Source organism: Aethina tumida, chromosome 3 (genome assembly GCF_024364675.1).
Source record: "Aethina tumida isolate Nest 87 chromosome 3, icAetTumi1.1, whole genome shotgun sequence".
Lineage (NCBI taxonomy): Eukaryota > Metazoa > Arthropoda > Insecta > Coleoptera > Nitidulidae > Aethina > Aethina tumida.
This window is the reverse complement of record NC_065437.1, coordinates 33,655,687-33,727,341: the sequence shown is the minus strand read 5'-3', so window position 1 is coordinate 33,727,341 and position 71,655 is coordinate 33,655,687. Positions and strand designations below refer to the sequence as shown.

Sequence of the window (71,655 nt, the reverse complement as noted above, 5' to 3'; positions counted from 1 at the left end):
GAAGATAAAACATAGGAAATTTCCAGAAATTGGTTCGCTGCCAAAGCAATTTATTTTTTACATTTACAACGTATGTTTTGTATAAATGTGTACAGACTTCAATAAAGGGTTCATCTCTATAGTAGTTTCCTGAATAATTAATTGGAAAATTGTAATTTTCAAATGAAATTCTTTGATTATTCTAAAACTTTTAGATATATAGTACAGATGTAGAAATACACAATTTTTAAAATAAATCCAAATTACTTTTTCCTTTTTCTTCCAGTCGGCATTTATCTGGTTAGGTTGCGTCATTGCTATGGGTCGGTCCAACGGAGGCAAAACGGGTGTTTCCCCAGTGCAACATAAATCTATAATTAACGCTAAATTTGAATAAAATAAAACGCGCAAAGATTTATTTTGGCGCAGAAAACGCCAGAACAATGCATTACTCAAGGGCGTAATAATGCAGTCTTCGACGCAAAGCCTGTTATATGTGGCATGTTAGCATACTGTTTACCTTAAGTGGGTCAGATAGCGCCGTAAACAGCAAACAATTGTTCCAACCGGGAATCGTTCAACTTTACGGCCTTCCGATAAATCAATTATAAGGCGTCCTGTCAGGACCTCACCAAATATATTATTACATTTGCTGTTTATATTGTAAACATATTTCCTGAGAATGACATTATTGCCCAATAAATATACGAAAGGCTTGGGAACAAGACAGGACATAAAAAATTATGGTGTACGAACCAAAACTGTTCTTTATTATTATTTAGCGACTCACTTGCAAACTTTAATGTTCAACCCAATCGATGACTTGCCAACATTTGCTGCAGGAAAATTCATATTGATTTTTCTGGCAAACAATACAGATGGAGAAAATATTGTGAATAGAAAAAAAAGCTAGTCTTTATCACTGTTTTGCGGCTTGCTATAAAATTTAATGGAAAATCGATCGGAGACATTGTGTACGATATTCGAATTTTAGCATGTGTGGAAATTTTGTTGTTTTACTCGAGTTTTATTATATTAAAATATTAATCTGTTGTATAATTAAATTGTACAAATGAAATATACTAAAATTGGTAAAACTATATCATTGTGAGAATTATTTTACGCTTTACGGACATGTCTTTCATTTGCATCAGACTCAAACCTCACGAGTCCCTAAAATTGTTAAAATTATATTATTACTAGAATGTTTTTACGATTTGGCCAATTTTATAAAAACATTTTCTGTGATAGTTTATAGATTTATTATAATTTACAGTTCTTCATCTAAGTAAATTTAAATTAATATATTTGTGGAAACTTTTCTTTTTATATTATAATTTTATTTTTTTTTTGTTATTATTTACGTATATTTTAGATAACTGTTTTAATTTTAAATTACTTTGTCATAGTTATTTTTTAATTTTAAAAAAATGTATTTGGCTATTTTGTTATTTTGAGCAATTCAATTACTAATAAAATAGAAAAGTTTCTTAATTTTTAATTTATTATTTTTTCATTTTCTATATCTTTTGTGTTTCTGATCTTGTTAAATAACAATTTTGTATTAATATTTTATGTATTTCTTATTCTCAGAGGAGAAAATTAAAAAAAAAAAAAAAAAAAATAAGAAATACTGACCTAAATTTCAAACCATTTGTATAAACTAGATATAATTTTGTTTACTATACTTAATAATTTTTAACAATTTATTATTTCTTTTAAACAATTTTTAACTTATACTTACTTACTTATTTAGATTGCTTTTATTTTTTTATTTATAAATTATTTAGTAACTCTTTTAAAAGTTAATTTTATTTTTTCTGTTATTATGGACAAATTAATTACTACTTACTATTTTCAATAGAAGCCCTGTGTACGATAACGGTAAACTATTATTATTACGTTTTAGACAGTCTTTTATAAATATATACAATTTACAATTTTTTATCTTAAACAAATTTCATAAATCGTTTTCATAACATTTTAGAAAATATTTTAAAATATTCCCTAGTATTTTTATATTTTATAAATTTTACTTAATATTTTATTGATGTTGTTTTTGTATTCCAGATATTTTATAATTTTAATTGTTTCAACAAATCATTTAGTAACTTTTTAAAAGGTAATTTAATTTTGAGTTTTTCTGTTACTTTAGGCAGTTTAATTACTAGTAAAACCTTTTACAAGTTTTCTTTTTAATAGTACCTTCTCCGCTCTATTGAGAAAATAATTCTAATAAAAATTCAAAACTTTTGCATAAATCTCTAAATATTATTCTGTTTATACTTAATAATTTTAACAATTTAATGTTCCTTTTATGATTCATTTTTATGTTTATAAAAGCTATTAGGAAATGGAATACGGGTGTAGTAAATAAATCGTTAAATATGTATTTCCAAATCGACTAAGAAACGAACATAACCAACACAAAGTTGGTAATATGATTTAGATGTAAGGTGTACCGGATGTTGCAGGGAATCGTGACCAGAAGTTTTGACTACATACATAATACACTTATATAAAATTTACCATAGTCTCAGAAGTTAGGTAGGGCGGGCAGACAGAGAGAAAGCATCTGGTTTGTGTTCCATAAGTTCGATCTGTCTGGAAAACATTCCGCGGCGTAACAGTGGGAAAACCCAAACCAACCCATGCCCTTCTCATTGATTACTTAATTTTCCCCGGCGGTGTTAGTATATTGTTTGAGGGCAACGGCGAGTGATATATAATTTCCAATAAGCTGACATCCGCCGCGCTCGATCATTCCTGCAATAGATATTAGTGAGATAGCGGGAGGAGAGAAAGACCGTGGGTTATGAAGTGTGACTCGGCACAGCTGCCACTGACGTAGTCTGAACGCGAGCCCAGGATATCAAATATTGAAGGAGGAATATTTACTACGGAAAGGACTCTCTTTAAGTGGACATAATATACTGTCGTTCTAAACTTTCCTGTTTTATATATATATATGCCGTCCCGACTTTTTAGATCCGAATAAAATCTGTTTTAATAAAACGCCACCATAAAACTTCCATACTAAACAATACATTGTCATATTTACGTAAAAGTTTCATATTAATCAACATTAAATTAGTATAAGTGCTTACATTATTAAGTTCATTATCTAATAACATTTTTGCATAGAACATTTGTAATCTACTTAGTATTCTACAAATTTGACAGTGACGTAAAATTTAATGGAACACCAAAATCCATTAGTTCCGTTGTATGAGTGCGACGTATGAATATATCGCTTTGAAAATCTACAAAAATTACTCAGATAATTGAAATAAAATATAATAACTCTGTTCAATTTTACTTACGCTTAGCAAAGCGTCCACTTTCATTTTGTAAATTGGTCCAATAGATAGAGACAGTGGCTTTTGGGCTCTGGCAATAATCAAAATATAATACATTTGGACGTCCTTCTCGTATGTGTACCAATCGGATTCGAAGGCTGCCTGAGCAATGTTTAAACTCTACAATAAATAAATTATATTTACACTTTTGTAATTTTTACTTTACTTTTATTTACTTACGTCATCAATAATACAATGAGCATACCAGTAAGTAAAAAATAATTGAAACGAAAGAGTTGAAAAATAGGAAAACACCATACATTGCACCACAGGCGGAGTAGAGCTCTAAAAATAATAATTGGAATAATCTTCTTAAAAAGTTTAATATTATTGAACCTCCATCATTTGAAAGACGAGCAAAGACATTTGAAATGATGAAATTATAAAATCCATCATCATGAATAATTGTAATGATTTGTCAATAGTTTCAACAAACCTAAAACAATATCGTGTCTAGTTTTTGTGTTTTAATAATATTTATAATTATCACAACTTCATTTCTCTTTCGATTGTTTCATAAATTGGAAAGACTTCTTCTCTAAAGCAATTTACAACATGATAAATATTTTTACTTACTGAATTATTTCCTGATGGTCCATCATAATCAATCTGATAATGACTCTTTGGGCGTCTCCATAACTTACGTTGTGATTTTTTTCATACATATGTGCAAATTTTGTGAAGTTTCTTAGAACGTACTGCAAAATATTAAGCTGTCCGGAACAAAATATTAACATGCAAAAGAAAAAGGCGCCGCCATAAACTATATAAGCGTATCCATAAAATCCTCCCAGCAATTGTAAGGTGTATGCCCAACCATAATGTAGATTTGGATCAAAGGGAAACCATGAGGAGAATATGAAATTGTGCTGCTTGATTGTTGAGTTATTTTCTGGTTCTTTTGATGGTGCAAGAAACGGTGTTATGAAATAAAGAGATATACCACAAGTTCCATAAATTACATAAAATACAGTGGCATTGGTGGCTTTTTTTACGAATGACTGATAGATTGACGAAATTTTATGATCCGAAGAACCTAAAATCAGTATGTAATATTTTTTAGAGTGTAACTGGAAAATTTTACCAATATATAATTTCTCTTTTATATTAATTTTATTAATCAAATCTACTATTTGAGGAGATTTTATTATAAGCATCTTATAAATGTTTATCATATAAACAATGGTAACTCCCAAATTTACTGAAGTCTCCTTCCAATCTTTGCCAAATATAATACAAGCTTGAATTAATTGTGTAGAAACGAAAGTTATGTAATAACCGAAGCTAGAAATTTTAATTAAAAGTAGTGGCTAGGTATTATAAAGTACTCTTACCTTAACTTAAAATAAAAATTGTACAACTTCATTGTAAAAGTAGAAACTTTCAAAGGCCAAAGACCTAAAGCGATGGTAAGATATTTCGGAAACCTCATAAGTAAAGGGTCGTCCATTTTCACAACCCAAATATGTGTTAAGTCTATGAAATTCTGTCATGAAATACTTGAATAGACATGTTCATAAATGAGAGTCATACGTTCGTAAATATTAAATGAGAGTTATTAAGAAAGCTGAATAGATTTAAATCTAATAACAGAAAATTATATACCACTGGCGTTCTATATATCTTTGGCTTTTAATCAGGGATTTACGTATTTGTTTCAAATAAAAGTTTTTGTTCTAATATAAAAAATAATAATTTGTATTTATCTATAAATGTATTATATATTGGGATACTAAAATATTATTCATTTTATTATGGTTTATTTAAAAAAAATATTATTGTTCCAACACTGGTGGAAATACATAATAAGAATTTAACGCTTAGTGTAGTTTAAAGTGAAACTTTCAAATTTAAATTGTTAAGTAGAGTAATTTAAAAGTCGATTCACATTTAATTTTAAACATGTGAATTTCCTTTTCATCTAAATATTACATTTGTCTTATTATTGTGCTTTAAATGGTTTAATTAAACTTGACATAGAGTTTTTAAGTACACATTAATATTACAGTGGTGGCCAAAGAAATAGCACACTTTATTATTTAAAGATAATTAGGAAATAAAACCTAACCTCTAATTAAATGTAATTGAAATATTTTATATATTATATATATTTAAAATAATTACTCTATATTTTCTCTGCAATTATTCATTTCGTACCTAAATCTAATAATTTCTACATAAATCTTAAATAAAAAAATGTGGAATGTGATCACAGAAATAGGACACACTCAAAAATATATATTTATTTAATAATTTAAGCACCAAATTAAAAAAAGATTGTTGATATTTCATTGGGTACTCTTTGTTCGTTATAAACACCTGTACCGAGTATAGAATCAAAGAGATATCGGCAACCTTCGTTGGAACTACTCAATTAATAACCACAATTCAACTAAATTTGATTGTTTTTGGTGTTTTGGTGTTATAATGACTATAATATATTTTTGTGCATATTTTAGTTTTGTTTGAAAGTACCAATGATTTCATTCTGAAATATATCTTTGATTTGTTAATCCAGTCGACGTTGAATTGTTCTACTAGACACACTGATAATGTATGGACTCATTTAATTCGTTTTTTATTTATTTAGAAGACAAGATAGGATTTGTTTACTGATTCTTGCTAATATTGCTAGTGCCGCAAAATGTATAATTTTATGTGCTATTTTTTTGCCAGCCAAATCAGACTAATATGTCCGTTTTAAAATGTACGGCAATAAATATTCAAATATATTCTTAAGCTGTCTGGTCAAAATTTAAATTCAACCCTTTTTTGAAATATATTACAGAGTGTTTAGTTTTAAATTTTGTGGCATTTCTTTGGCCACCACAGTATATACAATAATATTATTTTAAACTTTTATTTTAGAATAAAATATATTCTTATTATTTTAGTCCAGTTTAATTAAAAATAATTCAAATTAAATTCAAATAAAAAAGAATAAAAAATTAAATCAAATTAAGTAGTCACAATTGGTGAAAATAAACGGTGTAAATAATCTCTTTATTGAAAATAAGTGTCCTTTAAACAGCTTAGTTAATAAAATTTGTTTGCAAACTTTGCTAATTATCTGATCCTTTAATTTTATTATAATTTTAAAATAAAATTGCTTTAAACTAAAATTTTAATTGGCAATTTATAAGAAATAATAACCATGAAAATAAAATATATGAGACAACATTAATTAATTAAATTATCCAACAACATAATATTTTAAAAAACACCAAATTGTAAATTTTATCCAAAAAAAATCACCCACAAATAAAACAAGAAAAAAATTACGAAAGTTTGAAATATATCTTGGCAATTAATTAATTAATAGAAGAAATCAAAGCTTCCCATCTCACGCTTTCAACTTTGTGTTTTTTTTCTTCGGGGCATGTCTCGAGAAGGTAGCGGTCCCGCAATTATAAAAAAACGTAATCAGGGCTAATTACCGATTGTCCGAAGGAATGAAAGCTTTCCAGCAGAAAGAAAACAAGCCGAAACAACAACGGGACCCCGGTCCGGATACGCGGAACAAATGACGCGACGGCTCATAAAGTCGATAACGGAGAGACCCCAATCACTTCACTCGCCGGCAGAAGTTACCTACCTGTCTTTGTGCTCTCGAGCACGGCGAACATTGCGAGTTGCTGCCTTTTTTTGTCCGCAAATCTCGAATTGTGCTTTCGTCGACTTCTAAGATGACAATAATTCGGTGCGGGTCGTTTCGCTTGCGTGAAAACGGGATAGAACATGCACCAAATCCGTGATACGGCGATGGAAATAAGTGTGAAATTGGGTGGAATTGATTTTTAATAATATATTAATCTTATTATTTATTCTTCCTTTTTAAACCGCAAATTTGTCGAGAGGTGAAGGGCACGGAATTAAGTGATGATCCGTTTTTATCGGGCCTCACGCGTAGAGATATTTACGGGCCTGTGTTCCCCCTTTGTCAAGTGGTTATTATAGCGCTAGTAAAAAATAACGTCGCAGCACAGATCACTCTCCGACTCTACGGTTCCGTTATATATCTCACAAAATCATGACTTACGCATAGCACAATGCCCCTTGATGTCATTCGGCTTTTTCGGTGCTTGCAGGCATAAATCTTTGATAGTTTTGTGTCTAAAGGAAGTCGGTAGTCTAGCGCCTCTCCATCTTAAATGTGGCTCCGCATCGTCTGTTTATTATGTAGGGGGAGAAGATTTTCCGCATAAGTGCAAAGGACCCTAATAGAAAGCTCGTATCGTGTTACTGTGTTTTTAATATAATATGGAGAGTCAACCGTTCGACTTTTCGCATATCGCAAATCACTGTCTTTTTTTACGTAAGGGTACGTTTTTTAAGCGTTGCCGTCTCATGTACTCGAAGATCTGAAATCGATTAAATTTATGATTCACACACTCATAATTTAAAATAATGCTCATGATAAATGCAATTTGGAATTATGATAAAACTGACATTTTTAATCTACAAATGTTACGCTATATCTTTTTTGGCAAACAAATGTATTTGGAAATAGTCCAGAGATTTTAGAACCAATTTTATTAAAAATGCATCAGTTATAAGTAAAATATTTTATATAATATTAAAAAACACATGTATAAAGTGTTAATAAATTTCTATAATAGTTTAAGTGTGTAGCAAATCATTGTTCTACAGTACAGTGCAGTTGCCATAAAACACTATCGTATCTGTAATTTAAATTTCACGACCAATATTTTTCGCGGACAGCTTCGCAGACAGATTATTGCATTAGGAAAAACAAAACTGGACGGTATTCTACAACAATAATCAAACACATTTTAATAATTTACTGTTTTTTATTGTAAATTATTGAATATAATCAAATAAATTGTCCTCACTTAAATTATTGCACATTCGTTTGTTTAAAAAATACATTCATATATGCGTTGACAATTTAAATTTGTTTTGTTATTAAACTTTATTCGGAATATTCATTCATTTAAAACAGTTCACTTTTTATATCTGGTTTTGGCATTTGTATAACTCTTCGATTTTCTATTATTTTTTGTTAAATCGAATACTGTGTTAGTGTAATTGTGGTTTTTGAAAATTTTTTAAGGATAATACGAATCAAATTATAATATAATGGGTTTACACATCTAAAAAATAATATAGATTGCAAAACAAAATTTTGCTTCTTTTTTATAGAAATCGTTTGGTACCACAAATTGTATTTCTCTACAGCCACAACGTATATGAATATAAATGGAGACAAAATTCAAGTGGATTTCGAAGTGCTTGTCCATGGTTGTAAAACACGATCCATTTATGCATTAGTCTACATCAACTGGAAATTTGCCATAGCTTTATAATAAGGACAATGGCACAATGAAGTTTACAAATATATATGTGCTCCAGACAGCAGTAACTGTTGGGGATACCGAGAACAGTTTCATAAATTTTATTTACATTCATACGAAACCTTTCAGTAATTAAGTAACTTATTGTTTTTGTTCTATTTATTTTTTCCAAATTATAATGAGTATTTTCTATAATGAAGTGGAATAGCGCATATTCAATTATAAAACTAATTAAATAATTCAAGCTTAAATTAAAAAATGGCGAATGCGCCAATTTTAACTCGCCTTTTATAAATTTACTTTGAGTTAAATCTAAAATGAGAAAATTTGATAAAACAAACATTAAATTGGATTCCACAAATATTTAATTATGATTTCGAACGTTCAACATTGGCAACATAGATTTGGTAGGTCCTACTTCTCACGAAATTTTTGATGAAGCAATAAATACAATCTGTAATATGTTTAAAACTTGTGCAAATAATGGAAAACAGGGTATCCGGCTAATTCACCCTTCTCTATAATTAAATTAAAACACAAAGACCTGTTTCAACTTTGGAAAATTAACGCTCCAAATGAATATTCCCGGCCATTGAGAAGGCATTATTGGCTTGACTCAGGAAGGTCTAATATCCAACAGGATGTCAAACGTTAAATTATTTTATCCCGAATTTTACGTCGTCACGGTTTCCCTCTTCTTAGAATTAGAGTTTTATGCACCAGTCGGCAGAAAGATTTATTATCACTAGACCTTCTGTTTCATCTCAGTTTATTGATCTTTGCAATTGAAGTGACGTTGTGTCAATACTATTTCCAATGATTTTTGTATTCAGACTTCCCGTTGAAGTTTCTTTTTTTAGTTTATCCTTCATCCATTGTGGAATTATAATGCGAGACCACAAAGACCTATTTCTACTTTTAGGAAACACTGGCCACAGATGAATATTACGGCTCATTGAACAGATATAATTTGTTCGACTTAGCGAAGGGTACAATGCCCCTGGAAATTTCAATTATTTCAATTGTGAAATAAGTTGAATTCAGCGAATTCTGTTCTTTTAATAAGTTTTTGCCGAGTTCAATACAAAATTAAGACGGAAGTTTATATCAATACCTTGACGAAAAGAGAAATTTATTTCGAAACGAAAAAATTAGGTTGCAATATTAATTATAATATACTGTTATAAGTTAAGTTAATATTATATTGCTTTTATTAAAAATAATGATAAGTTACAAGTTTTCATTTTTAATAAACTCTGAAATGTAAAATAAATTTAGTTAATAAATAAATAATAATTTTTTAATTACAAACTACTACAGTAAATTTAATTATAAGAATTATTTCAATGTTGGTACAATTTTAATTATATTAGGATTTTCGTAGTCGAGAAATTAATTTTTTATACTCAGATAAACTTATTGTTGTTTTTTTATAAAAATTATTGAGAAAAATGTATTTTGAATGAATATATTTCATTATTGGAGATAAAAATGATTTCTTATTGAAATTTCAAGATAAAACACGTTTTTTCCAATTCATAAAATAATTTCTAATTTATAAACTAATTCAATTTACATTGTCAGGTTAAAAAAAATTCACAAGAATATACACATTGGATTTTTAAATTAAATTTAAAAAATCTAAGTAACGTTTTTTTTTGAAGAAAATACAATGTCTAAATTTAAATTCAAAAAAATATTTTTGTCATATATTCTTTTAACTTTTGATCCATCAATGTTAAAATTTGGTATGTATTATCCTAACACTCAATGTAATGAATTTTTTCCATAATGACACAGTAGAGTAGATTTTGAAGGGCTTTCTTCTTTTCCTCGCCTTATCATTAGTTGCTGAATATAAACTTATTCAACCTGCTCCCATTTTTGATCACCAATTTTAGAAACACCTTCTCCAAATAGATTTTTTACTTCAGGTTGAAGAAATTCAATTTTTTTTTTCAATTAATTGAATATATATTTTTTTTTGCTGTTTTTTATAATTCATAAAATTAATATTATAACCATTTTAATTTACTCTGCCAGACTCAAAATATATCATAGAAACATACGTGTCCTGTATGTAAAAATGCAAATTGCAATCTACTCATGTTTATCAAAACCTGCACATCTGTCCATAAGTAATAAAAATCCGATAGGAAATAGACGGATAGACATGATTGAATTAAATTAACGGTATTCAATTTATGATTTCCAATTCCCGTCATTAAACAGTAACGCGGTATAATTTGGGGTAGTGAAGGGTATAAAGGGAACGAACATAGAGAGAAGGACGAGTAGGTGTGCGACGCGATGTCCCGATAAAACGCCAGAGACCGAAGACGTAATATTTTTTCATTGTTGATATAAGAATATATGGTCGCAATGTGCAATAATGTCTGGATACACGTGGGTCTGTTGTGGAGCCTGCGCGTCTGCCGCGCCAGTCCGGAGTTAGCCGGAATAAAATTCAGATTCCGCGTGCTAACCGGAGCCGAAACTTGTGTGTGTGATGCGCTCTGCGCTCCGTTACGATGTTCGTGGTGTTGGTGTTTGTGATCTCAGCCATCGGTCTCGGCCAAGCCAGCAGTCACGGTGAGTTCATAACTTGATAAATGGTTCGGTCGCTAATTGGCTGTGCCCCAATAAAATTTGCGTCAACCCCGACTATGATAAACTAGCAGGAAAGCATAAACTCACGCCCAATTACAGCAATTACCGTTAGTAAATCACTGCGTCTGGAAGGCAGATTAGTCGTTTCAGAAGCCGCAAGTTGGTTTATGTCGACCGGGACCGTACTTGTTGGAAACTTGGAACAATCTGAGAAGTTGGGTTGCGACCGCGGAGGAACATATTTCACCGACCTACCGGCCCAGAACCTCTTACTCTTGCTCTTCGGTCCCGAACCGACCCGGTGATCTTCCCGTCTTCCCGCGGGCTTCGCGCCATGCATATCGCACAAAAATGGAACGAAACCGTTACGGACATTAAGACATTTTAATTACCTTTTTCGCAAAACACTCCAGATAACTTCCGCAAACTAATTTAATCTCGAACAACTGCCTTACTATTTATTTTACTCCGACACCACATTTATTAACCGCCCCACCGTCTACTCAAAATCTTACAAGTAGAAAATTAACTTCACAAATTAACTTAATTAAAGAAAATTCTAAGAAGAATCTAAGAATCTGTTTTTATAATTTGTCTTATATGTTACATAATTTTTAGACACCCGCACAGGATAGCATTTTTATATATAATAAATGCCGTCTCCGTTAAATTTGTCGTAACATTTATATTAGTTTTATTCTACCGAATTACACTGGTCTATATGTATCTAAAATAAGCAGAACAAAATTAAATTTTTAATGATTACTAAATATTATTAGACGTTATTAATACATAAATAAATTATAGTTACCACAAATTTTTCTTAACAATTTTTACATTATTTTTTTTTTTTTAATTTTTACTGATGACTAAAAATTAATTTTTATTCCGAACAAAACGGTAACATAAAAAAAATATTGTTGCCGAAACCTTTCTACGAATTTTAAGCAAAACAACGTTTTTGACATTTTTTTTCTAGGTTACCTATAATAATGTCTTATTTTTACTGAATAAAACCTTATTAACATAAAAACAATTGTTGTTACCAAAGATTTTCTACATTATTTATCATAATGTATTATTTTTAATGATTACTAAAAATTATTCTGTATAATCATTTTAATTTATATATCAAAGAAAATATTAACATTATATCAATTATTGTTGTCACGAATTTTAAAGAAAATAACATTTTTTGTATTTTTTTTAGATGTTGTTTCTCCATTTCTTATTATAATGTATCAGTTTTACTATTTACTAAAAATTATTAGGTAAAATGATTTTAATTTATATGAGTATATATAAGGAAAATATTGCCCACATCATGTATTATTTTTACTGATGACTAAACATTTTTTTAAGAAAAACTTATTAACTTAAAAACAATTGTTACAAAAACTTTCCTTAAGATTTTTTCCTGTTACTTTTTCTTTCCAAAATATTATTTTTATGTTAATTACATAACTATACATGATGTATTATTTTTAATGATTACTAAAAATTATTGGGTATAATAATTTTAAGTTATAACCAACGAAAACTTGTTTTTGTCACAAATTTTATCCAACATTTTATATTGTTTATATACCATATACAGGTTGTTTCACAGATTTTAAACACATACTCCCTATTGCATAAGAACAGTGAGTTTTTGGTTAAAAATTGTTGTATAAGTCGTGAAACATCCGTTGTGAAGTTTATAACTTAGAATTATATTATTTGGAATTGGTAATTGCAAAAACTTTTAAAATATGGTTTTATTTTGTAAAACTTCCAAATTTAAATTTTTATTATCTTTTATAATTCATTATTCTATTAAAATATATATTTATTTATTCATCCCAAGCAAATTAAATATATTGATATGTGATCTAAAAATAAATATTCCTACAACAATACGATTAAACTTGTTTGGGTTTGTTTCCACGATATCAATTTCAATTTATATTTACAGACAAGAAAGTCAAGAGAGGTCACAACTTCTTGATTAAAATAAAAGGATACGATTTTCATTTATGGAAAAGATTTATGAAAGTGGCACTACTGCAGACGACGCCATAAGGATAAAAATTGAAGAAAAAAATTCCAAAATAATTCGGGAAATATCTTTTGTTAAGTTTGGTTACGGAATATGTACCTAATGAACAGAGGATTGATAACTCAAATGAAACTAGATTTTTAGAAAATTTTTGATTTCGACTGTATTATACATAGTAAAGATTGAAAAAAGTTAATGTTGACCTATATACAGTACGAAAAATGCTCTTCGTGTCTGGATGTTGTAAGAGATGGATGCACGACAAAGAGAGTAAAGTTTTGCCCGGTAATAAGAATCCCTACTCTCAGAGACAATGCGCCGTGCTGGTGCGCGCCGGCGCACAATGCAAATTAATCTTTGCGAATGCATTTACAAAGACTATATACATTTAGTAACTCTCCGTATGCGTAGGGATGTAGTTCGAGTTCTTCGGATGCTCCATTTAAATTTCGTAACTTTGTATAATTTTCAATCTGTAAAATGAAATATTTTTTGAGGGTATATCAAAAACAAAAATAAGTATTCTAAAAATAAACTACTTTTTTCAAAATAAAAATGTATCCCAAAAATTAAATAAAATATATTAAAAACAACGTCTGCGGAGACGAACCGCATGCTAAACGCAGCAAAACCAAATGATCCCCTCCAGTCAGTTCGGCCCGCCCACATAATAGCATGTATATCTTTCCTTTTTGTTTACAAAGGGGTATTGATGTTCCGTCTCAATATGCGAATAGACACGTTCATCATTTTTGATACGGTATATATATATATATATATATATATATATAATATATACTTAAACACCACCATATTTATATTATATATAGACAATTTAAAAAGATTAAATATCTGATTATAATACATTAATTGTATATTTATTATTTCATTCAGTTCATTTCGATATAAATATATCAACAATATTTATTTTATATATAGATAATTTATAAAGTCTGAATACCTAAATATATATCAAAAATTGTATATTTGTGATTTCATGCAATCAATTTCAATATAAATATTTCAACAAAAGTAGGTTTTATTTACTCATCGTAAACGTAAACAAATATTGTTATTTTCCGTCACAATAATGATGCTTTTGAGTAATAACCTTTTTACTTAAACAAGGTAATTTTTCCACAGTCGCTTTTATTCCCATTATAAATTTAAGTGACCAGTTACTTATTTATTCGATTTGTTCATTATCAATTCCTCATCACTAGAGTAAATAATGTACATAATGTGTTATTAAGCGATGAAAGAAATATTAAATATCACTTCCAGTTAATATTAAATTTTACTGTGAAATTATTTACTTGAACTTTATAAATTGTCCCTACTAAAAACTGAAATGATCTTTCATCCTAATTAACTAATACAAATGTACATTTGTAACTTCAAACACTACTTTTCCAAATGAGCCATAAAAGCAATAAAAATGTTAAAAATTACTCCAAGTTTGAAGAGGCAAATTAATTTAACTTCAAGCTGCACTAACGAGTAAAATTATCGCAACTGCGAAGTAAAAATTACTTATTTATTTGCATATTTTCATTCAAAAGGAACAAGATTTTAAAATTATGACGCTAAAAAAGTAAGTTGTAAAAAGACAATTTTTTTCGACGGACAGGTACCACTGGAAATAATACTAAAGCGGTAATTTAAAGCTCATAAATATACTGCGTAATTACATTTACTTCTCAAACATTTTACATTTAACATCAACACCCACACATGCGAAAACCACCAGTAATACTAATTCAGACCATTTTTACTTTGTCGGTTCATATTTATTTAATGCAAACATTCATAATTATTTTCAGCAAAACAAATACCTACTGCGTACGTGTGCCTTTTCGTTTATTTTAGGAACAAAATTCAACATATTATAAAAATAAATAAGGGGATGGAGTGCGGTAAATACGGACATGGCATTTAACCGGACACCGCTGTTGTGTTCACTTCCTTTTATCCATCTGCTCGACTCTTTTGTAACGCGAGAGTCTTAGCGAAATCTAATGTCAAACAAACGGTCTTAACTAGAGTGTGCGAAACGAGTAAACCAAATCCCCACACAATCATTCGTTGTTTATTTTTATTTAAAGTTTCAAATACATTCAACTATTTTTGTCGTGTTAATTAATACCATTTTTGCAACGGTTACAAAGGGCTAAACCGCATTAGTATAAGCAGGATGTTTCTGAGGTGTAATAGATCCCACAGGACGAGGCGGAAGGGTCAAACCATCCCTTGAAAATAACTAAAACAATAATGTAAGTTTTATATGCGTCATAAAACGTTGAACCGTTTGACGAAGGGAAAACGAGTCCACGGGAAAAGCGAATTAGAAATTATATACAAAAACACAAATGTTCTATTATAATACGAATTTTTATTTGAAGTTGTAAAATATGAATATTATTTTAAACCCTTTATTAAATCAAAATCGTGTTTTATCAGAACAGATGAAACATTTTAGTAATACAATTTTTGATTTATTTACATCATTTTTTACTTTACCTATCCTTGGTCATATTGTATAATAATAAACCACATATTATATAAAAATATATTATATAATACACTTTGTTAATTAAAATTTAATATAAATAATATGGAATTTAGAATTATATATTAAGGTATACACTAAAATGTAATACGTCAATTTAAAATATTAATTCCTTGCCTCTCTGATATCTAATAACTAAAAGTTTAATCCCTTCTAAACTAGCATAAATTTACAGACGAATGTACTATAATGAGTTAAATAAGGACGCTCTGGCGTAGACTTAAATATGACTTTTATATCAAATGTGTTTTATTTTATTAACATTCAAAAACGTTTTTAAATTAAATATGAAATGTATAAATATTTGTTTATCATCTGAATGAAATTAATTTTAAAATGTATACACAAACAAGTACGAAATAGAATATAATACAGATTTATAAAATACAAAATGTGCAGGAACAAAATGCTATTTTATCCGGACTTAAAATGCAATATGCAATGCTGATATTAAAGTTTCATTTGCATTGTGCCACACAAACATTGTGCTACCGTAAGTTTTGTTTTATTAGGAATAACTGATTTGTTCGAATCACGCTTAAGTCAATTTTAATTATGAAATGAAGAGAAAACTGAATTTAAACTGTAATTTTTCTACCGATTAGTTTTTAAATATGTAACATTGTTTTCATTTCGAACAATACAAATAGTAAACTTGTTTATTATTTAATAAATTTTATTTCATGTTCATTTGTATTTGCATTTAAATTATGTATATTATGCAGATAACAAAAATTAATTGCTACCACAATGTTTTTGTGTCATTGCTTAAAATAATTAGCTCGTAAAAAATTAATATTGTATTTACTATGTAAATGAATATAATTTAAAATACAGAGATTAAAAAATTTTAATTTGAGTCTAATTAAGAAACAATTTTCAATTGATATTATCGATTTCTTTATCAATATTCTTTGAGTTTAAACGGGTATTAAGTATCTAGAAATGACTGATTTAAAAGTAATAATTAATAATCGTGTTTAGACGTCAATTTATTAATGAATAGACTGAGTAATGATAAATATTGAATAGGTTAGTTGACAATAAGACACGTTTTAACCTTTTCCTTTCGTGATTATAATAACATTTTTATACTAGTTTCTAAAATTATGTTTAAATTAAAAATAATTGCGCTCGTTTAATTGAAAATGTTAATTTCATGATTGCATAAAATTTATAACAACAACATTTAACATTTTTTAAATTCTTTAACCTGTGTATAAAAAGTTAAACTGCTAATTATGTCATTTAAATTGTAAAACAATTCCCATTAACGAAGAATTATAATAAAAATGAAAAACTTTTATATACACTTTAAAATTAACATTATGTGCCATTATGAACAAAATTAATCCACAATTAATTCGATGAATTCAAAAATAAAACGGTTTTTTACTTGAATTATTCAAATATAACTTTATGTGTATTACGTACAAATGATTTTCCAGAATCACACGTTTAAGCCAATTTACAGTGTGAACTGTGGAGAAAATTAAATTAAGTTTAATTGAATCTAGGTTGTAATTTTACAACCGATTAGTTTACGACTAACTTTGTTAGCACTTCAAAATTAACATTATTATATCATTAATTTTAGTTAAGACTTTCCGTAATTGATTTATAAGGACATTATTAAAGTTAGTTAATGGATGCAAAAATATGAAATAAATTAATTGCAAAATATACACTCATTGTAGTCATAACGGATATTAATAGTTCAATATTTACTAGATGTAGTTTCTCATCATAGTCCTTATTAAACCCCTGATTTTACTACTTTATTGTGAATATATATTTTGTGATGAGAATTTTGACTAAATAATTTAAAAAAAGCCAATGGACTTCTAAAGCACAAAATAATATGTTAAATAGAAAATGTCAAAATATCAAACAAAACTGCGTTCAGGAAATTCATAAAGCAACAGTTAAAACGGCATTTCGAATTCATTCAAACCCTCACATAACCAAAAAAATTACTAAAAACTCATATGCAACCAATTGGACTATAAAATGGTTTTAGACCGTCGCAAATTTCTATTCAAATATTGTTCTAGGTCGAAAGGAAAAAGGCGAAGTATTTTCTTGTTTCCCTGGCAAATCGAATACAATCTCAATAAACGCAGTTATGTGAGGCGATTGGCACGCACACTTGTAACCATCGTCGACCTGCCCGAGCCATCGTTCGACTCCTGATGTCACGTAATAATGCGCTAAATGGTGATTGGTGCATCCTCTGGGCAATACCCACCGTTCCGAAACTGTTCACTAAAATTGAATCATGCATAATCTAAATTCAAGCCGGATTCCACTAATTTATTATATTATTGCGGATAAAACTAATCCAATTTTAACATCTACACATTTCTAATTCATTAAACGTCACGATTTATCACCCATTTATTCCGGGTTATTAATTCTGAATTCGTTATAAAATACTTTCAGCCAATGTTTAAGGCCTGAAATCGACAACTTGACGTTTATTGGTTCAATTAAGGGCGGCGCAAGCGCAGGCGCGAATTTAGAGTATTATAAAAATACTTTCGATCAATCATCTTGTATCTTGATTCTTGTGTGTATGTTAATTGGGAGATTAGGGGTCTTATTGTAATACACTGAAATGTCTCTAATTGCATTAGATGCTTGGCCCGGTTCCAGCCGAGATGAATTGTGTAAAGAATCCGTGTTGCGGCAATGCACCACTGATCCATTAACAAATATTGTTTTACTTTTGTTGCAAACAGCCCAATTTATTTTCCTCGGTCGAATTACGCAGCGTTCGCATTAAAAACTTAATTAAAACGTGCATGTACCATAATAAATTAGGTTTGATTAACTGTTTGCGCCACCTATAACATTTATCTGTTACGATTCGATATTCGTTTTTATCCTATACATATGTTTGGTTTTAAATTGTTGACATATTGTAATCAATTTTTTTCCCCATAATTAAAGCAGTATAATTATAAAATTAAACATTTATTTCATTTAAATGAACAATCATATATATATATATATATATATATATATATATATATATATTTATTTTTGCAGCTCTTAAATTTCTTTTACTCTTTTATATTTACATAGAAAGTAACAAAAAGGATTTGACATATTATTAGGCTTATTCTAAATTATCTTATCGACGGGAGCATCGACTTAACCATATAGTATAGGCCAACGATCACTGTCTATGAACTGCAACCCAATGGCGTAATTAGTTGTTCACAGATAAGTCATTAAACATTATTATATATATGTCGGACAGTCGTATTTAGCGTGAACATGGTGGGAAATATCATGAGTAGTTAGAAGTGGTTCTATAAGAGAGTGGGGTGGTATTTCTTTAGTGACACGAACGGAATTTCTCATATTAAATTCAGAAACTATAAATGCTCGACGATATCACAACTCTATTATTCAACTAATTATTATTCCATTTGCTCAAGATTTTATTTTTATACCCGACAATGCTCGACCTAACCGTGAGAGACATAAATTTGGCGTTGCAAAATTATGGCATTACTCAGATGCAGTAGCCTCCGCTCTCCCCAGAGTGCAATCCAATTGAATTTAGAGGTGCACGCAAAAGATTTTTGCTATGGATCAATATTTTATTCTTTCACTAATTATAAGTATACCAAGGGAGATGGAAGGGACAAGAGGGACCGGCTAACTAGTGAAGGAAAAATTTATATTTTGTATTAAACATTTTAATTAATTTTGTTTTATTAATTTCCCGAGGAATTATTTTGATAATATGTATGTATATCTATTGCAATATAATGCCACTAGTATATTTGTAATAATAATTTGAATTATTCACTTCAAAAGACATGCCGTGTATTAAAAAATGCTTACTATAGTTCAGTGACAAAACAAATAGATTCAGTCAAATACAGATTTACAAATAATGAAATAAATTACTTTTTTTTTCAATTATATGTAATTATATGTAGTAATTATAGATAATTTTTAAATTTTTACTTTGTACATAATAAAATATATAAAAAAGAAGAGATTTTAAAAAAATTCATATTAATTTTATTTTTGATGTGCAAAATCATCATAAAAAACCCTCTTCGGATTAAAACACCTTTGTTACAACCGGCCTAACAAATATGCAAATGAAGGAAATATTTTTAAAAATAATAAAAAACACATTAGACTATCTGAATTCTAATGTGAATGTGGTTGTTCGTTAATGGAGCATACATAAAAAAATATTCAAATGAACGAATAAAACGTATCAAACCAACAATAAAAACAATTCATAATCGTTCCTGCATTATCAAAACGACCTATTTTTAAAACAATGTTTTCAAATCCAATTTAATTCCATTCAATTATAAATATATTGTTCGGACTAATATAATAAGCAAAATTGTTGAAATTTATATTTTTACATGAATCAGCATGTGTGATAAAATAAGCTCCGGATTCAGATCAGAATATAAAATTCGTAATAAAAAAACTGGGACCATTAGACGTCCACATAAATTATACAAAGCTTTATTTCCAGCTTTGTAGTCCTCTATTTTAGCCGGGAATGGCGCAAATACTTAAAGGATGTTCCAAGATTCCACTCAATATATCCAGTTTGACCATAACTCCTCGAAAACGTCCTCGGGGCACCAGCAGATCTCTAATGCGGACCTTCCGACGTTTTAGCACGTTACAGCCGCCGTTACATAAACCGACGAATTATGTCTATTTTTCTGGCGACAACTTACGAGCCCCACTTTGTTGCGGCAACTCCTTTATCATCGGATATAATCGACGATGAGCCAACTATAATTTGTATGCTGACTGATACCGCAGCCCCTTCTATTTCTGTACTTAGCCAGTATAAAAATCATAAACTTTTTGAATATTTAGAACACATATTTCCAACTGAGTTTATACAAGAAAAACACTGTGCTAGGTTGAATATAAAGAACGTACATCTCATTTGAATTATGAAAGTACAGACAATTTTCTTTGTTTAAAATAATGCTTTAAAATACTGTTATCCATTTTTAATATGTGTCAGTATCTAATATTATTTCTTAGATATACTGCTTTTTATTTCTTTGGTTGTGGAGATATTAGAAATATTTATATAATAAAATAAATTTAATTTTATTTTTATGTTAATAAAATATTTCATTTTATATATTTTAAAAATTGCACAGTACAGTTCGAATTTGGAAATAAATATCAATGCTGATTACACTTGTAATATACTATAAAAGTTTTTAAAAATATTTATTTGGCAGCAATTAAATTATAAAGCCTTTTTACCTGTTGTTCACCTTTTTAATTAAACTTGACGTCTAATTGAATGAACCACCTATAGCTTTATTTTTTTTGTGCAAAAAAAAACAATTGTCGCTTGTTTTGACTCTGTGCCTGTAATGAAATTAGTGCATTATTAAACACACGAAAATCCGACTAGAGTGTTTTGTGAAATCAAACACATTTATCCTGTTTACTTTTGTAATGGTTCATTTCCCATAATTAACCTTTGGTGTATTATTGTTATTATAATCAACATCATTGACATCGTTGTGCATTCCGTGATATTACTTTATAATTAAGTAATTTACTGAAAACTGGAGAAAATCGACCAGACCAGTTAACTAATGGTACATACAAATGTGGCTCACGTAGACACTTTCATTAGGAAAACCATCCTGAGATTGGTATTATGTCTTCATCTATAACAGTACACTAAGTAAATTATTAAATGTTAAAGAAGGATCCACACCAAGGTATATTAGGATTAGTCGGGTTTCCAGTTACAAGTAATTTGTTTCAATTTACTAGAAGTAATGCAGCCGCCTAACCGATATATTTACTGAATAATAAAGAAAACCAACAAATTATCTCTGATACTGCGCTATTAATTAAAATTATACCGAAACCTGTAATTAGTGTAGATGACGCAAACACGTTACCAAATTAATATGTTAATTAACTTTCAACATTTGTTTGCATAGTGTTGATCAACTTCATGTACTTCCTGGGCTTTATGCTTAATGAGATACTCACCGCTACGTTTGAAGTATTAGCGACGCTTCCTGAAATGATGCGACGCGAATAAATGATTTATTAGAATTCACGCGACATCCAAACTTTCGGTTTACATAATTTCCTACATAAATAGCAAATGACGTGGTAACCAGACGTCAATTTTACAGCTGCAGACTTTTCAGTTTGCGCATTTAAAATTTTACAACCGAGAAAATGCATTGACAATTTTATCTGCGAGATTCCCTTATCGCGACACAATTTTGCAACTGCGGCATGAAGGTGTCAATATATCATAAATATCAGATAACAATTATCAAGATCATATTTCCAAATAGGGGAATATTGTGTCACTGGAGTCGCTGGATCGATTACAATCTCCGATAGCTGTTTAATAATAATATAAAAATCCATAGACTCGCATTCACCCTTCCAATTTTTTCCGATATCTGATATTGCATGACATCCTCGACGTACTGTGTCTAAATGTTTATCTATGTAAACCAAATAACGATTTTCTCAGTAAAATTTAGACAGTAGAATTTTTAGGCGGAAATTCGATATAAAGGACATTTACAAAAAGTTAATAAAAAGTTTGATACGTGCAAAAGTTCTGATCCAAAATTAAGTTGTATCAAAGGTCGTTCTGTCGTTTAAATTTAATAGCTGAATAGTTGTAAAAACTTTTTAATGAACTGCAATTTGAAAATTTTTAGTTATATATCAGAATGTGGACATATTTTGAAGTAAATAGTTACTATTCTCATCTTCATTCATTTATTCTAAAATTCGATCCAAAAGTATTTGAGTTAGTTTTTTGCGATATAAATTAACGGTTGACTTGAGAGGCGGTTTTTATCATCAAAATTTACAAAGATTCCAAAAGAACGACTATAATATTGTAAATATCCTTTATGATGTGATAACAAGTTATAACTTATGTACTCAGATTTAAGTTAAACATTTAAAATTTAAGCAGGAAGAGGGAAATTGGCAATTTTATCCACGAGACACTTTTATCACACAATTTGAAGAGATCATGAATTTTATATGTTGTAATTATTAACATAGTCTTTTGTATTGCACGTTAATAATAACATTACAAACATCGGCATCCAAAATAAATTTCAAAGTTGTATGAAATCCGTGAAGTTTAACCAGTGTATAAGCGATAATCTAACAGATTGTTAATTAAGTAGCTTAATGTAGGCATTCTGATGATGATGCCCATAAATAACGTCAAATTAAGTTACAACAATAGCGTTTTCGACATTTATATTTTGGTCTTAAAATATTATAGAATGTTCCCATCATATTAGGTTAATGAACCACTCAAATTTAAATTTAAAATGTATGCGGGGAAACGCTGATAAATATCGGATTTGGTTTGCAATAAATCTAAAAGTGCTTTATTTGACGGTTCGAATATTCGGGGACTTTTATTTGATTCTACTCTTAATGTGCTATTATTTTCCACGTAAATTTATCAAGAGTAGAGTGGTGGCAGCCATTAAATTTTAATAATAAATTTTAGAAGATAATATGTATTGAATTGAAGGCTGACCCAAAAAATTGAATAAATTCACATTTTAAATTGCTATGGTCCCACGATAAATGTTACAAAATGTTCCTTTTATCTCGACAAAAATATAAATGATTGGGTGAGACATGATATTTTTATTAGAAGGTTAAAAATAATGATTAATTACCATAAGATAAAATTGGTAGTGGGTTCGTTGGGAGTGCATTTTTCAGATATGATTATACCAGCAATAAATCGATGAGTAGTAAATCAAGGTGATTTCAGGTAAGCCCCCTGAAATATAGTATAGTCCTTAGGCCAATTTACGTTCGTTTACATTTTGTGTAAGGATTGGTTGGCTACCAACGCTCATCAATCAAAACGGAGGAGGTGAGTCTGACAAGATGGTTTACGCTCCGCGAGAATATTAATGAAGAGGTAATATAGGCGCAGACCTCATAACATATCTAACTTTGCATCCAGTCGTAATCAAAACAAATCATGACGTTCACGAAGAGTAAATGTTGTTCATCTTAGATACTGAATTTCTAATGAGACTGGGCCTAAACCATCATCAAGCAAATTAAAACATCACCCTTTACAATTTATATTAGTTCCGAGGCTAACCCGAAAACGTTGTTCGCAGAACACCATTCCGACGATCTGTTTGTTTTGTTAACGACACCGTATATAAATTTTGATTAGGTATTTCTCCTGAATTTAATTTTATATAATAATGGTTATTAAACTTTGTTACTAAATGTATTTCAAGGCAATCTTAATCAAAATTAGATATGTAAATTAATATATTTTACCAAAGTTAATTTAATAATTTTAATAGCATAAATCTAATAATTATAACTTTTATAATACAATATACGTTTGATTAATATAAATTCAATTTTTTTAATATTGTAGATGAATTACTATTTATAAATATTGCATATATACAGCAAATTAATTAACTCATTTAAATTAAATTGTTTAATTCTGTTTAACAAAATTTATACTTTAAAATGTTTTTAATAATTTAATTGTAATTAACAGTAAATAGCTAGATACATTAAATTGTACAGTGAAATATTTAAAATGCAATGCAATGCAATTAAGATGCATTGAAATTATTAATAATCGTGTCCGAAATTTGCCCTTTGAACTGCAGCTATCAAATCGTTCTATTTATCGTATTTTTCAGGGTGTTCCTTGCGAATTTTGGGGTCTACATGATCGGATTAAAATCGGGACTCTGAGCTGGCTATTTTAGGACATTTACTATAATAATTACGTCTCAAACCATTCTTTAATAATTTTTGCTGTACACTTAGAATCGTCGTGCTTAAATATCCACCTTAATTAACATGAAACATCATGTGTGGTATCACTAAAATCCTAAGGTGCTCCAGAACATACTTTACAATGTGAAAAACAAATATGAAACAACAAATTTAATTGAAAGTATATTAAGAAAATATTCTAACAAAAATTGGATGTTACTATCCATCCTTTCATTGTTCCTTTTTAGTCTTCTAGATAAATAAAATGTGAATCATACAGTACAAACATTGCAAGGAACTGTTTAATAAAGAAACGATTGTTATGAAAAAAGTTTGAACAATAATATATTAATTATGCTTCAGAATTTTGTTAATAATAGGATCGGATGGTGAACAATATGTTTGTCGAGCTTGAAACAAAAGTTTAGACCCTATAAATGGATCCATTTTCCAATGATAATTTATCAATTGCATAGATTTTTATGATTGATAAGGACCAAAGTTGTTCAAAAATAATGAGGTAATTTAATTATTTTTTAAGTACATTTAAACTTATTTTCGGAATCGCAACATTTAACAAATGTAATGGTTTAAAATCAGACAACAGATGCATGTGTAATTTAAGTCTTATAATAGTCAGTAATAAAAATATATAATTAAATTCATTTTTCCAGTATACTACTTTTGTTTAAATATATGTATATGTATATTTTTTATTATTTATTAAACAAATTAAAACATAAAAATATATGAATGATGAAATAATTAACATTGCAGAAAAAATTAAAATTGTTACGATACCAACAATGTTTTATGTTAGTAATTGAGTCATTTAGTTATTTTTAAATACATTTACTCATTTGCGCATCCACCATATTTAAAAATGTGTGATTCTAATTTTATAATAATACAGAAAGGTATATATAATTAAATATTTCATATCCATTTAAGTAATATATAATATTCACCTTATATTGTATACTTGTATATGTATATTTTTATATTTATTAAAAAAATTGAAACATAAAAATATATTAAAACTAATAAAATAATTAAGACCGAAGTGAAAATTAAAATTGTTATGATACCAATAATGTTTTAGATTAGTAAATCGATATAAGTAATTTAGCCACTTGTAGTTCACATGGACATTCTAGGATGTCAAATTGCCACTGCTGTCTGAACCAAATAATCTCCTGCTACAGACGTTAACTGCTGAGACATAATATCGACATTTCAGGTGTTGGTTGTGAAGTGAGCACATGCCAATTGCAAATCTTTACATTATATTTATCAGAAATTTTTTTTGTAACCAAAGACATACTTTGCAGAAGAATTTTTGTTCACAATTATGCTGCAATTATTAACTAGTTAGAAGATCAGTTATATAATTATATACACGTGATACTTTTACTTAATCTATATTTAGGTACAAAATAGTGTGTACTTTCTATATTTTTGTTTTTCCAATACTCAGTTTTATTCCAACAATAATAATAGACTAAAATAGTTTTAGATTTCATTCATAATTGTATATCGATTTATACTATATTGTTACAAAAAATGTTTGAATTTAGAAATAGAAATTTACATATTATTAAATCATCAAAAGGTACAATAAATAAAGTATGATAAGTATTATTTTAATTAACAAATTCATTCATTACATTAAATTTACAAATATTTTACTGGTAGACAATTATTATATTGTGCTATTTTATACGATTTCACTTTGCATTATTCATTCATTGTATTTCATTGTTAACGTAGAATTCATAGTTATTTCTTTGTGTAATTATAAAAGTTAGTATTTATATTTGTTTTAGAGGATCTCTATGCCGGTTAATTAACTTTCCTTATAATGCTTTGTGAATAAATAAAAGGGTATCGGTCGCTTGCAACAGTACTAATTAATAGGAATTGAATGCAGGACGGATTAATCTAAATAAAACCCAATTCGCTTTAAAGACCGATTTAACATCAATTAATTACCTACCTCGATAGAACCAAACGCCTCCGATGTAAATCAGTGCGGGACAAAAATCACAAATGGCAATGTAATCCTAATTAGTTCAGTAAATAAAACAATAAAGCCGGGGGTACCGGGCAAAAGGTTAAAAGAAAGCAAAGCAGGTGCATGGCGCGGCAAGGTCCTCATCCCCATCCAGGCTCGTACGGACGGCGAAGCGGGCGAGTTCATTTTCCACGCCAACGACCACCAGCTCATTACGGCCGAACAGATACGGCAAACCGAACGAACTGAACACACTGCACCGATTCCGACACAACTTTCAACTTCCTTAGTTGCCGATCGCGAAAATTCCAACGGCCAGTTTATGCGATGCTTGATTTTAAAACAATCAATAATTTGTCTTTTTATTTTCTTTTACGAATCAATCGGTTGGGGATTCCATGCAGTCATTCAAAATTTTATGAAAAAAATAAGTTGCTATGTTTTAGAAAAAATATAAGAGGTTAGCGTAATTAAAAGACAAAAATAACATATCAAACAAAACATATAGTTGAATCATGAGTTAATATTTACTGACACATTGGAAATTTGAAGTTTTTTATTCAAAGACGTAAATATTATATTATGTATTATAACAAATCTAATCATAAAAAGTGCAATAAAGAATGATATATTTATTAGAATTTTTAAATATTCCAAATGAGGGAATACTAAATTAAAATTTAATATAGGTACTTTAAATTTTAATCTCAAAAAAAGTAAAAAGAACTTACAAAGATAAAAAATAAAATATTCTGAAAAATAAATAACGTATTAATTAAAATGTGATTTTAATAAAATATAAAATAGCATCAAAATTTTCATTAAACAGTAATATTAAATGTGAATAGAATTGTAATAATTCCTGATTGAATAAATGGAATATATTAAATTTTAATGAAGAAATTTCTGAACAAAAGGTTTAATTAAAAACAAAATTATATATGTCATTTTGATTTACTATATAATCCAAAGTAGAATAAAAGTAATTGCTTTTTTAAACAAAAATTTAAATTTTAATGTCGATCACGAACATAGAATTTTGATCTCTGAATGAGAAATTAAATTTGAAACAAAATAATGCATATACACAAACATTTACTACTTAAAATTAGTACAAAAAAGGAACTTTTAATTTTATATACATATCCACAGTGTGGGTCGGTCATATGGAATAATTTCATCTGAATTGTTCAGCATATTTATAAAAAAATCTCGAAATACGTAAAATTTAAATTATGAGATGACATCATGCAACGAAAAAATTTGTCGCCACATTAAACCTAGTTCAAGAAATAGTCAACTCCCAAAATTTTAAATATAATTGTAATATGATTTTTTGTATAATTTATGTCAGCATTAATATTAAAATTAATATAAAATTATAAACATAATTTTCAAATATATTTAGATTATAAAATGGTACCCAGAAAAAATTAATCATTAGAAACGTAATATTAATTAATATGTATCTTCATGCTATATTCAAAAATGTTATTGCAAATATTGATACTAATTAATATAAAATATCATAATCAGAATAATACATTAATTTATTAACTTTTTAATAAATTTGAAAATAATTTAGAATAGAAACCTTTAAATAATAACTGTAAAATGTAATTAATATTTATCATATTTTTAAAACATGAAACAGGTCAGTTTTAGATTTTAAAATTACAACAAAAAAATTCGCCCCTACATTGAACTCACTTATAGTAAAATTATAATTATTATTTTCAAATTTATTATAAAAATTTACATTAAAAGTAAAATAAGATCATAATAAGAATAATTTATTAATTCAATGAATATTAATTATAAACTAAAATTATAATTAGTATTCCAAATATTAAAATTAAAAATAAAATAAAAATAATAATCAAAGTAATTCATTAATTTATTTTAAATAATGTTGTTAATATATTTGAAAATAATTTAGAATAGAAACATTTAAATGATAATTGTGTAATATTAATATAACAGTTTTTACAGTGTGCAACAGTCACATAGATTAAATTCATTGTTTTAAATGTTAAGCATGTCTATAAAAGCTCCTGAAACATGTTAATTTTACATTATGAAACTACAATGTAAGGCTGAATTTTTCAGAATTTAAAATTTACGTATTTAAGAATTGTTATATAAAAATGCTCAACAATTAAAATAATTCCATAGGACAGTTTCACATTGTATAAAACGTGTAAGTTAAATTTATATTTTACTTTTCGATCATCGATATTACATTCTTAAATTTTAATATTAAATTAATATTATTTTATAGCTAATTAAGGTAATTTTCAAGGTATCAAATTTCAAATAAATCAAATATTTGGAAAACTGAAATGTTCATTCACATTCCTACATATATACAATAATACATTACATTATTGATTTAATTAAATGTATTAACAAGTGCAATTAAAATTGAAGTTCCTAATAACCAGTTGAACAATCTGACATTATTCCTATTAGTTATAATTTCAATAATTACCAGTTTAGTAACAATACGCAATCGTGTATGAATGTCTATTTTGCAAAGCAACATACACACATATGTTTCGGTTAGATTAAACCCATTCGTGTAAACGTAACTAACACAGTAACAAGTAAATTAAACTAATCACCGACCGGAAACATTTTTCCACCAGGCAGAAAACCGACACAAGAAACACACGACCGGAGTATTATTCATAGAAGTGTAAAGTACAAATTTGATGAAGCCCTAAAAACTTATTATTACCGTAAAGTTCCCCGTGTATAAACAAAGCAAGCCGCAGCCAAAACGATTGCACGGAATAGAGTTTTTATGTACGGGGAGATCTTGTCTGGCAAATGGTTTGCTCCGCTTGACACTTGCGGGGTTGGAGTAACATGCATGAAAAGTTTACATGTCGGAAATTGTTGGCGAGACATAGCAAAAGACGCTTCGCCTCGGCTCACTTTTAGCCCCCATTTAATCGTGATGTGTCAATCAACGTATTAAATTTGTTAACAACGTTCCCGAGTAAATACTTTGAAATCCGATATTAACATTTTTGTTGAAAAACAGTTATCAAGTGTCATTTCAGTGAATGGAGTGAACAATCGAATGTTCAACGTAGGATATTAAAATTTCACATAATACAAAGTTGATTGAAGTTAATGAAATAAATACGAGCATAAAACGGAATTTATTGATGAATGTGTATATTTAAAATGCATGTCGGTGGTTTCTCGTGCAATATTGAAACGTGCTTTTAAGTGATAATGATCGACACATTTTGATCGTATTGTAACAAGCGTTAACAATTGTGGTTGGGTGTTTTGTGTAAAAGGAAATGTCAATATAGGTGCATGTCGAATATTTAGTTATGAATAAATAAATAACCAATGAATGTTGCAATAATTATGGATGTTGTCAATTATATAATAAGATTATTGACAGTATAATAATAAAAATCACACTTGCGTGGGATATGAAATAATGTAGGATGATTATAGCAAATAATCCTATTTATGTAGAATATAACATACTGATGATACTGATTACCGTTCATTACTAACGAACAAGCCATATATCTATTTACTATACAAAATATTGATTCATGTTGATATATTTGAATGTATTGATGACTCGCATCTAATTTCCAATATATAGAATATCCCATATTAGATAGATTTGGATGATGTGTTTATTTCCAAATTAGATACAGTGGCATTTAGCATATTTAGTATAGTTGTAACTATAAAACAATATTATAAATATTTTTTTCAAACATATTGCAAAAATTGCCCCATTCTGAAATATGTATAAAAAATAACATTTGACATTTGATAATATACACCGCAGTGGTCATTATTATAGCAAATTTTATTTTATAAAAAGTTATATATATTTTTCAGAATTGAGGTGTTTACATTCCTTCAAGTTTCTTGAATTTCTGTGATGAATTCATTTAAATTTATAAAGTTTTTATTCGAATTTGATTATAAACGTAATCGATACTTTTATCAACCGACCACAATTTTGGATTTGTGTTTGGTATCGTTTTCATGTTGAAACACACTTATTTTGTGTAGTTTTGTTCCTGTACGATATTAATGTAACATTTAACAAGCAAAATATAATTTTAACTCATCACTAAAATCTACTCGTCCCCATTCTATGATATGAATGTAATCCTAAAAAAGTCAAAATTGGACTGGTCACATTTTCACGAACCCACCATCCACTAACCATCTTTTCTCAGTCCTTAAACTAATTTCAGTAAGTTCCATTTCCTCCAGGTAAGCTTTAATTTTCACTTGGCGATAAAATTGGATTGTTTTTCGTAGCTACCCCATGGCCAGCTTCCATAATTTTCTTTTTAAATTTCACTTTGACAAATGAATAAATAAATATAATAAGCAAAAGATTGCTAATAAATAATTGTATTTTTTACGTGAATGAGTGAGTATAAATAAAAAAATTGTTTATTAAAACATAAATAAGATAAATCATCAGTTATGCCTTCTTTGTTTCAAGGATAACAATATTAATTACCACGAAATTTTTCAGAAATATATTTACTATTAGCTAAAGATGATCAAAAATTATATATTTTTGGAAAGCGGGATTTTTTCTGGTATTTTATACTATTGTTTATACAAAAAATTTATTTTATTTTAGGAAATTATTTAACGTAAAAAGTGCTCGTGTCATTATCATTTGCCAAAAATTATTGTTAGTTATTTCCTTAAAATTTTGTGAAATTATAATTAGTTTTTTATTTCAAATGAAAACTATAATTGAATTAGTTTTAAAAACAATTATAATGTACCATTTAATATTAGATAAAAAGTATTATTATATCTTAATCACATATTTTATATTGTGTTAATTTTCGTATATATTCAATATATGATTTTGCGTTAATCAGTGTTTTAAAAAAGTTGAATTCTGTTATACCATCTAGTCTGGAATCACAAAATTTAACCAATATGGAACACGTAATGCATACACATATGTCCATAATAAATATTCAGAATATGTCGTAAACAATTTGACTACATTATTGACTGATCACAGTGTTTTTTTTTTTTGAATTAATCAAAAATATGTTATTCGTAAAGTACGAGCCTTTATATTGAAATTCCATATGAAAATGCACCTTTGCATATACAAATTGAATTTATCGGAGGCCGTAGGAATCTCTCTCCAGTATTTATTGTATCTCCATGACAGAATGGTAATGTCCTCGGTACGTTTGTATCATGCAAGTCCGCATCGTAATTTGATAATTCCCCAGCTACACATTCAGATCCATCTCACATAATCCGTACATATTTCAAGTGAATATATTACATGTAATTCCCACAATACTGAAATAAAACCATTCTATTGTTAAAAATCGGAAGCACAAAAAATTAAATATCAAATAAATAAATATAATTGCTAAATATTAAAATAAATATAAAAATATATTATATTTACACTCAGTATTTACTATTTATTTATGGTAAGATTGTTGGCGTATAAAATAATGAATATAATTAGTAAAGTGGTACTTAGAATCTCGTTTAAGAAAACATTGGAAATGTTTCATATTATGCGATTTAATACGAAATAATCTAAACATATTGTAGTGAAATTCGCGAACGCGTGACACTTTTCATATTTCACATATTACACATTCTAATAAAATACAGGATATTGGTTATGTCATGGAATATATCCGTATATAAAATCCGGAAGATAATAATACGAATTCGTGTGTAATTTTAAAATACAGGAATTCCGAAAGAAAATCCATAATCCGTAGTATCGTATATAAAATGATTGGAAGTGAGCGAAGAATACTTAAAACCCACACTAATTAAAGTAATTGGAATTTACCGAAATTAAGCAACATTAAAGCATTCCGATTAAGATCTGGAAAGCTTTGTTGCGTTGAATTTGCATATATTCTTTGTTATGTAAATGTATCGTATTAAGTTAATGGTACTGTATCTAGCGAGAAATTATTAATATAATTTTGATTACGTGCTAAGAATACAAGATGCAACTTTTATAAATTGCAATTAAAGATAATTTGTAGATTTCGGCAAATAATCGGAACATTGGAGTTTGTATTTATGAGGCTTATATCGACACGTTTTCGACGTTAAACCCGCTCTTGGCACTGCGCACATACCCGGATTTGTTTTCTGTCTAGATCAGATAAGATTTCATTTTAAATATATTATTCAAGAAAATGGGTCATGTTAAACTAGATATCGACTTCTGTGGCAAAAAATAATTTATTATTTTCGCTCGAAATAAATTCGGGCAAATCGTAGTAACTTTCAGCCACGCTGTAAATTTCACAGCGGTAATAAATATATATATCGCCAGAATTTAGGCTACACCAGTGTGTATAAGTAATTTATTTATTTGCCAACAGTTTGTGCCCAACACAGAAGTACATGTTTAATAATTTGTATGAACCCTTTCACTAAAATTGTTTTTTGTTTTCCAGGAGTCCACAGCCGAAGAAATCTAGGTAAACGCTATACAAATTATTAAATTTTACCATACATATATATATATATATATATATATATCCTATTTTAAATTGAAATTTGTTCCTTCCATGTTTTTTCGAGGAGCGTGACAGTTTCGGTACCGGTAAAATAATAAAATATTAATGAAAGCCTGCTTTTTTTCCGTTCCGTGTCCACGTACCCAAGAATCGAATTTATACCAATTAAAAGTTTTTTTCAATTTACCGGAAACGGATTCGGACGCAAAAAGTGGTGCCCGGGTCCGGTTTAATCTGTTTTGATGATTTATCGTCCGCAAATTAGGCACGCTCCGCAGACTTTTGTTACTTGCAGATGATGCATTTTTCAGATATTACTAGAGGAGATCGTTTATTGCTTCCGAATTAACTTTTTTGATTAAGTAATCAATTTTTGTTTCACCCTAAACCTGGTACTTTAATTGATTCTTTTTAATTTATTTTTTTCCCAATTCCCTCTTCCTATTTGATTGTTAAATTCAATTAGCAAAAATCTACAAATATTTGTTTGTTTAATGTAAAAAATATGTAAATTGTATTATTTGTAATACAATTATTTCTTTATATATTTTAATTTATCCATAAAATTACCAGGTAATATGAGTAGTTCCAATTTAAATAAAATATTAATGTAAATTAGTTAATGAGTTATAAAAATTTAATTTCTGATATAGCAAATACAGCAGGTTACTCAAAGAATTGTTTGTTTTTCTAAAATGCACAAGACGTCTTTGAATTTCTGCCCTATTATACACATTTTCCTTATGCCATGATAGAAACGTGAAATAAATTCAAAGTAGATTTAGTCGGAATTTTGCGAAGTAGACCGTTCTATTTTAAATATTAGTGTGCCTTTCAAATACGAAAGAATAAACGTGGCTGGCTCCTGACCTCATTTGAGCCGTTTCAGACATGCATTTCAAATTCTATTTTGTTGTACAATCGATTTGACAGTAATTATTAATTAGAAATGCTCTGCTAATACATTGATTTATGTAGAAGATGAATGGTCTACAGAAAGTAGAAAATCTTTTTTCCGTCAAACTAGAAATTCTTTAATGTGTAAAATTTATATAAGTATATCCAGGTAATTAGGTTAGGTGTGAAATTTTTATTTTTACTCAGAAAAAAATATTTATTTCCTACTTCCCTTTCATCATTAGTCTGTGTGACAAAAACTAGCTGATAAACAATATCTAATAGTATCTTTAGAATCAACATGTTAACAATATTCTGTCTTGTGGCATCAGAGACCGGAAGATCTGAGCCTGCGTTATTACCAAAATAATAATACTAATATTGCCTTCTATATGATTTATTTTAATAATAAGAAAATTAAAATATAAAATTTAAATATTATATATTGTTTCCATTTACTTTAGAATTATACATATTTTAATATTTAAATTCAAAACATGATTATAAATAATTTTATTATAATCATTTTACACATAAATTTATTGAAACAATTGAAAACAAAATGTTGGATATCATTGCAATCACAATTATTAAAATTCAATTTTATTATATTTTATACAAAATATTGTAGTGATTTTATTTATTTAGTATAAATAAAATATTTACTTTATTTATTAGTGCTCAAATAATATTTGTCTTCTTCTTCATTAAGTATTATTAGTAAACAAAAGTTATTAAAAATTATTATGCTCTGGAGTCTATTAACTTATTCTATGGTAAAGTCATAAAATTGATTATGGAATGATAATTTGATTAAAAAATGTATATATTCATGTTAAAATATTCAGTATTAATCTTGTGCCATGGAAAGGTGTTTTTCTTTTTAAAATATTTTACGGTCGGTTCAGGTATTTTAGTAGTTTTGAAATAAGAGACTTTCAAAGTTTATAACGTAAAGCGGGGTGAATAAAAATTCGTATGTGAAACACTTGCGTCTTTGATATTCTAATACCTGAATCTAAAATAAACGGTTAACTTTAGTGAATCCTATATGATAACATTTTCCTAGCAAAATATCACACACATGCTTTTAATTAAAATTGTTCAGACAAGCCTGAAAAGTTTATTATTGATTAAATTTTAACTAAAATGAGGATATTTATAAAATATAAATTTTCTTTGTTAAAATGAAAATCGTTAATCGTAAAACATAAATTGTAATCGATTTTTATTTAAGTTGAGAAAAAGTTTAATGCTTTGAAAAATATCCTTCGTTCATTAGCTCCACAAATGGTCGAATTTTAAAATAGCACTGCTGCAGCGAATCGGATTATTTGCTCATTAAGAGACCGATTTAGATACTTTCACTACAATATATTGGCTATAAAAGTAAGTTTAAGTACGTTTTAACTGTACGTAAATTTTACAGAGCAAGATAAACTCCTCTGGTTGATTTTCACAGGTCATACTACTGTAGTAAATAAAATAACAATTTCTGTTAGCATGATTGTTACAGATACAGATATAAGAAAAATATGGGGGAGTACAGTAATTTAAATTTGCCACGTTCGTGTTGCGAAGTAGTTCAAAACTGTTTAAAAATATGTAATGCGCCGCACAATTTCTTTTAAAATAATTTAAATGCACTCCTAAGTTATTTAAATTAAATTAAGGCTTCTCTTAAAAAAATGCTCTACGAAGTTGGTGGAACTTGTTTTAAAATTCAAATGAATTTAGAATTTCACAATATGCGCCGGAGTTGGTTAACATTAACCGAATAAAAAACAAAAGGAGCTGGAATATAATAGTTAAATGCCTTCCATCCGCAATTTCCTTGCTTGTTTATGAATATAAATGATACGAATAATGTGATCAATATTTTATATTGTAAACACCATATTTACGCCTTCTTTTTGTCGACATTTACATGCAAATACTTTTAAACGATAGTTTTAAACCAGGACTTAACAAAGTTCGTACGCGAATATAGTGAGGATTATGTGAAATTACCATAATTATTAGTAGAAAACAAAACGTAAAATGGATGGAACATTTAATATAAAACAAATTTGTATTTTTGTTAATTTACTAAAAATGTATTCTTTTACTTCATTATAATATGAAATGTGAAAAATTTTTCAACCCTGGAAAAGTAATTATAGTTACATTTTATTGTATTCATAATGTTTGTTAAGTTAAATGGATAAAATAAGTACGAAAACTTTAAATTTTAGCTGTTGAAACCATACACGAAAATCCCATTAGGGTTGTCATATAATATTGCCAATTGCATAATTTCTAAATAGCCTGTTTTTCATCCAAATAAATGACATAATGAATATTCAGAAAATAGCCACTTAAATTTAATAAATAAATAAATTAATAATATTAACGATAAATATATGTATAATACCGTTAAATTTTGTGTTATTATAAATACAAAAAATGTTCTGAATATAAAACAGATAAATATATATAAATATATTAAAAGAATATATTTAAACAGCAGAAAGAATTTCAATTTAAGTATCACATTATTGTCATTCGTAACAGAATAACTTTATTATTCTATTATATTATTATTACATACGTCAACAAACTTTTGAAGTTTCCAAGTTTTATATCAACGTTCAAAAAATATACTTATAGAAGAACAGAAATATTTGTGTGTTTTGTCAAATCCATATACACACTTATATTCACATATAACTTTTCGACGAAAGTGTGCGTACATCAGATATAAAGACGATCTTGAAAACTTTAACTCGATTTGATCAAATCCGGCCACTGAAGAATTTTTTGAAATTTGAAATAAGTTATTTTCAGTCATTTTCAAAAATTTGTATCTGAGCTTCTATATAACTTACAGATTCCGTTCAAACGGCAATTTCTTCTGTGAATCCTCTATTTTCAAGCTGTTTAGTTTCCAACTAAACAACTGCATTAGCAATATTTTATCTGTTTTCAAAATGTTTTCAAATATACAGCTTCCAAAGAATAGGGTTAAATAACTGCTGATATTTTTTGTGGATGTGTATACTGTTGATATCTGCCCATTTTTTTCCTAATTGTCTCGACAGTCGCTATATTTAGATGGCTGTAACTTTTTTCTCAGGACTTCGATTCATCAGTCTGTTATATTCCCATAAAGCCTTGCAAATTTCAACTTGGATCCGAGTTAGAAAATATCAAACATGTGTTATATAAAATAATTTTTGCCAATAATTTTTCATTTGTCTAATGAATCATTTATCTATTTTCTGGTAAAAAATCTTTACGTATTTTAATTATTTCATGTTACTGTTATTGCTGCTCATTTAAGTGGCCTCATACCTACATTTTTTGAATTTATATTGAAGGTGGCGTTGAGGCTATTGTTTGTACTAATATGATGACATGATTTAAATTTTCAATAAAATCCTACTTAACTATGATACAATTTATGAATATTATACGACATTTTCAGAGTCCACGCCGAAGTTCAAAAACGCCAAAACAATTAAAAAAACTATTTGATAATGTAAAAACAATTAAGGACACTCGAATTAACCATTCTTTTACAATAACAATACCTTAGAAGAGAAAGTGACTTCTTTCGAAAGAGATTATGAAGTAGTTCAACTAAATTTGTGATCAAAATTTTTTTCAAAGACTTAAAAAAATCACTAACAATAATTTTGTATATTTCATTGTGATGCTGAAATACAAAACACAATAAATTTAAATTTAAAATACTATAATCATTACCATTTAACTATATAATTATAATAATAATATGCGTTAAATATATAAACGTTAATAAATTGGTAGTTGATTTCAATGCAATTTTCGATATACATATACAAGTATTAACAATATTTAAGTCTTCGACCTCAATTAGGTAATTAGTAGTGAACTCACGACACGTCCGCCTTTAAATTCGATTCCTTAAATGGAAGTGGGAGACGTTTTTATTCAGAAATCGTCGCCCCGTCTCGAACTGGACCGGGCTCCGATGTTGTCAGCAAGTGCTGCATTCAACTGCTCTCCTTATCGTATCCATCAGGAGACCTACACACACCATTCGGCTGGGACCGCCTGCTAGATCGAACAAAATTCTTGTTATAAAAACCTCCATCTACCCTCGGAACTGAGTCGAATATCACCCCAGTTTGCTGTTATCAGGAACGCAGCAATTTGAATCCCGGCCAAATGTTTCCTAGGAACGCCGTTCCTAGACCATTGAATAACTGATTGGGACGTTTACAGAAATTAACTTTCCGAATAATTACTCGACGAAAAATTTTAAAGCGGAAAAAGATCGTTATCTTTATTGTTTCTTATTATCGGATAACGTGTTGTTGCGCTTCGAAATTTTTAATCGAATCCTGAAATAATGAAACTAGAAGCCACTTAATAATACACGCCAAACTTGAGTACAAAAAAAAATGGATATTTTCGTATATTTCAATTAGTTACGCGTTTCCGCAACGTAACAAGCGAAAAAGATAACAAACGCCACCATTTGGCAGTACATAAATAAAATATGTTGCTCTCGAATCTATCAATTGCATTTCACCCACATTCAACGCGGCCTCGTCAATTCACCATCAATTTTATCCACAATTGCATTCGTATGAGGAATCGATATTCACAAATGCCCTAAATAAAAAACTTAAGTCAATCTGCATATATTTAATCAAGAATTAATAGAGTCAAAAATAAATTCCAATTGCATTAAAAACATTTAAAATATTGCTAATGCAATTATATATTTAAATTTTATGGTATTTTGAAATTATATATTAAATAAAAATTTGTAATGCTTGAGAATTAATTGCACCGATTAAAATATGTGTATAGATAAATCAAAAGACATAAATATATATTGTTTTTAAATGCAAGTGAGTAACAAGAATTTAATTGCAATAAAATATTTTTCAATTAAATATATGTTTATTTTAAAAAAGGCCTTATATTAATAATATTCGTATCATTCAGTTAAATCAAAAGATAGATAGAAAGAAGTAAAAACCACATATTTGATGTCAATTTTTTAATCTAATTAAAATTTGGAAAAACTGATTAATTTTAAAAACTTAACAACGAATTTAAATTAATTAATTTTGAAGGCATTAAATTAAAATTAATGACGTTTGAGATTTTATACTTGATTTGTTAAAAAATAAGTAGTACAAGTTTAATTATTAACTAAGTCTTTCATGTAACTGGGTAAAAACACTTCTGCAGTAATCATAAATGTTTTACAGGCACTTTAAGAGATTAATTTAAATTACAAAAGTTTAAATAGTTTTGATAACCTTCCCGATAAAACTGTTTTATGGTTTCAGGAAGTGTTGTAAGTCGCAAATAACTAACGTAACTTTTGTCTTTATTTTAAAATTAAATGTAGGTAACACTTACTTAAACAGCCCCAAGACAATTGACTCATATCTGCAAGTAATTGTATTAAGTGGAATGGTAATCATTTCATTAATTAGTTTCATTTATTAGTTTGAATGTGTGTCCCTTGGCAAAACTGTAACATTTTGTTTTATTTGCAGGTCGCCACGTACGAAACTTGGAATCGAACGGAATGTCAGTTTTAGGTGGCGATTTTAATCACGGTAAGTCGTTACCATAACTATAACCATTAACTAGCACTCAGTCGAAAGCGTACCTAAAATAAAATGTATATGAAGCAAGAGACGAAAAACACAATGGCTTTAATATAAAAGTTTTATGTCGTTAATAAAAGAGGATAAGGACCTGAGTGAAACTCGACCAGGTAGCGCATTGAATACACAATGCCAGGCGTTTGTAGTAATAGCGAAAATTAGAGGTTATTGAGGCTTGATTAAAATTATCTGACTCTGTTTCTTCCATTTGACTTCCTCGTATCCATTACGTTCCCCCAAAACTCATATTTACGAGGCAAGAAACGATAATTTCCCCAATTGATATTCCACCCCGAAACTTTTACAACAAATAGTATAAAACACACAATTTATGATGGTGTAGTGTGTTGAAAATCGTACAGAAGAAGTGTGTGCATAGAGACAAACAATAATACTTATTGGCTACTTGAACCGAATGTTGTATTTAAAAACTACCCCGATTTTTGTTAGTGAAGCTGAAACTGGCTAGTATCACTTTACGGTCCCAATGTTCGAAGTTGTAAAATTGATGCAAACAATCGCGGCTTTAATTAAAGCTCGCCCATGATTTGCATGAAAGTCTCGAAATAAAAATAAGATAAAAACAGTGTATTCACTATAAATTTATATTTATTTTTATACGTCCATAAATAAATACAGGTTGAATTTGCTTCCCGCAAATAATGTATAAAATAACGATATAGAATTAGAACTTGGGGTATTTACCCTGTGCTGGAACGGCAGAACTAATTCACCGCTTTTATATTTATAGACACTATAGACCTTTTATGACGCATATTAAATTCACTTTGTAGATGCATTTTCCTGCTTTAGATTCATTTATTATTTACTATAACTACACAGTTAAAACAATTTATTACGAATTCTATTTCTATTCAACAGTGTCAATATTTATTTATGTATGTTAAGCGTTTTAGATATTAACAACAGATTAATTAGTTTTTTCCTTTGGTCTTGAAGTGGTTTTTAGATTTCTGTTAATTACATTTATTTTTAGTTTGATCTAAGTTAATTTAGGAGCAATTTATATAGAATTAAAATTAATTGAGAGTTTTTCCTGCAATACTCTATTCATGTTTAAAACAATTAACTTCATAATGTCATTATAACGACTTTCCATTGGTTTTGAAACAAATTAATTTACGTTAATTACATGTATGAATTAAAAGTGTTTGATAAATTATTAATAAAGAAAGTATTTGAATTGAATATAGAAAATAACGGGGAAAACACATTTCAAAATTGCTAGGAAATAATTAAATTTTTTTGCCCACGAATGCAGTGAGTTCTAAACTATCTATGAGCTGTGAAACGAATATTTTAAGAGGCAATCTTCCTGGCAAAATTAAATCGTACCTATTTAACAAATATATCTGGAAATTACATTCCTTTTCGTAATGTTCGTCCTTAAACATAATTTTGTTTTAATATATTATTCGCCCCGTTCCTAAATATTTAAATTTCTATGAAAAGTTAAGCTGCCGCAAGAGGAAAATTTAATCATACGTATATGAAACGGCGTAAATTAAAAGTCAACAATAGAACTAAATTGGATATATCTAACAAGCCCACGGGTCGTACCACGTGTAAATTATACTTTTTTTCAATCTAAACAATCTGATTTTAAACCAAATATTGATAGTGTTTGGAATTTCAATATTGTTTTCGTCATATTTTGAATTTTGTTTGATAAATAATCAGATTACGTCCTCATTTAAGCTATTTTACCTATTTATAGTTTTCGCTTTTCAAATGTTATTTTATTTATATTTAAAAAACGGAGTGGCTGAATATATTTGTTACGGTTAATGTACAAACTTGTCTAGTTCATAAACCACCTTAATATTTATAAACGAATTAAAGTGTTTTGACAGATAACGTAATTTCATCTGAATTAGCGATAAGTTCATAACATAAGTTAACCAAGGATCTGGGCTAACGCAGTTAGTAACGTAACGAAATAATTTAAGAATATAAAATAGTCAAATTAGTTCATAAACTATCTAATATAGTTTGACTAATATGAAAAAAAAAAAATAATTTTTGTTCATACAATCACCAATTCTATAGCTGGTTTATAAATGACTAAACTATAATTCTCTTGCTAATACCTTAAATTATGTTATGTTATTTTATCTTTTGGCATCACCTTATTAGTAGCATAAATTAGTCAGAATTTATATTTGATTAGTTTATAAATTTGCTAATTTGTGACACCTTTCACATCAATCGTAACATACATTAAATTGATTTAAAAATGTTTTCCATTTATTTTATTCTGACCATTATTTATATTTGAATATTTGCGGATCTAGACGGTCAGTATTATAATTTTATTTTATTTTTTATATATTTATCGGTCACCAAAATAAACAACATTATATTTCTTGCCACAAATTTCCCAAATGTATAATGTCTCAAAGTGGCAATGCCAATATACGACATGGAGATAGTTGATAAACTAACTATAATCTGTTCTGATTATTTCTGTTGGATGAAATTGCACATTATTTACATCCAAGCTTCCTGCAGACGTTGGAAGAACTGTAAGTTTGTCTACCATCAGAAAAAGATTGCAAAAACCTGGTCTTAAAGCCAGAAGACGTTTTCGACACCCTTTGTTAAACAGGGAGCTTCGGGTTGTCCGCAAAGCATGAGACAACTATCACCGTCTATAACCTGCACCAGATGGGCTTGTTGGAATTCTTTGTTCACAGTCGAAGAGTCATATTTTGTGATGGCGTCCAACCCAAAGGGACACGTGTGATCATCTTCAAAAACTACTTATATACTTATACTCGAAGCTATCAGCCTGAAACTTTGAAAGAGTTTGCTAATGCTTTTATATAATAAAAACATTTTTTTGTTTCATTAATTTTCCAATGAATTTGGTGATATTCATTTTTATTATAAACGCTCGCTTAAAATTTACTATGTAATAAATTATTATGTTTCAAACACGGATGCAAATTATCACATTTACGGGACCTACCATGAATACTTTATTCCATATTTAAGTAAACTGGGCCGAAATCTTTAGACAGGTCAGACGTTAAATGCATAATAACGATTTTTTTAAGGTTCGGTACATAAAATCCTTCTCAGAACATCTAATTAATTACGGTAAATTTTGCTTGGTTCTTTTTCCATTCATTCTTGTGCCGTAATTAACACTTTCATACTGCGCATTCAAAAGAGTACGCGATGTAACGTTGCATTTGAAAGACTGCAGCGAATGCAAATAATTAATCTTCGCGGAGGGAACATTTAAGTTTTTGCGGTTTCATTAAAAAATCTTACGAAATTGTTAATTTGGAGTCGTATTCACCGAATAAAATATAAGTAAACTGTCACGGAAACAAAATATACCAATTAATTATGTCTTTGCTTCACGTACGAAATTTCTACCTCACGAATATATGACAGGTGACACAGAAACAAAATTATTCATTCGTTGCCCTATTCAAGAACACACTCGGCAAATCAGCAACATGAAACGCTACACACACACACACGGATGCGAAAAAGAAACACGACTGGAATCCTTTAAAATTAATTAAACCCAGCGAAGGATGATCCGCTACGCGTACGGCAAGCCGCAGATAAAAATCGTCATTAATTCTTCGGAACGGTCCAGTAAATATTTTAGTATTGGAATATGAATGTGCTGAGTCGACGGGGTCCGAAGACGGAGGAAATGGAGCCGCATTTGCAAGCTCATGGTTTACGCACTAATAGAATGATAAGGGTCCGCGCGATGCGATCCGCCGTCGAGTGAATCCGGGGTTGGATCTGGTCGAGCGCGACGATCCCGAAAGCGAGCATCGTCTCTCAAATTTTCCAGTCGCATTTTCCATTCTTTTCGGCGACTGGCCTCGACCGGCTTGTCCGAAAATAAACAGCCTTCGCAAACACCGAAAGAAAATATTACCTACCATTCATACCTGAATGGCTATTGTGCTTTTTTTTTTTGTTCGACACCGTTTTGTTTAAAATATAAATTGGTGTCGGTTATTCTTTTAAATTAAAAGTAACGTATTTATTTAAAGTGGGGGTGAGGGTTGAATTGTTAATCATAAACGGCGCCATTAACAACAAAACAGCTCGTTTGAAATATTAGTTGTCCTTTTAAAAGCTTGTTCAAATTATGCTTTGTCCAAATGTAGGTAATATATTCCTATTATCATGCCACAGCACAAAAACACATATGTTTGTGTCAATTTCCTGAAAATCCCAATATTATCTATATCTGTACAACAAAGGAAATTTTTATACTTTAATTAAAATTTCAATTAAAATGAATGGACGCGTCTTCTGGAAACAACAATTTCCTGCTTCGCAAAAGTGGAGATACTAAATAGAAAACATGTTTTTAATTTCCATTGTGTGTCCGAGCTGTTTAGATCATTCATATGGACCATTCATTGTTCCAGTAGTTAAAGTTATTAAAGTTCTTTTATAATTGCTCTGTTTGTTAGAATTATTTCCATTTTACCTAACACAAAAACATAACGTTGTTCCTTACGATTATTTTCCATTTCTCTGATTAAAGTAATTGAATTGTCTACAATATGAAATGAACACAACGAGGGTTACAATTATATGAAAAATTCATTTTTTATTGAATACAACAAACTAAACATATTTAATTAAATACTGGAACATTATTAAATACAGGATTACCTACGTACTTAAAATTTCATAATTAAACTAAAACGTAATTATAAATTAAACGAAAATCAGAAATAAACATGAATATAATCAAATTAATGATGTATTAACGCATTAAATTGGATGTTTCATTGCTGATTTAAACAACGGTGATGAATAATAAATTTAATTGGGATTAATTTATATTTAATACCAAACACTTAAATTCCAAATAATATTAACATACGTTACATTTATCATTTAAATTATTTATACATAAAGATCCCCTATAGAAAAAAAACTAATAATATTAACTTGGATTTACTCAACAAATTCCAATAGTATTTTATAAAATTTGAATCATTGAAATAAAGCAAAGCTTAATTACTTTAAATTAAAAAATGTTCAAATGCAATTATTCAAACATAAACATTCAATTTACTGAATTAAATTCACATATTCGGCAAAATGATGTGGATAAATAAATATAAATATTTTAAACTAAATGAAATATGAAATTTAAATATTTATTTTAATGATAAAACTAACTGTACAATTTAATAACAATACAAAACTGTATCAAAATGTAAATTAAACTAAATGACAACAAACATATGAATATTTTAAGAAATAATTCAAATTAAATAAATTCTTCTAAACTCTTGTTGAGAACTCAAATATTGAACAAATAACTCGTCACAAATTTGCATAAACTAGTTTTCTTTCCATTAAGATGATTTATTTATTAAGTTATACATCAACTCATAATTTCATAGACCATAAACCAAACCATTGCTAAAAATGTAGATAAATTGAGCAGAATTTTATTCCTTAAAACTTTAGTACAAATAAAAACGAAACTGGTACACTCAGGAAATTGATGTTTAGTATTATACAAAAGTAAACGAAGTTAAAATTGCAATTTGCCATTCTTCTCTATTATCAGGGGAGTTTCTCATTCTTTTATTCTTTTCTTTTCATCAGATAGACATGTTTTCGCCTTCTTAACAGATGAACCCTTTAAAGATGTTGTTTTATTTATTTTAATTAAACTTCAAAGTTCCAACATAAATGAAAACAAATTATCTGAAAACTTTCAAAGATAAATAATCTATTTATTATTATTTTAATTATTTCTTGACAGAATAGTTAATTGTTATTTGCAACTTCCGATAGATTATATATCTAAGTAAACATTCCTGACAAACACTTTAGCAAAGTGTTGTGACAGACTGTCAACACACTAATTCTTAATTTCCTGCTAATGAAAGTAATTAAGTAATACGTTGAAACAGATCTATAATTTTAAAAAAAGCATATAATCTAGTGAGTGGTGTATTCTTGAGATAATATGAGGTTAATAAAAGCCCTCTTACGAAGCCAATCATTTTTAACAAATGCGGTCATACGGAGGAAAGATTTATTGGTGTTTCATAATTTATTATCATAACATAACAAAACGTTTAGCTTCCCACATTCAAATACACGTCGATATAAATAATGCGGTGTCGTAAATCAAATATTTCGTTACAGATTCGGCGTTTCCCAGATTCGCCGAGCCAATTCCGAACGTCACCGTTACCGTCGGTCGTGACGCCCTTCTCGCATGCGTCGTTGATAATCTCAGAGGGTTTAAGGTAAGAAACATTATTAGAAATTATACTTTTGTTGAGTATGTTTATAAAAGAGATAAAAGATAAAACAAAATCCCACAAAATAAATCTAGTTGTAAAAAATGCATATATAGTTGCAAAAATATAATTGAACGAAAAATTAAAATCAAATCAAAACAGTCCATACAATTTTTTTAAATGATTTGTTTTCTAAATAGATTTCCATTTATTCAAAATTTTTACGTGAGTAATCATGTACCATATTTTCAATTTACATAACGGACATAAAACATTTTATACATATACTTTTATTTATATTATTTTTCATATATAATAGATTGTTTCTATCAACGCTTGTAATTAAAAAAATATAAATAATAATAATAAATATATAAGTTAAAAATTAAGAGAAATATGAACTTATTTTATTTTTATAAATTTACATGTACAGGTAATTGTTTCCATACTCAATAAATTTGCACAAACCAACGGAAACCTTTATTACATCCCATTATTAATTTAAACATTAACCCAACTACAAATTACGAGAAACTGTTCGTAAGCTAGTGTAAATTATTAACTTATACGGTTCAGAATAAACATGGGAATCAAAGCTGAAACGCAAGAACAAAATAATTTGCCAAAATAACAGAATGATTTATTTTTAGGTGAAAACTTGAAAATGTTAAAAGATTTTTTTGAGCAAAGCTTAAATCAGTAAATACTCTCCGAAGCGGCCTTCAAATTTAGTACAGTACTGGCAATTCATTTATCGTCCTAAATATTTAAAGGAAGGACTCAGTACATTATTCATGAATTAAAATACAGCAACATCATTCTTTTAAAATGAATCAAGGAGCAGAGTGCCAGAGTTGGAAAATAAATAGGTTAGTTATAGAAAAATTTATTTATTATCCAAAATGAGGTTAGAACGTTATCGAGTAGAATTTGTTGCCAGTTTAGTTTCTTTCACAGTGCTTGACGTGTTTCGAATGGCAGACAGTCCGAGTACATCGGTTTCATTGGTTTGCAAGTAACGTATCTGTAACGCATCCTCGTCAATCCTTCGTAGCAATGAGTGGTAGACTGTTGGAGGGACGGGAACGGGCAACGTAAAAGAAGACACGACGGGATGTTAGGACCGTCCCAGCAGCCGGTTGATAGATTGCTTTAGGAAGGATTATTGGATCTCTCAAATGGCTAGGGATCCGGTCTAAAATCGAGTTTCTTTGTCTGTTCAACTGTTCACGAATCCATAGGCGCAGTTTTTGAAAGACTACTTTAAAATAACTTTGTTTGAATCTGTTTTGCGGGGTCTGCATTTCACGGAATAAATTTAATAGTTTGGAATGCTTGCAGCATATTTTATTATTCACTCGCAAATTGATCTGAATTTCATTTATTGGCGAGGCGAGTGTTCGATTTAGACCTCTCTCATTTTTTTTTGTTTTGTTGGTATTCGATGTAGTGACGAGTATTAAATATTCATGATAATAATAAGCCTCTGTTCAAAAAGCGTTTTCAAACTAATAAAGCAGCTAACAATTTTACCGTCAAATTGCAAATAAAAGTTGACGTGATGGACATGCATATGGCTAATGAAAATTTGACACCATTGATTTTTGTTTTTTAATCAGTTATGTTAACCTACTGCAAAATGGAATAGAATCATTCATTTTGATTATCTGAAAATAGAGCCATTAATGTTATGTGAAAAGTATATTGAAATACGTAGAGTAAATCATGAAACTCATAACAATTATTGGAATTATCTTGACCGCATCAATAAATAGAAAAGCTTCCGAACACCATCAATGATTAAACTGGCAGAAAAACAGTGAAATCAATTTATTTTTTAGCCTGCGTCCATCCCTACACTAATTTCCTGGGAGGTTGACCCCGATCTAGAAGTAGACGAGGATGTGAGACACCTATCAATTTTCTGTCACACGCTTGCTTTAACCCAACAATAAAGGGACGACTAGTTAGATGACATGCTACATTAAAATAACATGAGTCTTATAAATTTGATTGTCCGCCGAAAATTGAAACCTGTCCATTTGTTTTTGCTTCCCCTGTCCACTTATTGGACGACTTCCATTAGACGAAAATGTATTCGTTCTTATTGAATTACGCGATGTCAGATAGACTGATTTATCATTTCAAAATCGCGATATATCAAGTTTAAAAGGCAACAATTGGTTTTTACCAAAATCGTATAGTGAACTTGTATTTTTTTTATCTAACCGGACAAATGAGGAAGCGGTAATTTTATTGAAAGGAAGAAGTTAAGAGAGATCCATGGTACAGCTAGACTAACTGATGATATAAAAGGTACACGATAGGTAAAATGAAAACATGCCCTGTCGGTATCCAGAAATCAGAGAAGCAGTTCACGTCTGTAGTCTGTCGAGGCCCAAAAAAGTCGAAGAGAATTCATCTCACGAACATATCCCTCACTCCGGTCTAAGGAATCGCACTCTTATTTTCAGGTTTGTGTTTTCTTTGCGCCACTTTTATTGTTTATATATGTACTCGGCGTACGCTAATGTTATTATTTTTAAGTCTACCCGTGAAATCGATCCCCCACTAAACCACATAAATCTTTTATACGCTCCCCATTTACCTTTGTATAAAGATGCTTGCTTCTTTCGAAGCAAATTGGCGTGTTAACACGGATAATGTTTTATATGCCTTAAAATATTCAGGGAAACCTAATCGACATTTTTCTGAATTATTTATAGGCCCTCGGGAAATAATTCTTATGCAAATTGATAACGAGACTCTTTGATCCTGTTTTTCTCATTTAACCAAAAAGCGACGGGCACATTTTTAAAATAAGAAACATTTCGATTTACGAATTCACGAACACCTTATGTTATCAAATATTTTAATCTTATTTTAAATTTAAATTTACCAAATTGTCGTTATTTAATATTTTGTGATTTCTTATCAATTTAAATGTCAAGCTCTGGAATTATTCAAAAAGATGCCTCCCACAAAAAGTATAATCATTTTAGAGAAAAAGCAAATCCATTAATGTCGAGCTTTAGATGCACCGCACAGTAATTATTTCAAGATTCCGAAGCGAAGTGATTCAATAGTTTTATTCGGACGGCACGTAAAAAATAAATTGAATTTGTTCTTGGAAGTATTGACGTACCTAAGTAATTTATTGTAGTTTGCCGGAGATTCGTTTTAAAGTTTAGAGTGATTGGGTGTAAAATTCACGGTGTAAACTGTGTATTTAATTTAACGCAAGCATTTTGAAGATTACCAATAAAATGCCATGATAATAAATAGTTATTCACACTGACACGTAATTTTTCTTTGTCGATTAAATTTTCCTTTTTTTATAGAATAAAATAGAAATTATATCACTACCTAGAGAAACTAATTAAATACATGTAACTAATTAGTTATCATAATATTTATTAAATTAATTTAGTTAACATATAGTTATCTGCACTGGTTATAATTATTTTCTGTCGAATATATTTTTTTATAAATTATACTATTACATATTTATAATTATAATTTATAATCACATATATGAAACAAATGAATCATTATAATTATTGATAAATTAATTTAATAGTAAAATTACTAGTAAAACTTGTGATATTAAATAAAATAATATAAATTTAAATATTAATTTTTTATTTAAAAATTTTAACTTATTACTAATTATCATTTAGTAATAATTATTCAGACTGAAATATATATTAAAAAAAATTGTTAAAAAATTATATCATTTACTTTGTAATTATTTGGATTAAACATGTAATTTTTCTCGGTCGATTAAAAATATTTTTTATTTTATTTTATTTTAACTATGTAGTGAAACTAATTAAATATAAACTGTGGCCCTTTTCAAAGCGGGACACCCTCATAAAATTTGAAATTTTGTCCGATTTTAAGTTTGATTTTCATGCCTAAAAAATTACCCCGTACATTTGAAAAAAAAGTCTCTTAAACTCGGACATAAAATACAAATTTTATGAGGGCATCCCAAAATACAAATCGGCCACGCCGTATATAAGTAACTATTCATTATAAGCTTTGATAATTTAAATTAATATTAGTAAAAATTGTGAAAATAAATAAAATTAATTAAATTAAAATTGAATTTATTTTTTATAAAAATCTTTGATTTGTTACTTATATTACACGTAATAAAATTGTTTCCAAATATCTCAAAAAATAAAAATATAATAATTATAACACTTTTTACACTATATAATAAAAAGATAAATAATTATATTTATTTACTTTATAGTTATTTGGGTTGGACATGTAATTTTTCTCTTTCAATTAATATTTTCCCTTTTTATATTCAATAAAGTAGTAATTATTTCACTGGCTACTGAAAATAATCAAATATAAACTAATTACTCATTAAAATTTTTGATAAATTAATTTAGTACGAGTAAAAATTGTTACATCAAAATAAAATTACCTAATTTTAAACTGAATTTATTTTTATTCATTAATATGTTATGCACATTACAATTATTGAATTACAGTTAAATTATCTTTAGATATTTGTTTAAATTTATGTCTGAAGAAACAAAAAATAATTGTTTTGTATCTTTCGCGATTAATTGATACTCGTGCGAATTTTGAGATGATTTATTGAGGGAATACTGATATAAGAACGTAAACATTCCTTTTTAATTTTTGTTGGAAATAACACGACTCTGTTTGTTGTGGGTATATTAAATTCCTTCGTATTATAAGCCAAACACGGAATTTTGCCCGCGTAATATACTGACGTTTTTGTAAATTTGATTTCCGGAAGGTTGAAAGTGTACAGATGGAGCACAAAAAGGATAAAACGTATATCATAAATCATTATTTAGCATCAGTTCGCCTCGTCATGTTTACTAAGCGCTAATGTTTTACTGTTACGCCTATAAATCAGTCTGTGCATACCTACTGAAATAATGTTGTGTAACAGTTTAAATAAATCTTGAGTGAGGCACTCAAGAATTTTTCGCACAGAATTATGCGAGGTCAGCAAATAAATCGTGCCCTCATGACGCGTCATATTAAAAAATATCGATATAACATAAACTATCGTATCCATTCACCTAGTTCAGCCGGAGACCCCATAAACAATTTTATACCGAAAGCATAAAATTTAATTTGCATTTTTTTCGTTTTATTTCAGGTCGCCTGGGTACGGGTTGACACGCAGACAATCCTCTCGATCCACCACAATGTCATAACGCAAAACCCGAGAATATCGCTCAGCTACAATGATCACCGTTCATGGTATCTGCACATTAAGAACGTCCAGGAGGCAGATCGCGGCTGGTATATGTGCCAAGTCAACACCGACCCGATGCGCAGCCGGCAGGGATACTTACAAGTTGTTGGTACGAACATTTCTTGGTATTTTTATTTAATCTAATCCACTGTGCCGTATTCACTCTTGAATGTAGCAGACAAAATGGAATTCCTTACTTAAAGGACTAAAAGCTTGTTGCCATACGGATATTCAATATCCGAACATGCAAGTTCAATTTTTGAGATGCATCAGGATTATCCATGTTTTATCGTTCCTTTCCAGTGCCGCCCAGCATCGTGGATCGCGAAACCAGCAGCGATATGGTTGTGCTGGAGTCGACCAACGTCAGTTTGACTTGCAAGGCGACCGGCTATCCCGAACCGTACGTCATGTGGCGTAGGGAAGATGGCGAAGACATTCGATACAACGGTGAAAATGGTAATTGAATATTTATGAATTTCCATTACAATACTCATATTTACAGGATCTGCTCCATGTTTTTCCGCGAAAATTGTTGCTTTGTGTTAACACCAAGAAACCTTAAGACCGACAATTGTATTGTGCATTCATGAATCGTTTTATATTGTGGCATTATTCTTAAAATTGGCGAATGCGCTGATAATAGACTGATCATTAAATGCACCCGCGGTCTATTAAGGTTTATTCGTTTAAATGGAAAAATATTTAATTGTGTGTCTACGAATCGCTTTTTAGATCAGTGTTCGTATCTACCTTGGGCTCCATAATTTGTTGCTTTTGTTAGTAAAATATTACATCGCAACGACCGGCGAGAGCATTACTTGTTTCCATTATTACGCTTCCATTATTTCATGAGATTGTGTTTTTTGTGAAATGTAGAATTTCATTTGAAAAAGGAATAATGTGCAGTTTGTTTCGTGGATTGGATGTATCATTGAATTACATCCTGTTGCGTAGCATAGAATAAAATTCAACTGGTGGATATAAAAATAAATTAACAGATTGTTATTACATTCAGCTGTGTTCCACTTTATGAGATAAACAGTTCATAATTGGCAGTTCTATTCAATTTAATTACATATACATTCATTTAAAAAATAGTTATCGCAATCATTAAAATGTCATAATCATACTCTTAAAGTAATTTTTATGTAGGGTAATTAAAAGTGTGAAACATATTTTTGTATAGGGTAATTAAAAGTGTAAAATATTTTTGATAATATTTGGTTTAAGTTTTTCCACATAAATAGGAAAATTATGATGTTAGAGGTATTCTCTATTGATTGATTATGACTTTAGACATTTCTAAAGAACTTAAGTCTCCCGTATTAATAGTTTTAAAATTTCGATTGCTATAAACTGACTGATTATTCTAGACATAGCAATCAAAATTGTCAGATTTAATATTCAATTTTCAATACTATTAAAATACAAAACGATTATTAAATTTGATAATATTTTATATTATTGTCTATAGAAAATAGTGTGCAACTGATAACTTTTAACTTTAACTTATCAAAAAAATCATAATAGACCTTCTTTGAATATTGTTCAATTTCTTATTAGAATAGGGTTGAAAATTATTTTCCCTAAATCATACCCGAATAGTTTTAATACTTACACGAACTCCTTCTATGTTCTCTAACTGAGACTGTATACTACTTGTAGTCACAAACCCTTGTCTCAAAGTAAAAAGTGTCAATAAACTATCTTGAGCAGGAGTTGTAACACAATTTCTACCCCGACCTGGTCTCCTAATATGGTCATCAGTTTCCATGTACCGTTGTATCATACGGGAAACGGATGTACGGGATACATTCTGCGGTAACTCCAGCCGTCTTCCACTTAAACAACCGGTTGGACACACTCTTTGCGAGTGTTTTAAACTCTATTTAAAAATCATACGAGAGTGTTAATACAAACCATATACTATTTACTAATTAAAAAAAATGTATTTACAAAATTATAGATGGTGCGTTAATTTCTTGGAACAGCGTATTGCAGTATATATACAGAATCATTTAACAGGGTATGACAACATTTCGGTAAGATGGTTCCATTTCAAATAAGGAATTTATTGGTCTAATTTTAACATTACTTTTTCATAAATAATGATATCAAAACACAAATTTTTTTATATCTTTGATATTGACTTTTTAATATATAACAAAATATACATTCTTTAAAACGTTTTTCATTTTAACGATAAACACAATTATGATTTCAATTTTAACTTTTATCAAACGAAAACTTTGAAAAAAGTATAAAAAGGTTAAAATATGCCCTTTACCACTGAAAATCGTATTAATGCGACATTAAATGTAGGCCTGTCGCAATAATCATCCCGGTGACAGAAAACAGTATAATAACGCTGAAATTTCGCGAAATGGAGTCCGCATTGGAACGGGTGAATGCAACGGAATTTGGGTTATCATCGGCGCTGAAATATCGCGAATTAAGCTAAATTAAACGAAAGTAGTGCATGGAAAGCAACAGTGGCACGACGCGCTAGGTGAAACAATTCAATAATGCGAACGGGGTTGTGCACAGTTCACCCCCGTGTTTGTTAATAATGAACATTTGTGTCTGAAATTATACAGTTGTCTTATCTTCGTAGAGTTCAAACCAAACTGTGGTTGGAGGTGGTTAAATATAGAACACGCAAATGGCCATTATCAGGAGTGAATGGTAATGTTGTGTTCATTCATTGAGGATTTTTATTTTAATAAGCGAAAAAGTGCAAGCTCGAAAATGCCGATGTTGTCTGTTGGTTTTTTTTATAGATATTTGTTGTCGAAATTTGCATTTCGTTACGCCAGTTAATCGACTTTAAATGCGCAATGATTGTATTTTATTTGAAATATGCAACTGATTTGTTTCAGAATGACTGCGAACATTGATTTAATCCCATAAAAAAACAGTTCGAAATTGAAATTTACATTTTGCGGTTTAATTTGTTGGCAATAACTAAACATCTGAATAATACATATTGAACGACGCTGAAAAACTAAAATAGAATAAAATATTTTCAATGTAATATATGCCTAAAGTTATTTTCTGTGCAAGGTTTGACGTGGTTGTAAAATTGAAGTCGGATATAATCCGCATTTATGTGTACTTTGGGGTAAGAACGTTTAATTAAACCACGTATGCAGTATTGAATTGACTGTGTTAATAAACAATGTTGTTTGATATTAATTAATGCTGTGCTGCCTGTCAAATTTACAAAATTAAAACTGCCAACGAAACAAGAATTTAATCATTCAAATTGATCATCAATATTAACAAGCATTTTTCAGATATAAGTACAATTTTATATGGAAAAATTAAAAGAAACACTTCAATAATAGAAACCTATTATAAAATTATTGGCATTAAATAAATGTTTTATAGAGGGAAATAACGAAACTTATTTAAAACTGGATAGAAGTGTAATTTATATGTTCCTCCATTACTCCTTTTATTGCGTCACAAGTACTTTATGGGGTTGTAAATGTTTGGTTTTTAGTTTCAAATTCATCCGAACTAAAATTAAGTAAAATTAAATTTTTTATTGATTTATTTTTGTTACAGTGAATGTAGTTGATGGTGAAATTTTATTTATAACTAAAGTCAGTCGTCTCCACATGGCTGTCTACCTTTGTATTGCTTCCAATGGTGTGCCACCTTCTATTAGTAAACGAGTGCAGTTGAAAGTACAATGTAAGTATATAAAATTTATAACATAGTTACTGCTACGAATTATTGTTCTGTCATTTTTGCAATCATGTATTACAGTTTATGAAATAAACAGTGACTTAAACAGTTATATACAGATAATTTAAATTACGTGCATAAAATTAAATAAACAGATAAACGAGGCGACGCGTCGCGACGGTAGTATAATTTCGTGGAATAATCTCGATGCATTGTTTACATTCAGCAGCTATATAGCACAGCATCTGCGAGGGATATCCCATTAAAAGCCCATAAATCATATAAATTCGAAATACGGGAATGCAGCCAGCGTCAGAAAGCAGTGGTATACCGATATTAACACCATATTAACAATATCCGTTCTCAATTTACAGTTCCTCCGATGCTCTCGATCCCAAATCAATTGGAAGGGGCTTATATCGGACAAGATGTTACACTTGAATGCAGGACTGAAGCGTTTCCAACTTCCATTAACTATTGGACGACCGAGAGGGGCGACATGATCATCTCAGGTAGTTGTATTAGTCTACGGGTTTATGTTATGCATGCAAATAGTTGGTCAAGTTAAATTTACATAGCAAACAATATGTCTCATTTTAACCTGGCTGAGATTCAGCAAACTTAGAGTCTACGTAATTAGTACGTTAATTATTTGTTACAGAATGCTACCTACTATCATTAATCGTATATTTACTATATTTAATAAAATTCAAATTTTCTGATATTGTTTAATTTTTAAATTGATAATGTTTAAATGCGAAGTCTAGTTTCCCAGGTTTGAACGTAAGACCTAGATATAATTGATTAAAAAATTCTACAAAAATTTCTTCGACATTTTCTTGAGGTATTATATCCCAAGCGAACGGAATTTGACTTCTTAATTCATGTCTGTGGGGGGGGGCGCTGTAAATTCGTTAAGCTTTGCCCCATCATATCCTACACGTGTTCGATTGGGAAAAGGCCGGAGATCTTGGTGGCCAAGACAGTAAATTCATATGAGAGGCATTCTTTATCCTCCTGGTGACGTTCCTTACACCAGTCAGTCCAAAAAAGGACTATAACTCTGTAGGCTAATCCATTGGCCTATCTTCATCGGCAAAAAATTCATCAGTAATCATCCACAAAGACGACTGACTTTGTGGTAACCCTGAGACTTTCGGAACCTTTTGCTCTACGTCTTCTGCTCTCTTCTGCTTCTGCTATTTCTCGAAATGAAATTCCTGCTTCATGAAGTCCCACTTTACACACCTTTATCAATCTCGCTTAATTGGCGAAAATTATTTCATAATCGTACTCTAGGAATGTTAGACGTTTAGTATAAATTACTGAATAAAACAAATTGTAACAAAAACAAACAAGTACAGGCTTGTTTCCGATGAACAAATTTTAATCATTTGTTAATTCAGTACCTATTCGTATACCAAATGTTATAAAAGTATCTTAATACGTTCGAGATCTTGCGTTTTTTTAAAGGGAATATACCATTTTCTGTCATCTGTTAAAATCCTGGTACATGTTATAAAGCATGAGTGGCATTAATGGGTATTCCTATAAAAAGAGTCATTTATCAGAAGTATATCACTTTTTAGGTAGCCACATACTTGTGGTTTTAGTTGATTATTTTTGAATCTTTTTTATTTAAAACATCCAATCCAACTAATACATAAAAATAGTCAAAGTTGAGCCCACTGAGTTCAGAAAATATAATCTAACAATAAGATAATCGCCACGATTTACATTAATAAGTCCAAATCTTTATTCAGTCTTTTGAATTGGAATTATTTGACAAATAATACCAAGAGCAGTATACAATATGTTGCATGCAATAGATATATTATCAAAATAATTTTTAATACACAATGTAATTTTCTGCAGAAATTAAACAAAATTATATCAACATTTATACTGATATTAAACGTTTCTTGTAAAATTAATAAAATAAAATTAATTAAAAATTAATAAAAAAACAGAATATCAACAATACATTTTTCCAACAGTACTTGGTAGGTCCCCCCCTTGCTCTTCAAATAGTTTCTACCATCCTTGGGATACTCAAAATTAGTAAAGGAATAAATTCTTCATCCATAACTCACTATTCTTCTCCAAGGCTGACGGTTTTGAGTGGACTGTGTAGTTATTTGTTTTCCATTCCAAGGGCAACTTATTACGCAGATTACCATGTTCCAAAATTGTATATGTAATTATAGCAACAAAATCTTTAGAAGAAAGTCTTCTTAAAGGCATTTATGGTGCTAATCATCTGATAAATTAAGAATGAACATAATATATTTTGAAATCGACATAATGCGTCGTTGTTGAACAATAATAATAACAAGAATAAGAACATGTAATATATAGTCTACAAATTAAAAAATTACTGATAAAAAGTCTACTTTCTGAGGTCCGAAGGGGAGTCAGAGATCAATATCCCTTTATTAGTTTCAGTCATCTTTTAACGTTCTAGTAAATGTTATAATATGTGAGTGTCACTGACGGTCATTCATATAGAAAAATTCGTTTATTCACTAAGTGTCTTTCTTACTAATATCAATATTGATCAATGTACAAATTATTCATTGAATTTAAGTAATTTAAAAAGATTGTTGTGCATGCCTTTAAATATTCAATTATTATTTTTAAAAAACAACTCAGTTTAACGATTTAATTTTTTCATTGACAATACTGAAATTAGCAAAAAGCTTAGAAAATAATTTTATATTTATTTATATTTAATATGACCTTTAAAAATATTTTTTTCTTCATTGTAGTTGTCATAATATTTTATTAAAACTCCCTGTGTAAACCGGTAAAACGAAAATAAAATCATTTCTGTCAGGCAAAAAAAAACTAAGTAACAAGTCTGAAAAAACATATCGTGCAACCTTAATTTAACAAATATTTAACCACCAAGTCACAAATGTGCAACTTTCACAAACACCACAATCGTTTACTTTATAATTCAAACAAATTTAACATTTTTTTGCACTTGTCTCATATGTATGCTATGTACTTTTGCTTATCTAAATAAACGAAACCATTTCAAAGACCTTTTGAGCGAGTCTCTTCCTTGTATGTGTATTCAGCCTGACTGAAAACTATTCGCAACTTAGTTTATATGAAATGTATAAATGTTCGGGCGTATTTGAAAGAACAACAAGCTGAAATAATGAACAATTTATGTATGAGTTTGGTATGAGTTACAAGTTTCCACACCGACATTCGCGGCCAATGCTTCATTCAACAAACCAATTACTTCGTTATTACATTTTTTATGACGGACTTATTTAAACTTTCCATGTTTGTTTTCGCAAAACCTTCAACCAACCAAGTGAAATTTAATTCAACGTTACAATATCATAAACCCTTGCAAATAAGCTCATGCTACAAAAACAACCTGGACGCAAACTAAACAAAAGTCAAGGGCATAGTAATTCATAAAACTATCAATTTGAAATTACCACTTACATTAACTATCAAAACTAACAATGGACTACTCAACATTTCACTTTGGTTCATGTTTTCAGTGTAAACACATCCCGTAAACAATAACCGACCCACTACAATGTGATTAACGAATTCGTGGCAGACGTATATTGATTTACCATAGAATCAAACCGTAAGCCACTGTTATAATTGTTCTAGATATTTGACTGAATTGATACTATTGTCAGTTTCCCTTACCACTATTAGTTGTCAAAGGCCAATATGGACTAAACATAAATGTATTAAGGGGAAGCCGTATTTTGATCATTCTTTAAGCAAAATTTTCTTATTGTACTGGACATGATAGGAAAACCTGTAATTAAAATCATAAATACAATTAATTGCTGTAGAAATAGAAAGACGTGCTTTTGACTATTTAAAACTTCATTAGATTAATATTAGCCTTCAGCGTTAAAATAATAAAGTAGGTAAAAGGTTCAGTTTCTGTACGAAACGATCCATTAAATCTTGCTTATCGCTCTCATTTTTTTGCCAGCCATTCGGCCAATGAATACAAAATTATTTCTCCTCGTAATTAAATCATTATCATTAGTACAAAAAAAGCGTTAAAACCGTCTGGTTATTATGATTTAATTAACTTCATCCAGATGAACTTTCACCGTCATTAGTAATTCACTTTGCGAAGTTTTCAATTGAGGGCACCGTAAGCACAGCGTTCGGCGTTCCTGCTGCAAAATCATATTATTCGGCACAGACATTATCACCAAGAGGAGGAAAAGCCGCAGGCGAGATACATTATTGTTTGCTTTCATTAACCATGGACATTTCCCTTAGAATTTTATTCGCTTTCAACATTAACGGGGATTTGCCTGATGAATGGTCTTTAAATGGAGATAGATTGTATCATTAAAATTATGATATACTGGAGTACAGGCTCTTAATAATAGTGCTCGCGATGGAAATAACACAAAATCAAGTAATTAATTTTGAATAATTTGCGGAGCACTTACCTCCCGCTTAATTAATTGCTTCTGATGTTCCATATAAATTTAAATCAGTCTTTACCATTTATTAAAGATTCTACTGCCTTTGCCAATATTATAAGATCATTAAGGAAATTAACTAATATTTGGAAAGACGTTTTACTATTAAATTATGATTACTCTGAAAGAAGGAAGTAAAATGCATATTTTAAACTATATTTTTTATTACAGGTGACAAATACGAAGCTGTTTCGATGGATAATGGATACAAGAAGTACATGATGCTGAAAATCAGGAGAGTGAACAAATCTGACTTCGGTTCTTACAAATGCGTTGCCAAAAACTCCTTAGGAGAAACCGATGGCGTTATTAAGTTAGATGGTAATAATGTTTTCTGTTTTCAACATTAAGGAATTTCCGAATATTTTAAGTCACTTGGTCGGCAGTTGCTGAAGTGGTTGATGTCTCTTTAAGGCGCATAACATCAATATTAATTATGCTAAAATTATGACGAAATATTCAAACAAAACACGATGCTCTCTCTATGCGCATACCAGATATATTCATTTAAATAAACTTAATTTTCATATTCTCAATTCATTTGCTGAAATAACTTTGTTAGTGGAGTATTTATTTTGTTATGTTAATGTAATTTCAGAAATTCCCGCGCCGACGACAGTGAAGACGACAACACATTTTCCGACAATGACTCCAAAAAAGAAAGGTAGGTAAAAGATATGAATAAACATTTATTTAAATGAAGTCAAATTTGAGTATTCTTAATCCACACTTTTGTGTTGTATTTATTAGTTTTGTGGGACCAAAACGAAAAACGTCGGTAATAACTTCTTTCGCCTCGCGCCTTTTCACCACTGCGACGGCGGGCGGCATAAAAACACTACCAATTACACTCATTTTCCGTTCGGGATGAGGTTTAAAATGTTTTTTATGAAACGTGAAATGATCACTAAAAAGTTACATCTTATTTCTTAAGTGCTCACATGAAAAAAAAAACCGACCCGGTTTTATGACTACCAGAAAATGTACTCCATTAGTTTTTATAAAAAATTGTCACATTTTGATGTTGAAAATATTATGGATGATATCAAAGAGGTCCTGCAACATGTATGTTTTAAAAGCATCCACGTGCTAGTGTGATTAAAATGTATATGCCTTTTTAATATATGCTTTTTTATTAATTCAAATCTGTAAATCTGTATCAGCTAAAAATTGCTGATAATACGTATATGCATGTATTATTTCAAACAAAACTATCAGTATAATTATACTGATCAATAAATCAATATATCTTCTGTTTCAGTATCAGCAAAATTCTGCTAGTTGATCAGTAATTTGCACTTATTGATTAATATAATTTTATCAAAGAGGTTACTGATTATAAGTAAATATGCACAGATTAATTACTTAAGACAAACCACTGCCACAGGGTATCAATCACTGAATAATCAGTATAGGTGTACTGTATTAGTATCAACTAAATTATATTGATTGATCAGTAAGTTCACTGATTGATTAATATAATTCACCTGTTTCATAAATTCCATTATCTAAATTTAAATCAGTGAAAAACTACTGATTTTAGGTACATATTTATGATTACTTCAGTCAAAATTCTGCAAATGAGGATCTATTGAATGCAACTTATTAATCAATACGTTGCATTAATCCACTGATTAAGTAGTATAATTCCACTTTTAAGTTACTTTTAAAAAGTTGCACTGATTATATTTATTTTATATTTTTATTTTATTATTTATTATAAGTATATTTATTTTTAATTAATATATTTCTATTTTTAATTAATATAATTTCATTGATAAATCAGCATATTTGTACTGATGGGTCAGTATACTTTAGAGTATTCCAATGAAGAATCTGCACATTAATTAATAACATTATACGAATGAATCGGTGGAAACTAGTTCTAACGAAAGCAAAAATTAAAACATTCTCTATTTTTATGTATTAAATAAAAATGAAATTGCAAACTGGTAACTTATTTTGCTTTCAAGTGAAGTTTATATAATTATATGATAATTTATATTCACAATTCATAATAATATATAAGTTTAAAAGGAATATCAAATGAGGAAACTGATATTGCTCTGGGTGTCGTTATGAAACAGCCATTGCATTAAACAGAACATGAATGAACATGCCTTTTAGTGCAAAATAAATAAGGCGGTACATTTACTTTTGAATTATTTCTTCTGAAAGAAGTATACATTTATTAATTAATACAAATATACATAAATATATATTACACACTTTCATTTAAAAAGAAAGGCATTCCAAATGTTTGAATATAAAAGCAGATTACGAAACCTCAGAGTATCTCGACAATTCCAAATAATTCCGAAGCACTCAGACAACGGGATTTAAATGTTCCCAAATTTTTTGCATATTATCAATACATTAAGGGATTAATAAACACACGTTAACCCCCTAAAAATAATTCATTGTAATCGCCTGTAAAACATGTTTAGGCAAAGGTCGCGAGGATAAGAGTGGTGTGGATGCAAACCGCGTCGGATCCGAACGGGATTTAGAAGATACCAGAATATCAGGTGACCTGTTTTTGCTGATGTACTTTTAAAGGGCATGCAACAAGAATTTTCCTTTTAGATTTATCGTCTAGACCGCAATTAGCCCGGCCTGATTTACCGCATTTTTCCCATGTTATCTTGACGTCCCGATGAGTAGACCACCCGGTGGATTTATGCATGTTCACGCATTTTTGCTCGCTGGTTTCATTTGACAGGGTGATTCCAAATTATTCAACGTTGTACGAGCCCATTAATACGTAACGTCTTTTGCCGACTATGCTAACCTAAATAACGTAATCGAGTTAATCAAAAGCTTTTGTACTGATAGATACTTAGGATGCAACGCTGTTAACAAGTTTATTAGAAAAAGTAGTTTGTGAATCACGCTGTATATTAATGAAGCGATTCAGGAACAACTATTTAAGTTAATTAGTGCACATGCATCACAGCGTTGTATTAATTACCGGTTAAAGTCTCGCAGCATGACAAACAAAACCGGGTTATCCTTTTAATTCAGCGGATGTGCACAATGCATTGTAATGTATTTACGCCGTATCGTAAAAGCGTTTTAAGCACAGGAAAGGCAAAAGCACAAGCATCAATTCCTAAATATAATTTTGTTTCAGAATACGATTACGATGGAGAGTACACACTGCCTTCGAACGGACCTCCACCAATTCGAGAGCCCCCGGGCGCCTTCAGTACGGGTTCGCGACTTGAAAAGTTTAACTCTGTTTTCTTCGCCGTTATAGTTTGGTTGTTCAGAACTTGCCTGAGGTGATCTTTTTCTAAATCAAATTAGAAAAAATATATAAAAGAACACGTGAAGTTAGGAAGCATCGAAAACGGTGATAAAAACATATCCAGTATGAGACTGATTTGTACATAATGTAAATTATCTAGTGCTATTGTAATATAATTTAGAACAAAGTGTATACAATGCTGTGCTATAATGTATGAAGTAGATACCGCTGAAGTTTCCAATAGTGCGTGATAAAATTTGAATATATGTAATCATGAATTAGTGATCTACGATAAATAAATAAAATTATGGTTAAACAATCGCGTTTTAATTAACTATATACCGGAAAAGTTTTTGAAGGTAAGTTAATTTTTATTATAACTTTAACTCAAATATAAATTATAAACTAAATTTATAACTTTTAGTTGGCTTGTACACATAATGCTTTAATAATTTTAATATAAATTTCGTGTTTACAAAATATTCCATTTTATTTCAATTAAAATAAAATTTATTAATGTAATGTTAACAAAACAAACCATTCAAATAAATTGTTTTTATTAAAAATGTGAACAAATCGTACATATACAATAACAGTTACTTTATAATTTAATCGTATGTTCAAAACTACATATTACAATTACCATATTAAACTGATTATATTTCGAGGATATGTAATCGTTACTTTATAATTATTATTATTATTATTTTATAATATTTATTAATAAGTAAATAATATGTAAATTTATAATAATATATTTACATCTATATTTCTATATGTACATTTTTCAATAAAAAAAACAAAAAGATATTATATGTAAAATTATATAAGAATCTTACAAAATGTAAGAAAATTACTTTTTTTAATTACATTATTCTTAAATTATATTTAATTTAATAAACATTATAAGAGTAAATAATATTTATTTAATATCTAAACGTACATTTATAATAATATATATTAATATGTTTACATCTATATTTCTATACGTACATTTTTCAATAAATAAAAAACAAAAATATATGTAAAATTATATAAGAATCTTACAAAATGTAAGAAAATTACTTTTTCTAAATTATCTTATTCTTAAATTTTATTTAATTTAATAACCAGTATAAGAGTAAATAATATTTATTTAATATTTATACGTACATTTATAATAATATATAATAATATATTTACATGTATATTTCTATACGTACATTTTTTAATAAAAAAAAACAAAAACATTATATGTAAAATTATATAAGAATCTTATAAAATGAAAGAAAGTTACTTTTTCTCAATTATATTTAATTTAATAAGAGTAAATAATATTTATTTTTTCATTATTTAATTATTCATGTTAATTTCAAATACAAAAAACTAGAAAAATCAATAATTCTTCAATTTGATTTTTTTAACAGATCACGTTTATATTGTTCATTTTTTCAATAATATCCTATAAATTCAGTACAATGAAAATTTAAATCTCATCTAAAAAGTAATGGACTAACTAAACCAATTAATGGTTATCTTTTCGTGTTAAAACCTCGCTGCATACATAAATCCCATATGATTGAATGTATCCAATTTAATTTAATTCCTGTGTGCATCATTTTGTGCAGATTAATTGAAGTGTGTAACTTGTATTGATCAGTTACATTTATATTAACAGAATTAATAAAGTTATCAAAACGAATGCGGGTAATTTTTTGAGGTGCCCTGAATGTTCGAAAATTCAGAACGTTCATCAAACGTGGAAATTATCATTTATATATTTCATTAAAATTCAATGGATAGATCAGAGTTTCAATTCATTAGTCACGTTGTACCTTTGATTCAACATCACACTAAATAGTGAAAAGGTAATTCGCATTTTCAATAAGTTAATTTTATTACACATATCATTTTCTATTGGTATTTTAAATTAAATTTATTTATAATATTCAGTATAATATTTTAAATGAACATTAGCATAAAGGTAAATTATTTTTTAATTTGATTTTTTGTAGGAATAGGAATCACAGCTGACTTGTCATTTGTGTGTAATAAATGTTATATGCATCATTAAGGATAATTTATGATACGTGCAAAATTGAAATTAACTGCAGTGATTGGATGTATGACACCAATAAAAAGTTTATTACAGGAATAGCGAATGTTCGAACGAATTTTAATTTGGCGTTAATTAACTTTGTATGATTAAACTTGTTTATTTGTATTTTATTTACATTTCCCATGAATATTAACGGTATAGGAATTTTATTATTTTACTTAACAATTTTTCTTATGTATAACAAATATGAATATTTTCAGGGTTATTAGTTTTAATTAACAGATAATTGCTTTTGAGGTGAAGGCATGAAAATAATTTAGTAAAAAAATTAAATATGCTAACAACCCACCACTAATTATTTTAAACATTCCGAGTATGAAAATATGCAATTTTAATTATAATTTCATACATTAAAGTTTTAAAGTATTTTTCAAATTAATCGCGCTAAAAGAAGAGCTCTAAAATGCTAATAAAGTTTTATTACCTTCTAACTGTTGCAAATTTTATAGCTTGAATTTGCATATAATTTATTCATTAGCGCCAATCTGCTTTTATGTAAAACAAAACTGCAAGAGGAATCAGAGTCTGTGTAAATTTTACAGCGAAGTTTTAAATCTGTATAAAAACTTAATGTTATGGAACATTTATACAGATGGATTTATCTGCGTTTTAAATAAATTTTCCGTGCAAGGAATAAAGTTTAAGGAGAGCAAGGCCTGCATTTTAGTGTCGGTGATTAATTAACCACTTTGTTACGCGGTCGCTTCGATACCTGTGTTTTATTTATTGGGTGATTCGAGCAAAAAATTGGGGATGTTTTCAGGGGTTTTGAACTGATGTTCAATTTAGCCCATCACGATAAGCAATCAGTAAAACTGATTAATACAGATAAAAATTATTTCAATAATACATGATGTGGTAAGTTTAATATTTAAATAATTATCCATTATACATATGAGACACGAAGGTAAGTAAATCAATAAATATTTATTACCGTTAGAGTTAAAAATAAAGTTTAACCTAATTCCGAAACACTTAACAGCACTAAATGCACCGACCACCATAGACACCTTTGTTTACCCTCAATAATTCCATTAATGATGATCATAAATTGATTGCAAATAATATCGTTAAGAGAATTGCAGTGTTTATTGAGTATTTTGTAAACGTACACGGCGCAATAGCCCGTTTCCGTATATTTGATTAACTTTGTCCTCACTACGGCCATTTAATTTAAAACTTTAATCTTATAAATTGCCCACACTTGAATTTAAAGCTCACGGCCATTTAGGTAGTTGCCGACTGGAAGAGCTCGAATGCATTTCTGCAACCCATAACAGTTCAAAATTAAAGCACATGATAATTCTTATTAAGAGGTTATCCAGGTAACTGCATGTAGGTTAAAGCCAATTTTCTTATAGCAAGCGCCTGAATATTTTCCGCAGAGAATTCACCGTGTTTTCCGTTATATATTTTTCCGGTAACGAGTAGGTTACAGTTGCATGTGTTCCATCGCTTTAATTATGCAGGGGATCTAAGAACTTAATAATGAATGAGACCAAAATGTTTAAATGTGTTTTCTTGGTTATATCGCCAGTGACAATTAATAATTGTTCTCACTAGTTTCGTTGTTCATAGCCAAGTGAGAAAAGTACAAACGAATTTTTGTATTATAGTTTAATACGAGTATAACGGCAAGCATGGAACATAACAGTTAAACTCTACAAGTTTAAAGTTCCCGCTTTCCAAAACTTTAATATTCGAATTTATAATCCCTTTTATAGAGTTTCGACTCTGATTTCAGACCTTTGCACATTCTGTGCCATATGGATTCGAACCCTATAAAAACAGCAAGATATTACATCGACCGTGGATATTGCATGGATTTCGTTTAGAGTACACACTTCGATATTACCCTCCCGAAATCTATCCATAAAAGAATTCCGATGTTGGAGTTAGTGAAAGTCTACCTTGCACCCTTTATAGTTATATCTGAAATGTTATCATAAGAATGTAAGCGGCTCGAAACAAGACTAAATAAAGACCAGCACCGTTGTTTGTTTTATATTATAGATTTATATTATAGATATGGTAACGTCCAAAAAATATGTTTTAAATCTCTTGTTCTAGTACGTAATTCAATTGTTCATAACATAAATCAAGAGGGTACTAAATCTTTTACATTAGAGAAGTAATTAAAACTTGATCTAGTAAATAAATTCATCATTTTTTGGGTGTTGTGGCTCATCAACATCAACAACGCTCTAAAATGAAACTAATTAGAACTTTCCTAGAAAGTTATGTATCTACGCAACAAGTACTGCGATTAGTTATAGTTTATTCAATGTAAATTAGTTTCACTTTAACCAAAGCAATTTTCTCAATGTATCAGATCAATTTTCCGCAAACTTACCCGATCGAAATATAACACCATATCTCGTCGAGAATTAAAGTTCCCTTGGTAAAGTATTAACCGACCATATAACCAAGTTTAAAAATTTACTTCTCGCACCCCTTACAAGGATCATTTATTAACACCGTCTGATTGTCGAGGCTACAGGTTATGCATAAAAATAACCAACTTAAGTTGCGTCGTACTGCACCTTCACAAAAATGAAATCCAATAATCTTTCTTAAAGCCAGTAACGACTGCGATAACTGTATAAACAGGTTAGAGTTAGGGGGTGAATTTCGTATTTGTTTCAACTTTTAAGTCTCGAAATTTGTAGTTATGCTTTAGTTTGTGCCTGTTGATGTTTATTCAAGATGCAAGGAAATATTTGACTTAAGAGTAGTTGTTTCTATACTCCTGTGCAGAAGACTATAAAGTTTATGTCTACAATGAGATTATGTTTTTAAAATTTATACGTTTATAAAGTTTTCTTGTTAATACAATATATACTATGAGTTTCTTGTGCAGGTTTAGTAACGTGTACTGTTTTATTATTAAAATGATACTTTAGATACAAATAAGAGATGATTTCAAGCATTTTTAAATTAATATTTTTAACGCTTAATTAAATTTAATTCAAACTCAAGCAGTGTGTTCAAAACTTTTATTTGCGTTCCACAGAACTTTCAGTTATTTACAATTCGTGTAAACTAAATTAAATAATTTTATTGTTTGCATTTCTTTGTCTTTAATTTTTACCCTTTGAATTATACAATTAATATTGCTTAATATTGCGTTGTTGGATTCAAGAGCAAAGCGAATTTTAACTGTTGGAATTCGTTGTGCAGAAAGAGAATATTGATGCCGGAATATTAGAAAGCGATTAGAAAATCTCCATAAGGAAATCATTGCACTAAATAGGCAAGTTTCAAAGAGTAGGGATCTTTAATTTTAATTTGCCCGTGGGATGTAATTCATTATTATGCATGAGTTCCCAAGTCCCCCAGCTGGGAACAGATTGGTCTGCATACAGAACAGAAGTTTGGATAACGCATAGCGACGGGGCTTAGGTAACAGCGTGAAATGGAACTGGTGCACGATACGGCGAGTAATCGACTGCAATAAACAACAACCTCCGGTGCAATTATTTCGCCGGGCCCGAACGATTTTCTTGATACAATATTCAAGGGAAAGTAAGGATAGGGCATGGATCACGTATCGGGCGGTTGGCTTCCCCATTGGGGGATGTTGGAGGGATGCTAGGCTACCTGAATGCGCTGCGTGTCACCCATTCATCACTAGATTCTCTCTGCATCTTTAACACCCCCTTAAATGACCAGAATCGCCCGCTCCCTGACAGAGACACACAACCATCCCAAACACACTATGTCTCGCCGAAACCCTTTTACAAACAGCTTTAACCTTAATTTGACAGCGTACATTTCAACGTAATCTTGATTAACGCCAAATGTCTTGGCCGTATTTATGAATCGCCACTTCATCAAACCTTAATCCGATTCTTACGTCTCGCATGTAAATGTCTCCGAGTCCTGTCGGTGCCATTTTATTCAGTTCTTATTTAATAAAAAATGTCCTAACTAGCTACATTCAAATCATCTTAATCGACTGTCAAATTTTACTCAACTCGGAAATGTACTGGGAAATCGACTTTTATCAAATTAACTTTCAACGTAATTCCCTCCTTTTTAAAAATTATAGAAAAAATTGACATATCCGGTATTAGTAGAAACTCACGAATTTTTATTATTATTTTTGTCAATATCAAAAAACACAAATCACAATTGAGGTAAAAATTTATACACAGAAATTTAGATGATGGTGATATTGCATTATCCTTTTAGGATTCCACTGAGGCCCCGCTTAAAAACAGTTGTTCATTTTAAAATAGACAAAAACAAAAACCAATAAACAGAAAAAGGTTTTTTCTGACAGAACATACAATAAAAATAATTATAATCTACCTTCGTCACGGCGCACCTTCGATTTCGATTGAATAAATACCAAAACCTCGAACGTGGCTGTGTCTCATCCCTGACGAGAAAACCATTACTCATAAATTCCCAGTAGGACTGATGTTGCCTGACACTTGTTAGAAGTCCAATCCTTTGTGACAGATTGGACCAGTAAAATATTTTTCTTTCCGGCAATATCTATAAAAGCGGGTGGCGTTTCGATTCCCATACACGACGTTAGGTGAGACGTGGATGTGACAATGCACTATCAGTAATGTACTAGTTACTAATTCAACACTGTCAAATATATTGTGAATATAAGATTGAGTTGCAAAGAAATTGAAGTTGCCGCACAATACATGTGTTCCATTATAACTTGATAATAATTTGGACTTTGATAAGATTAAAATAAACAAAAAAAACATGTTTAATGTGTGTTTGGTTGACAGAAAAACACTGTTGATGGCGTGGGAATTGAGTTGTTATCAAAACAATACATGTCGGTCGATAAATAAATCAGGAAGCCATAAAACGAAATCTAGTAGAAAATCTAATCGGCAGTATTTCAAGATCGTCAACAGAGGGAGTAGCAGATAATATACATGTATTCTATCAGCTAAGAGCATGTCTGAAAGAAAGTCCATAAAACTGTTCGAGTGTGACTGTTCGGAGCGAAGGTCCGTCTACATTATTAATAACATTTTGTCCTCCGGAGACTATATACGGGGAAAATCTGTGGCCGCAGCAGAGACCACGCGTCCTGCTGAAAAATGGGCCGGCAAATTCATGTTACTTGGACATGACTGTTGGGAATAAGATTGCCGTCAGGTTGGCCGCCTTCGGGCTACAGCCGCAGACTGCAAGATGATCTAATTACATCAGAAACCAACTAAATAATGCAGGCTCTATGTCATGTTCCTTTTGAGCCTAATAAAATCTTGGCTCTTTTGTTCATATATTTTTTATTTCAAGCACAAACTTTAAGACCCACAACCACACATAAAACACGATTAAATTGTAACTGACGTCAATTAACCAGCTTAGTTTTTCAAATAATTTATTATAACTAATTGAGAAAACAAACCGTACGTTAAATGAAATGAAAAATGAAAAACTACAATGTTTAGCAAAATTAGATACTTCTGCCTCAGATTTCTACTCCTTTACATCCAAGTCCTTAAGTTTTGTTACATGGATTTTGTATTTAAATTAATTAAATCCAAGAAAATACCTCGACTACATGTAATGGTATACCTGAGTCAAGAGAAAGGGGTATTGTGTGTTTTATTAGTTGACTTGTCATGGCTGAAATTCACTATTGTTCCTGTCAAATAAATTATTATTTGAAATAATGAATTCCATGTTGTATTGTGCAAACCATGTACAATTATTGCATTCAAATTGAACTCGTTTAAATTATCTCAATTATTAACAACATATTTGCGAAACATTATGATGATGCAGAATAAACAGTTTTTGCCAAATTGAATTTATGACTCAAAATAATTAGTACAAATACTATTTTCATTATACGCAATTATAATAAATATACAAGGTTACCAATAAATTATTGGGTACACACACAGAAAAATAAATGTCTTTGTTGTTTGAGATTGTGGTTAAAAATAAATTTTTCCGTGCAGGTTATACGGATGATTATTGTAAAATTCCAGTTAGATTAGTCTTTCCGGTTTGGTTTACGTTTAACTGCGGACTTGTAATAAATCTGGTGACCACAACACGGTTAGCTAACTCCACTTCAATTTATTTGTAGCGAGTCTCTATTTCTATATGTTTGTATCTCTGGTCACTGGCAAAATTCAGCAATTTATCTCCGGGCGAATTTTATTTCTCTACAGGCAAAACCAATTAACAACTGTAATCATTAATCTTCTGCGAAATATGTCGCTCATGTCTGTTTAAGACTTGTTACCGAGTGGGGCACACTTCGACTACCTGACGTATATGTAGCACTTTAATACATTCCGCAACGGTTTCCTCATTAAGGGCACAAATTAAACTTTCAGATTCCCTATTCCAATTTAAAAGTTGAATTACAGAACTTAATTACCTATGTTTCATACTATTTTATAAATAACAACCAACAAAAGTTGTAACAGAGATAGATGTAAATACACAATATTTGTGAAAATTTATGTTTGGAATAAACAATACGAATACACATACGCATAAAGATGCTAGAAGACTTAAACAGGCCTTAAATTAAATTCCGGCGGAACATACAAACCAGAAGAACAGATTGAATAATAAATGTATCACAGTGTAATTCCACGCCTATATTATTAAAGTTTCCGTTTAATCCGCCATTTGTGTTTTCCTCGGTATAAATTTTCACACCAAAAAACAGTAACAAATGTGCGGGTTACAGTTGTAGTTCACGTAGCTTGGATGTAATCCTTACACAATGAACGCGTACAAATGTGAGAATAGGATCAGAGCAACCATTTTTGTAATTGCCTTTATGCAGCACGTAGAGCTTGA

General features: G+C 29.2%; 2 protein-coding genes across 5 annotated transcripts; one reads left to right on the top strand and one right to left on the bottom strand.

Moving 5' to 3' along the window:
- Positions 1 to 3,008: 3,008 nt before the first annotated feature.
- LOC109596279 (odorant receptor Or2-like) lies at positions 3,009 to 3,701 on the bottom strand. The gene is made up of 4 exons (XM_020011787.2): positions 3,675 to 3,701; positions 3,519 to 3,623; positions 3,303 to 3,458; positions 3,009 to 3,242 (listed from the first exon to the last, which is right to left on the bottom strand). Exons 1-4 carry the CDS (start codon positions 3,681 to 3,683, stop codon positions 3,195 to 3,197), a joined length of 318 nt encoding a protein of 105 aa, XP_019867346.2. The 5' UTR covers positions 3,684 to 3,701; the 3' UTR covers positions 3,009 to 3,194.
- A 7,388-nt stretch (positions 3,702 to 11,089) lies between these two features.
- Positions 11,090 to 63,070, top strand: LOC109596285 (neurotrimin). 4 transcript variants are annotated; one of them, XM_020011796.2, is made up of 12 exons: positions 11,090 to 11,245; positions 33,166 to 33,189; positions 39,669 to 39,731; positions 45,966 to 46,069; positions 51,219 to 51,426; positions 51,621 to 51,776; positions 54,891 to 55,019; positions 55,388 to 55,525; positions 59,672 to 59,821; positions 60,099 to 60,164; positions 61,948 to 62,028; positions 62,634 to 63,070. In XM_020011796.2, exons 1-12 carry the CDS (start codon positions 11,185 to 11,187, stop codon positions 62,786 to 62,788), a joined length of 1,335 nt encoding a protein of 444 aa, XP_019867355.1. In that variant the 5' UTR covers positions 11,090 to 11,184; the 3' UTR covers positions 62,789 to 63,070. The 4 variants fall into 4 exon arrangements, with proteins under 4 accessions (XP_019867355.1, XP_019867354.1, XP_019867356.1 ...); XM_020011795.2 differs by having other exon boundaries at positions 11,092 to 11,245; positions 55,388 to 55,528; XM_020011797.2 differs by lacking the exon at positions 33,166 to 33,189 and having other exon boundaries at positions 11,092 to 11,245; positions 55,388 to 55,528.
- Positions 63,071 to 71,655: the final 8,585 nt, after the last annotated feature.

What these genes read in the sequence shown, in the direction of transcription:
- LOC109596279 (XM_020011787.2), bottom strand. An exon ending in CTCATTGTATTATTGATGAC is followed by an intron (nt 3,459 to 3,518) that starts GTAAGTAAATAA and finishes TATTTATTGTAG; the next exon opens with AGTTTAAACATTGCTCAGGC. An exon ending in AAGTGGACGCTTTGCTAAGC is followed by an intron (nt 3,243 to 3,302) that starts GTAAGTAAAATT and finishes TAATTTTTGTAG; the next exon opens with ATTTTCAAAGCGATATATTC.
- LOC109596285 (XM_020011795.2), top strand. Translation starts at nt 11,185, where the DNA reads ATGTTCGTGGTGTTGGTGTTTGTGATCTCAGCCATCGGTCTCGGCCAA. An exon ending in ATAATCTCAGAGGGTTTAAG is followed by an intron (nt 46,070 to 51,218) that starts GTAAGAAACATT and finishes GTTTTATTTCAG; the next exon opens with GTCGCCTGGGTACGGGTTGA. An exon ending in AATGACTCCAAAAAAGAAAG is followed by an intron (nt 60,165 to 61,947) that starts GTAGGTAAAAGA and finishes AAACATGTTTAG; the next exon opens with GCAAAGGTCGCGAGGATAAG.